Source organism: Phragmites australis, chromosome 3 (genome assembly GCF_958298935.1).
Source record: "Phragmites australis chromosome 3, lpPhrAust1.1, whole genome shotgun sequence".
In the NCBI taxonomy this organism is placed as follows: domain Eukaryota; kingdom Viridiplantae; phylum Streptophyta; class Magnoliopsida; order Poales; family Poaceae; genus Phragmites; species Phragmites australis.
Window position 1 is genome coordinate 24,248,745 of NC_084923.1, and position 72,089 is coordinate 24,320,833.

At 41.5% G+C, this 72,089-nt stretch overlaps 3 protein-coding genes and 1 pseudogene across 4 annotated transcripts; 1 reads left to right on the forward strand and 3 right to left on the reverse strand.

Moving 5' to 3' along the window:
• Positions 1 to 19,925: 19,925 nt before the first annotated feature.
• On the reverse strand, positions 19,926 to 23,645 carry LOC133912694 (PI-PLC X domain-containing protein At5g67130-like; annotated as a pseudogene).
• Positions 23,646 to 30,659: 7,014 nt separating this feature from the next.
• Positions 30,660 to 32,796, forward strand: LOC133912695 (COBRA-like protein 5). Its single transcript, XM_062355554.1, has 4 exons — positions 30,660 to 30,961; positions 31,090 to 31,169; positions 31,258 to 32,152; positions 32,248 to 32,796. The coding sequence occupies exons 1-4, from the start codon at positions 30,898 to 30,900 to the stop codon at positions 32,541 to 32,543; spliced, it is 1,335 nt and encodes a 444-aa protein (XP_062211538.1). The 5' UTR covers positions 30,660 to 30,897; the 3' UTR covers positions 32,544 to 32,796.
• Positions 32,797 to 36,827: 4,031 nt separating this feature from the next.
• LOC133912696 (COBRA-like protein 2) lies at positions 36,828 to 38,762 on the reverse strand. The gene is made up of 2 exons (XM_062355555.1): positions 38,505 to 38,762; positions 36,828 to 37,065 (listed from the first exon to the last, which is right to left on the reverse strand). Exons 1-2 carry the CDS (start codon positions 38,587 to 38,589, stop codon positions 36,896 to 36,898), a joined length of 255 nt encoding a protein of 84 aa, XP_062211539.1. The 5' UTR covers positions 38,590 to 38,762; the 3' UTR covers positions 36,828 to 36,895.
• Positions 38,763 to 48,039: 9,277 nt separating this feature from the next.
• On the reverse strand, positions 48,040 to 52,905 carry LOC133912697 (probable 6-phosphogluconolactonase 1). Of its 2 annotated transcripts, none has more exons than XM_062355557.1 (4): positions 52,819 to 52,905; positions 51,028 to 51,275; positions 50,755 to 50,890; positions 48,040 to 48,996 (listed from the first exon to the last, which is right to left on the reverse strand). In XM_062355557.1, the coding sequence occupies exons 2-4, from the start codon at positions 51,210 to 51,212 to the stop codon at positions 48,490 to 48,492; spliced, it is 828 nt and encodes a 275-aa protein (XP_062211541.1). In that variant the 5' UTR covers positions 51,213 to 51,275; positions 52,819 to 52,905; the 3' UTR covers positions 48,040 to 48,489. The 2 variants fall into 2 exon arrangements, with proteins under 2 accessions (XP_062211541.1, XP_062211540.1); XM_062355556.1 differs by lacking the exon at positions 52,819 to 52,905 and adding an exon at positions 52,475 to 52,633.
• Between the last annotated feature and the right edge of the window lie 19,184 nt (positions 52,906 to 72,089).

A 72,089-nucleotide genomic window follows, 5' to 3' on the forward strand; every position in this document is an offset into this window, starting at 1 on the left:
TGTGAATTCATTTATTATTTGATCATATCATCCCCTTTGCCTAAACCGAGTCATTTGTGTTCCTGACATCAATAAGCACTTAATCTCTATTCGCAAACTTGCCATTGATAACAAGAGCCACTATTGAATTCCATCCTCATAACTTCTTTGTCAAAGATCAAATCACGAGAGCCACTCTTCCTAGAGGAAGGTGTAAGTAAGGACCCTGTGTGCTCCCAAATTAATTGCCTGATCAAGCTCTTCTCTCAACCAAGGTGACACAAGAATTGTGGCATTGAATATTGGGACATCTAGCATCTCCTATTGTTCATCATATTTTGCAGAAAAGTAATGTGGTTGTAAATTCAGATAGGTCTTCCTCTTTGATGTCTGATACATGTCAATAAGGAAAGGCACACCGGCTCCCTTTTAGCCCTTCCTTACATGTAACAACTACCCCTTTGCAAATAATTCATACTGATGTTTGGAGACCAGCTCTTCCATTAGTTCACAATTCAAAGGATTATGTCTCCTTTGTTGATGACTACAACAAATATGTGTGGGTTTTTTTTTTTTTTTTGAAAAGCCAATATGATGCTCAAGTCACTTTTAAACATATTGAAACCCTGATCAATTCTATAATTCGTGTTGTTCAGTCTGATTGGGGGTTAAATATAATTGACTTCACAATTACTTTAATCACACAGGAATCTCTCACCACATTTCGTGACCACATAATCATCAACAAATTGAGGTTGTTAAGCAAAAACACTGGTACATTGTAGAAACTAGCCTTTCTCTTCTAGCATAAGCACAAATGCCACTGAGATTTTGGGATGAAGCCTTTCACATAGCCTGTTATTTGATCAACAGGATACCTAGCCGCACCATTAACCAAAATACTTCTATACAAAGGCTCCTTGTCATTAAACCAGATTATATCCTCTTGCGTGTATTTGGTTGTGCATGCTGGCCTAGCTAGCATGCTTAAAATTCTAGAACAAAGTAGTGTGTTCTTGGGTTACAGTTCTTCTTACAAGGGCTATAAGTGTTTTGATGGAGCTACATGCCGAATTTACATCTTTCATGATGTGGTGTTTGATGAAAATGTGTTTTTTTGTTGTTCAACCCATTATAGTCACTCAACTACCAAACAAATCACACCATCCTACAATTCTTCCTACACCAGCCAAACCACCTCCCTATCATGAGCATAAACTCACAAGAACTCACTTGACTGATACTAGCCCTCCTATTGATCGAATGATTATAAATCTCCTATGAGTAATAGCTCACCTGATCTATTTGTTGGCACTAATCTCTATCTGTCAGGGTTATCAGGCAGCTCTTCTAAAGATTTAGGCCTAGATCATGTAGCTTATCAACTCGAGTTAGGTACAAATTCTACTGGATCCGGTACATCCAATTCACCTCACATAACAAGGCAACATCCAATGCAAACTACACTACGAGACAACATCATCAAGCCCAGAGAATTTAAAGATGGTACAGTGAGATATTCAGACCAAGCTTTGTAGGTGCAGTCACTACTGAAAACTCTCGGTCTGTAATTTTTCTAACAACAATGCTATCTGCTGCTGCAAGGCCTGAAGTCTCTGAACCTGACATTCTTTAGCAAGCACTGGAGAATGTAGAGTGGAGGTATGTCATGAATCATGAATACACTTCTCTACTAAAGAATGACACCTGGGATCTAGTGCCACAGAAGAACAGGGTGAATCTCATTGATAGCAGGTGGGTGTTTAAAGTGAAAAAGAAGTTTGATGGCTCCATTGACAGGTTTAAAGCTCGGCCGGTAGAGTTCATTAAAACTCGTAACTATTCAAGTTATACTCTTCCTAGCAGTGACCAAGGGGAGGACCATGCATCAAATTGATATTCAAAATACATTCTTGCAAGAAGAGGTTTATATGAAATAACATCATGTTATGAAGATCCAAAACTCCATCCAATTATATATTTCATCTTAATAAGATCTTGTATGGATTAAAACAGGCTCGAGGAGCCTGGCACTTTAGATTGACAACCAATCTGCAAGAGCTTGGGTTCAATGCCTTTAAGACTGATATTTCACTATTTTGTATCTTTACTATATAAAGTTGAAGTTGGTAGTGGGTCGGGCCTAGGGCCATCAAAAAAGCTTGAAGTTCATGAGCTACTCGAACTCAGCTCGTTAAAAGCTCAATTCGAGATCGACTCGTCTACGATTTGAGTCGAGCTCGAGCTTGACTCAAAGCCTACGAGCCTAAACGAGCTCAAAGCTCACGAGCCTCTTATCCTTTTTAAAAATGTAATAATTTATACGTTTAATTAGGAATAATAAAGGAAATATATTAATAATTTATACGCTTTATTAGAAATAGAATTTTTTATAAATTTAATCTATTAACGAATCTACTTGAGCCTACTCGAGCTCGAGCTCGAGCCGAACCAAGGTTCAATCAAATCGAGCACAAACTTATCTTTAGGCTCGATTGGCAACTGAGACTCACTCGAACTCGGTTTAAATTTCTGTTAAATTCGAACTTGACATATCAAGTTTACTCCAACTCGGCTGGTTGATATGCGTAGATGTGTCCCCCACCTAGACTGTCCACCTGTCGAATTAAAAATAAGGAAAAACCGGGCGAAGAAACTAAAACCCGAGGAAAACTGGATCGCCCGTTCGTGTTGCTTCCCTTCCCCACCCGCCCCATGCCCATCTCCACTCTTATGGCATCTAGTGAAAAACTAACAAGAAGGAACACCTTTGCAAGAGGGTGAGCAATTTCGGTACAGAAGCATAGTGGGGGTCTGCAATCCTTGACTATAACCAGACCTGACTTGGCTTTTGCTATAAATTGTGTGTGTTAATTTCTTCAGTCATCCATTGATCTCCACTGGTCAATAGTAAAATGAGTGCTCTGGTATATCAAGGGAACACTTAGTCAAGGACTCGAGATTCAGAGGTCGACTTAACTGTCTATCAGTGCTTTCTCTGATGCTAATTGGGCTAGATGCCCTGATGACAGACGATCAACCAGTGGGTTTGTTGTGTTCCTAGGTTCTAATATGGTGTCCTGGAGTTCGTGCAAGCAGCCCACTATCTCAAGGTTTAGTACAGAAGCTTAATACAAGGCTATAGCAAATGCAACTGCTGAGGTCATATGGCTTCAATCACTTCTGAAAGAACTTGGTGTTGTTCTGTACGAAGCGCCATTACTCTGGTGTCATAATCTCGGAGCTACATACCTCATGGCCAACCTAGTGTTTCATGCCCACACAAACCTATTATTTCATCAAAGAACTAGTGGCACGCAAGGCTATGGAAGCCAGGTTCATTTCGTTAAAGGATAAGATCATCGATGTCTTCACCAAGCTGCTATCAAGAGCTTCCTTTAGCATGATATGTTGCAATCTCAACCTGAGAGTCACGTTGTGATTGAGGGGTGTGTTAGAATTAGTGTGGTGGTAATGTTCAGTGTAACGTTGGCTTAGTGACTTAGTGTAGCATTGAGTAGTGATCATGTTCAGCTGTGCGATCCGGTTTTGTAGCTCATCCGAAATTGCAGCTGACCATGAATGTGGATCGCAGAGTTGCATGTACTCAGGTGCTCGCTATATAATGAAGATGATCCCAATCGGATCACTTGTTAATGAGCACACGCCTATGAATGCCCGAATTTAGTCCGATTTTTCACGGTACTAAAATGCAAGGATATGTATTCAGAATTTTCCCTCAAAGAAAATAACAAGCAACAAACCCTAGCAGCCACAAGCACAAGAGCAAACACTATGTAGCGAACATGACCCTTTTAGGGTATGTATATGATTTTAGTGATTAATGACAACATAGTTAATGATACTAACATGTTTATTCACTATATGCTTTAATAGATCTTATGAATGTACACATAGAAATTCTAACACTAGGTAGCTCAGAGAAGCCTAGAGATGAGTTGAAGAGAAGATAAACTCAAAGAACTTTGAATGGACAAGTTTTGGAAAAACTCTACACGTCGGATGGTCCGGCGCTGAAGAAGTTGTACACATCAGGAGATTTGTTCAGAAGCACGACTTCAAGGTTGAACATGCTGGATGGTCCGTCGAAGAGGAGTTGTACATCCGATGTATTTCTTCAGAAGAGGGATTTCAAGTTATACACGCTGGATGGACCGACGTATACCTCGGAGGCATCGCTGGAGAAAAGTCTAGAGGGATTTCCTTGTGTTCACTGGAAGACGAACTTGTACACACCGGATGGATCGTCGTACACATCAGACGTTTCACCAGAGCAAAGTTCAGAGGGATATCCCTATGTTCATTGGAAAATAGATGTGTACATGTCGGATGGTTCAGCGTATATAGAGGAGGCTTCACCGGAGCAATTGTGGCTATAATAGCCAGTACTAGCATGGACCATCCATACTGGATGGTCCGATGTTTGGATCAGGTGCACGTCGGATCTTTCGGCGTTCAAGAAAAATATGATCGTTAGAGCAATGATTAGTTCGTGGGGTTAAGGCTATATATACCCTTCACTCGGTCATTTGAGTTTCCTAGAGTCCAGAGAACCTCACATACACTTAAGAAGACATACAAACCACCAAAGTGCTAAAAGTGATCGTCCAAAAAAATTAGCACAAGATTAGTGAGTGATTAGTGCTATTAGGCCTAGAGAGAGTTGTTGCTAGGTATTGTTGTCTAGAGAGGGCATAAAGAGTGATTCCACCCTGTATCAAGTGGTACGCTAGCGCTTTGGAGTCTTGGTGACTTGTTGGCACCGTGAGCCTTGGTGGCTCAAGCTTATCGACCTTCAGCTTCGTGGGGAGCGATGGCAAGAAGCTTGTATAGGGATGTGAAGACCCTTGCCTTGGTGGCTCAATCTTCAAAGTGAAGACGGCGGCAAGTGATTAGAAGAGAGGCTTGTGATGACCCTTAACTTTGTAGCTTAATGGCTCAAGGGTCGTGACCGAGTACCGACCGGGAGTAATAGCCTAGGTGGCTACTCCAACGTAGGCTCGGAGTAACATTTATACCATCGATACCACATGATAAAAATCTTTTGTGCCGAGTTTGCTATCTCTACATTCTATACGTTTTCACATTTATATAGTTGCAAGTTACCTTTGTGTGTTTACCTTCTTAGAGTAGTTTGTTAGGATTGGTTATATGTCACAACCCTTTTGAGCGGTAGAGTAGACACACTATATAAATCTAAAGTATTTTTAGATAGAATTTGATATAGGTTTATCTTGTGAAGTTTTTAGAATCAATCAATTTTAGGTGTCCTAATTTATCCTCCCTCTTAAGACATAATTGATCCCTTTCACACTACTATCAAATTGATTTGTACTAGGAGCATCAAGCACCAAGATACATCAACGCCAGCAGTAGCAAAGATAGATGTAGGGATCGACTTATTCAGATATTAATCCAAAACCCTAGATATTTCTTCCACCTATAAGTAGCAACACATGATCAGAAGAGGGGATTTATGCAGGGATCAAACACACCCATGAACAAGCTGCTGATCATGCACTTCTCTCGATCCTTGATGAATAGCAACATGAAGGTAAGGAAGAAGGGATCACCTCCTTCTAGGGTTTCTTCTAGGCAAGGTCATGAGCAAAAACATGATAAAAAAAAAACCAATCTGAGTACAAGGGACGAAACCCTTGGGCTTTTATATGCCTCACAAACCTGACCTAACTCATGAAATGAACTGGACTCGATCTAAACTGAACCTGACTCAACACAGACTCGGACTCAACATAACCTGACAATTGTTTAGACCATTGTGACATGCACACAATGAATTTGACTATGGGGCTAGATCTGTTGGAACAGTCGAAGAATAAGCTTTCCAATAAGTATTTATATAGCTAAAACCGACTCCGTATAAGAGTTATAGTAATTTTACTATGTGTCTATCTGGTGGAGATGGTCCGAATCCAAGTGCAAATCAACTCGTGATATCTTTAGTTTTCTTGATTGAATATCTTTCAGATCCATGTTGATTAATTTAAGGAATTCTTCCCATACCTTTGAAAATATGGGACATGAAGTATTCCTCTATATATGCAAAATATACCACGAATTTACCTTGCTTGTCAATTCCCGCGTGTCGTTGTGGACAGCCTGTGCAGGATGCACTCCGTGTGCCATAATTTGCTCTAGGAAGATCCAAATCTCGCACTGCTTGATTAGTTTGAAAATAGACATCAATATCTTTTGAAATATATGTATTTTGCATCGCATTATCATCGGAATTAACGCAGAATTCACCATGAACTTCATGGACAAAAACTATGTTCTGATTCCTCTTTTCTTCTAAACTTGCAAAATACATATATTTTGCAAAATACATATATTTTGCAAGGTATTCATTTTCCTTGCCACTAAATTAACACATTTGAAAATCAATTTTCTAGGCATAGCTCTAATAATTGTTCTCTTTCATTTTGAAATGTAATCAAGCTAAACTGAAAAAAAATAACGGTTTAAATCATGATGAATAATTTCGGATTTACTTGCTGAAATAATAGGAGAAGCCATGGGATCATCACTTGTGTTTGGCAAACAATTCTCTCTTAATTACTTTTTGACCTGGCAGCTCCCTTCTGCTACCGCGCCAACCCATCGACTCGTGAACCCCCACCGCTACCCCACCCAACCAGTGATCTTCTGTCTCCCATGGCTTGTGAGACGACATACGCTACATTGCCGCTCCACCCCTATACCCACCACCACCACTGGGTCGGCCTGCCGCCAGCGACCTTTCCTCTAAACCCAGAGATTTGAGGGAGACTCATCGGAGTGAGAAGCCCCCAACTCCGAACCCTAAATCATCACCGGAGAATCTTGCTGGAGGTGGAGAAGAAGAGCCTCACCAGACGCCATCTCTTTCTCCCAGAAAATCGAGTGTTCCAACCGTTGAGGAAATTTTAGTATCCCAAAAAGATCGATCACGATCTCCTTTGCCCCTTTCACTAACCCAGGTTGGCCCCCTGACTTGTGTGTTGCATCTTGGCACACCGACTGCGCAATTTAGTCGCAACAGTTTTCATGAAACCGAAAGAGCATCAGAGGAAGGTAGCATGAATATCTTGTTTTTCTATCTTCCAATTAACTTGTCACTACTACAAAAATTATTTTTAGAGGCGGGTGATAACTCGTTTTTACAGGTGTTTAGTGCATCCACCTGTGATCGAAGGCCTGTAGAAATAAATGATTTTCACATACGCAAAAGTGACCGCCTGTGAAAATCTATTATCACAGGTGATTCACTTAAAGTAACCGCTTGTGAAAATAGGTTTCCACAAGCGGTTTCTTAAGCGGACCGTCTGTAAAAATTAATTTCCACAGGCGATTCTTTAAACGAACCACCTGTGACAGTCGGTCACTCAATCGATATTTTTTGAACCGAAAAAAGTAAAAAAAAAAATTGACCGACCAGGAACCCCACACGGTCGCGACATTGCAAGTCACAAGTCACGTGTTTTTTCGCACGAAATACGAGCGCTACGCAGTTTTTGGTACTCGAACTCGAAACCTGTCGGGTCGCGCAATCCCTCCCCACCATCACACCAGAGAACGACAACTGAACATTGAGCATATGTAATTCTTTTGATATCTGCAATCTAAAACTTTAAATGATTATTTGGGCATCTAAATGACCTCAAATGAAAAACGTTTCAACTACAAAGTTGTAGATCTCGTCGAGGGCTACAATTTTCATATAAACTTTATCCTCATCCGACTTCGTATGAAAAAGTTATGAATTTTTAAAAATAAACTATCACCTATTGCTACAGGCGATTCCTTAAACGGACCGCCTGTAAAAATATGTGATAATTTATCTTAAAAATTTATAATTTTTTCATACGTGGTCGGATGAGGATAAAGTTTATATTAAAATTGTAGCTCTTGATGAGATCTACAACTTTGTAGTTGAAAAGTTTTTCATTTGAAGTCATTTAGATGCCCAAATAATTATTTGAAACTTTAAATGATTATTTAGATATCTAAATGACTTCAAATAAAAAAACTTTCAACTATAAAGTTTTAGATCTCATCGAGAGCCACAATGTTCATATAGATTTTTTCTTCATCCGACTTCATGTATAAAAGTTATGAAATTTTTAATGGATGGTCATTTCCAGACGCAGTTCATATAAGGAACCGTCTGTGAAAATATATTTTCACAGGCGATCCGTAACTGCAGGAGAGCATCGCCAATTGTTCAGGGGATTTTTCAAATAAACCGTCTGTAAAAAAATTATTTTAAGTATCTTAAAAAATAGTTTTTTAATAGTGTGTGTCAACTTTGGCCACTGTTTCCTCTCATGAAGCGGCAATGGCTAGTTTGGAGTAAACGAGAATAAAATCAAGAGATATTTAGTGCGACATATGGGCCCCTCTAGCACAACTTCTGCTTAAACTTCTTCACAAAGGAGCCTTTTCTACCGTTTTCCACGAAAAAAAAAGACTTATTGGGAGGAAAAGCCAGAGCTCTCCCAATAGTACAATTCTTTCATAGGTTGGTATTTTTAAAGAGAGAGATACTACCTATCTTTTTTTTAAGAGAAATGCATGATTCTTCTGTTTACAAGTTAGAACAACATTTCTTATGGGAATTTTCTGTTCTCATGAGAGCCAACATGACTCGCATGCTGGCGGAGTGGAGAATACATGTCCATATTCAGACACTCCAATCTTTAGCAGGACAAAAAGGATGAGATATGTACTCCACTTTGATCCATTAATATCTATCCCTTTCCTGCTACATGACATTTGATCTGGAATTCTGGATGCATCGGTGGTACCGCATGCGTCCCCGGCTCCGTTCATTCCTCTCAGCCTCACGTCCAGCAACATATACATCCCCCTTCGTCGTCTTTATAAGCGTAGCCCCACACCAGTGATCACTCACGCATCTACGTAGACAACCCACCGCTGCATTCCACCATCTCACATTCATGATGCAGAGCCGCCGGCAGTACGGCGGCTCCGGCGAGCTTGATGTGTTCGGAGCGACGTGCTACTTCGCCGGCGGCCTCGCTGACCATGCCGCTATCACGGCGGAGGAGCGTTCCGACAGGTTGATCCAACTGAAGACGACGCATGACAAGAAGATGGAAGAAAGCTTTCCTGCTCCTCATCATTGTCACGAACAGCTTCAAGAACCAGATAAGTAACAATCCCAGCTCAGGGCGGGGCGCTACTTCACTGGCGGCCTCGCTGACAGTGCAACTGTAACTGATCCTGCCGACCAGTTGAGCCAACTGAAGACCGCAAGACAAGAGGATGGAGGAAACATTTCGTTGTTTTAATGGTCATGAGCAGCTTGAAGTACATGATAAGCAGTACTACCACGCCAGCTGGGACTAACCAAGCCTTCAGGTAAGAGCAAGCTCGCCGCCTTCTTCGGCTTCATGGTGTCACCGTCACCGAGAGCCAGCTTTCGCAAGGACCCGCTGCCGACGAGTAGGCCTGTGGGAGGAGACGAGCCGACTAAGGTCTCGTCGTCGTTCTCACGAGAGAGCAGCAATGATGTTCCAGCTGCTAGCAGCATGCAGCTGCCAGGTTGTGGCGTGCATGATCTTGATCTGGGCGTGGCGACGCGGGATAGGAGGACTACATGAAAAACGGATATAGAAGACATAGTTTAGTGACGAGTCATTAGATAACCTGTCATTTATATCATCTCAGATCACATCAATTAATTTATAGAACCATCGTTAATATCAGATAATAGATCAGTCACTGATACAGACTGATACCTCAAGGTTACAGAGCATCAGGGTTGTGAGTGGCAGCGATGATAAGGAGAGGTGGGTGGTGAGGTATGGTGCCTGGGAGGAGGACAACCATGAGAAATGTTCGATGCAGCATCAGCAGCAGATCATCGCGATCAGGTTGATGAAGCAGAAGATGGCGCTCCTGGTAATTGGGACAGCGACTCCAGCTCTGATCTATTCGATTTAGATCTTGAATATATTGATTGTTCCACTTAATTACTAAAATGGGATGAGATCTAACTGTTTATGTTGTCATTGGTCAAGGCTAGCTAGCTGTTCATTAATGAATAATTATATATTCTGGATCGTGGACTCGTGTACTCCACATATATTGTCAAATAAATCAACTACCATAGAAACAACGAAAGTAGAAACGGGTGTCAATGATGATTTTTTAATACTTATGGCAAATTATTCAGAGACGGTTGCTAAAATAAATGTATTTGTAACATAAGCGGTCTCTTGGTGTACTAGAAATCACAAATGATTTTCGATAGAAACCATCTATGATAAGATACATACAGACATTAAAAAAATCGTCTATAATAAAACGCATACTTACATTAAGAAAAACCATTTATGTTGTGTCATAAGACACATATAGATACTAAGAAAAATTATCTGTGATGTATAATAAGATATTGACGGATATTAAGAAAAACCTTCTGTGATGTGAAGACACAGACGAATATTAAGAAAAACCTTCTGTGATGTGAAGACACAGATGAACATTAACAAAATCCATTTATGATGTGCTATATAAGACAGAGACAGATATTAACAAAAAATTATCTGTGATGTGCCATAAGACACAACCGAATATTAACAAAAAATTATCTATGATGTGTCATAAGACACATACGAAAATTAAGAAAATTATTTGTGTCTGTAGGGTAAATATTTTATGAATTTTCAAATGGCATCAAATGAAGAAAATTTTTATATAAAAATTGTAGCTCTCTATGGGATCTACAACTTTGTAGTTTATAACCTTTTCATTTTAAATCATTTAGATACACAAATACTTCTCCAATTTTTCGAACAATAAGAGTCAAAAGAATAAAATATCTTATTATTATAGGCAATGATGTATATGTGAGATAGTATGGAAGCTACACACGAGACTGAAGGTTGCATGTTTGATGCCCACAAACCACACTTGCGTGTATTTCGTGCGAAAAATGCGTGACTTGTATGATGCATGGCATGGGTCGCGTGACTAGTGACGATGGTAGCCTGGGTGCAAAAATATTTTTTTTTTTACTTTTTCTACATCCAAAATCCTATTTTTTTGAAAATAGTATCACAAATGTATATTAAGAAAAATCATCTGTGATGTATTATAAGACATAGACAGATATTAGCAAAAATTGTGTGTTATGTAAAACACAAACGAACATTAACAAAGATTATATGTGGTGTTTTATAAGACATATACGGATATTAACAAAAATCATCTGTATACCTATGTTACGGATGGAGTGTTACCTGTTTGTGACAAATTCGATCAGACATACACTTTTGTAGAGACGAAGATCAAACTCATCACTCATATGTGATAAGATTTAATAACTATCTATGATAACCCATTTTAAGTAATGATCACATGTTATTAAGCTCGTATATATTTTTGCACATAAGTATATGCCCATGCATGCATACGCATGAAATTGAGGAACAACTCCTCATGCATGCAAAAGATTATGAGAAAATTATGAAAATACCATCGCAAAAGAGCTCTTATTGCTAAATATCATCGCGAAGTTGCTGAGTTGCTAAATACCATCGCAAACACGAAGAACTCTGAAAAATACCATCGCGTTGCATTTGCGAAGTTAAAACGCTATGAATAGTACTCGACAGCTCCGATTTCTCTCTATTCAAAATAGTGGTCTTCTGTTACTCAAAAAATCTTAAACCTTTTTGTACATGTCTATAATGCATGTGCAACCTATTTTAATTAGATTCACCTAAAAAACATGTGTAGAAGTTAAACTAAAATTCTCCAAAAAGGCTACTTTTATAACTTCTAACAATTATTAAAGTCTCAAATAAATTCCCAAAAATCTAGAAAAATCAATAATATTCTTATTATGTGATAGAATAATTTCTAAAATTATTTCTAGACTTAGATTATATGGTGAAAAAGTGAGTTCCTTTGTAATACTCCATTTTTATGCATTTTTATCATTTCATGTGATATTCTTCTTTTAATTCAATTTGATTTTCACCATACAACCTAAGGCAGAAAATAATTTTAGAAATTATTCCATCACATATAAGAATATGAGTGAATTTTTCCTAATTTTTGGGAATTTATTTGAGACTCTAATAATTTTTAGAATTTATAAAAGTAACCTTTTTTAGAGAATTTTAGTTTAATTTTACACAGGCTTTTTGGATGATCTAATTAAAATGAGTTGCACATGAATTATGAAACATGTATAAAAAGGTCTCAGATTTTTGGAGCAACAGAAGACCACTATTTTAAATAGAAGGAAGTTGGAGCTGCTGAGTACTATTCATGGCATTTTAACTTCGCAAACGCTATGACGATAGTATTTTCCAGAGTTCTTCGCATTTGCGATGTTATTTAGCAATCCAACAACTTTGTGATGGTATTTAGCAATAAGAGCTCTTTTACGATGGTATTTTTATAATTTTTCCAAAGATTATTGTACAATTACTTATGTTTGTACTATTGTACTCTACTATTGTATATAGTTTGTCTCTTTGCGGATCTAGCTAGGTGATCGAACTGTACAGCATACAAGTACTTCATGCATGCATGTGCATGCTCTGGGCTTGTCATGTAAAGAAAGACATGAAATAATGTTGGCAAAGGCAAAAGGAATTGAGATGTGGCCCATGTTATGTGTATACTGAATTGTACGTGCTCGCGCGCGTGCTTTTTTTTTTTTTCGCGTGTAGGTTGTAGGGCCGTCTGGGACGCAAAAGTCGTTATAGAATCTTATCCCTTGCTTGATATCGGTAGCTGTCTATCTACATGCGAGTGCTGTTCAGTCGTAAATAGAGTGTCTCGTTTGCTTCCTATACCACAGCTTATACTCTGAACGTGTATTTTTGGCTTCTCCCACTGTACGTACGTGTGATAAGCTGCTTACGTGCATGCACGTACTTGCGTCGTTGATCGTGACGATCCGAAGCTGTGATACAAATGAGATGAAGCAGAAATAGTATCTGTTTGATTATTATGTCCAAATGAGCACATAATTTAAAGGGGCAATTGCATTGTTGTCCCCTGTTTTGGAGAGCAATTGTGATTTTACTCTTTTTTTTTTTACTATGTGATTTTGTCTGTTTTTTAACTGAAGATTTTGTTTGCCCCTATTCCGTTAAGAGCAGTTAATTGTATGAAAAGACATATATACTCTTGCACCTACTTTTCTTAGTAAAGTGTGATTTTGTCCCTATTTTAACATCAAGCATTTTGATAGATTTTGAAAAAAAAATTGAAAGAATTTTAAGACAAAGTTTAACCGAATTTGAATATATTTAAAATTTGATCGAACTTTGATAGGATTTTGATAGAATTTTGACAACAATTTACAACTCATAAATCACGGTTCAATGCTCTCTGCACCTGAGAAAATGCACAATCTGTAACATTGAGGTTGTAACATCGAACTTCTTTAACAAGCACACAGCTAGGATTTAATAGATAAAGAAGGCGCTGGTCCATGCACAGTTTGTCTTCAGTTATACACAACATTTATACAAGTGATCCATAAATCAAAATTGAATCGAATCTAAATGTTTTAATTTCAACAAAAAATATATAAGCCTGAAATGAGATATTGGTAACGTACAAAATAAACAGCCAATGCTAGCTCAAGGTCTACACATCAACACCTGACGATCACATACTACTTGCATCTCTAAACATGTGCATCTCTGAATTTCTCCTCTTAACTTGTTGAGGTAAGCTTTAGAAGGTTTTGTGAAATCAAAGACACATGCAAAATTAGTATCTTTGTCTCTGTCTATTTTTTTTCTATCTATTAATTGCATTTCAATCCAAGATACAATTAGGACATACAATTTTGCAACCACCACATCCATCAACCATATCCAGAAGTGAGATACATCAGTACATGACCAAAATTCAACATACATGAGCAGCACACTGACATATGTCATTGGAAAAAAAAATGTAGCTAGTAGATCCGTCATCCAAACCACAGATCGATCAACAAAAACTGGCACCTAATGGAAGGGCTAGAACAGTGATAGAGTAAGGACCTTGAGTTACGGTCGGGGTGCAGCAGTCCAAGGTCTACGATGGTGGAGCAGGACGGTGGTGGAGCTGCGAATCCGGTCGGCTTCCTGGACGTAGGGTCCAGGACGGGCACTGCCCCTCCGTGCGCTGCGCCCAGCCGCCGCCGCCCTGTGCCCAGGCCACATCCAGGCCGCGCCCGCTGCGCCCAGGCCGTGCTACCGTGCCCGCGTCGCACCGTCGGCTGCTTGCTCGTGCACCCGCGCCGCCCTGTCGCCTGGCCTGCTCGCAAGTGCCTGATACGCCGCCGCCCGATAGATGCGCACGACTGGCTGCAGCCGATAGGGAGAAAGACAGGAAAGGGTTTTACACTTCCACATCGGTATTTATCTCTTTCTATTTTCTAAAGGTTTTTTCTTTTTTTAATCAGAAAATTGATTTGTACCTAACGACGTGTAAAAACAGAGGCAGATGGCCGGTTCACGTTCAAAAGGTGAGGGTAAAATCATAAAGTCAAAAAATAGAGATAAAATTACAATTGCACTTAGAAATAAGAGCAACCATACAATTTCCCCAAATTTAGAAGATACTATTAGATTTTAAATGGAAATAGCAGCAACAAAGTCATTGTAGTATACACTACCGGACACGATATGTATGCCGAGTGCCTATATGTATGCCGAGTGCAATATATCGGGCACTCGGCAAACAACCACCTACGCCGAGTGCCGGATGAAAGCACTCGGTAAACAAATAGACACTCGGTAAATACCTCAAAAAACACTCGGCAAATAATAGCACTCGGCAAAATTGAGAACAAACACTCGGCGAATACGGGCACTCGGCAAACAACGCGCCACGTGTCCCTCCGTTCGGCGGCTGACGGCGAGTCACCCCTTTGCTCTATATTAAGCACTCGGCAAACTTTTTTTTTCTTTATTTCCTTTTTGGTTTCCTTTTGTTCTCTTTTCTTTCTCGTAATAACAACCAACCAAAGGCCGCCACACATTGATTCCGATACTACTACAGTATGGTTTAAGAATGATATTGTTATGAACTTGGAGTTAGAATTCAGTCGTGCTTCAAGATTGAGATGCAGCAGATGTGGACTCCTGGGAGCGGCCCTTGGAATCAGTTGTGCTCTGAAAGAGAATAACAATTCTTCTTCCTTGCCTTAAAAAAGGAATTTCTCGACTATATACTATCATTCCAGCTGTCATCCAGACAAAGAAGGAATTTTCAATGCTTGCCAAGTGGAAGAAGCAAAAGCAGATCAGCTTAACACACTAAGCTGCCCTTCTGATCTATGGGTTTTGCTTGGTTCATCGTTAAGTGCATCAGAGGAGGTAGCTAGTAGCATAGTGAGAAGTGGTGGAACGAAAAAGCGACTTCATTTGGCGATTCTTGGATGGATAACATGTTTGCTATGTTCCATCGAAATCTAACTTTATGGACAACTCTTTTTCATAAGAAATTATTTGATGGATATAAGTCAAATTTGATCTGCAAGTACATAAAATAACAAAAAAAAATGGGTAGAAAAATATGAGACTTACCATAGTGTCATGATATGATACGTAGAGGCCGAGATAAAAAAATTGAGAAGGTTTCGCAAAAGTTGTCACGTACGATGCTTAGAAACCGAAGCATCTCTGAGGAAGAATCATGGTTTCGAGAGGGAATGGATCAGATTTGAACCCGAAGTGACGTTTGAATCGTTGTTTGACCTTGAAACTTTTTTTAAACTCAACATACAACACAGCATATTCGATGTTAAAATTTGGTATTTTTCTGGGTCAGTTTGCTATTTTTAATTCATTAAGTGCATTTCTAGGCTTTTAATGGATATAAGTCAAATTTGATCTGCAAGTACATGAAATAATGAAAAAAAATGGGTAGAAAAATCATATTCATGTTTTTGAGTCTATTTTTAGGCCTTACCCAAGAAATGAAAAGAAATTTGAAACATCTGGGCGGCAACACTCGACCAGCAACATGTAGCTTATTGGTTTTTTAATTCTAAAAAAAGCAAACGAAGTCAAAAAAACATGAGACTTGCCATAGTGGCATGATATGATACGTAAAGGCTGAGATAAAAAATTGAGAAGGTTTCGCAAAAGTTGTCACGTACGATGCTTAGAAATCGAAGCATCTCACAAGAAAAATCGTGGTTCGAGAGGGAACGGATTAGGTTTGAACCCGAAGTGACGTTTGAATCGTCGTTTGACCTTGAAACTTTTTCTACACTCAACATACAACATAGCATATTCGATGTTAAAATTTTGTATTTTTCTGGGTCCGTTTGCTATTTCTAATTCATTTAGTGAATATGTAGTAAAAAAAATTTCAGGTGTTTGCCGAGTGTCTATGCTTTACACTCGGCAAATCACGTGTTTGCCGAGTTCCTCGATCTCACACTCGGCAAACAACTGGTTTGCCGAGTGTTCTAGATTTGACACTCGGCAAAGATATAACACTCGGCAAAGCAGCGAATATAGGGTTTCCCGACCCCGCGCGCGGGGACAGATCGAAAACTGTCCCGCGCGCGACTCCCCTCCTGCCGCCGCCGCCTCAGCCCGCCCCCCCCCCCCCCCCCCCCGCCGCCAGCGCCCCCGCGCCCATCCCACGCCACGCCCCTCCGCCGCCAGCGCCGCCTCGGCCCGCCGCCGCCCCTCCGCCGCCGCGCCCGTCTGCCGCCTCGGCCCGCGGCCCTGCACCGGTTTCGCCGCCACGCTGGCCCTCCGCCGCGGCCCTCCGCCACGCTGCCCCTGCGGCCCTCCGCCGCGGCTGCCACGCGCTGCCCGACGCCGCGCCGGCCAGCACCACCCCGCGCCGCCCCCCTCCGACGCCCGGCCCTCTCTTCCGCAGCCGTCCTGTAGCCGTGCTCTCGGCTGCTGCTGGCCAGCCAATCGGGAGCAGGGTCGATCCTGAACAGGAGCAGACAACAGAAGAAAGGAGAAGAAGAGCAAGGTAACAACCAAAAACGACCCATTTCATGAGTTTACAGAAAAATCCGCTGTCTCTTCGTGAGGATTCTGCGTACAGATTGATGTTCAGAACGAGCCATTTCATAAGTTTACTGAAAAATCCGCTGTAGGTAGGTTAGACTATATTGGTTTTGAGGGCTTTTGCTGAATAATCCGCTGTAGGCAGAGGGAGGGAGGGAGGAGCTGAGTTTGATCGAGTAGATGCACTGTTTGATCCAAGGCTCTAAAATTTTGATGGCGTGTGGGAAAAATCGTCTGGGTGGTTAACAATATATGTTCTGTCAGGATTTTTTGTCGGAACCAACACACCTTCACTAGATAGTAGATCACCGTTCAGTTAGCAATCTTTGAAATCTTACTGGTGCCAAACCAAGTATGCATATCCTTTATGCGACGCTTTATGTGATATTTGTGTAATATGCGATGTTTATGCGACGCTTTATGTGATGTTTGTGTAATATGCGATGTTTATGCGATGCTTTATGTGATGTTTGCGTAATATGCGATGTTTATGTGAAGGTGGTAATCTGTGAAATATATATATATTGTTTTGAATTGCAGTGACAGTTTTGAATCTGGTATGGATCAATTGGCGATCTGCTAAATAACAGTTTGCCGAGTGTTACACTCGGCAAACAAGGCTATGCCGAGTGCAACACTCGGCAAAACGGACACGTGTCACAAGGCTGTTCAATCTGGCATTTTTTATGCCACTTTGCCGAGTGTCCATGGGATACACTCGGCAAAGCGTGGCACATGTCGCCAAACTGTGCTATTTGGGCGCTATTCTGTGCTCACTTTGCCGAGTGTATACCACGGACACTCGGCAAAGTGTCCTCGTGTTTGCCGAGTGTATCCCTGAGACACTCGGCAAAGAGGCCGTCAACGCCTTGGCACCGTTCGGTCACTTTTTTTTGCCGAGTGCCGTATTTGGCTCTCGGCAAATATGTTTACCGAGTGCGCGATATAAAACACTCGGCAAACATCTGTTTGCCGGCACTGTGTATGCCGACAGTGGTATGCCGAGTGTTACACTCGGCAAACATGTTGTCGAGTATTTTTAGGCCTTCGCCGTGTGCCCTAGGCACACGGCAAAGTCTCGAAATCCGGTAATGATAGTGGTGAGTATTCCCGATTGGCAACGACGTGTCATTCTTTTTGTTTTGTCCAAATAATACATGGGTTCTCACATTAATTACATTATGTGAATCAAACAGCAAAATCTTCCCACTTCTCTCTATATCATCTACGGATCACAAAATCAATTAAGATCAACAAGTAATCAAATCAGCTATGATACCAATTGTAAAACCGAAAGTGGCAACTAAAAGAGAAGTGAATAGACGCTTCAATAATTTCTTGTGAAATAGATGATCATCTTTTATTTTTATTCACTCAATGCACTTCAAAGCTTGAGCGAAAGCAAAATAATCAAAGAGATAGAAAGTTTCGAGGCAATGTGACTTTACGGATGGAATATGAACTATATGTTCAATTTAAAACTATTTCATGTGTCTTTATGTATAAAACTCATAACTTTAAAGATGAACGAAACAAAGATAAGATCACTCTAACAAGGAAACTATCCAAGATAATAGTCTAGAGGTAAAGAAATTTAAGACCCCGTCGCATATGCATGTGTATGTGAATTTTATACCTGTAGCATCTAGAAAATTAACATCTCAAGGTGTTAAAATTACGATAAAAAAACAAAAATCAACAACAAAACACCAAGAACTTGCAAAAGAACCAATAGAAGAAAACTAGAAGAAAGGGAATTCAAGCATATGCAAAAACCTAAATTTCATTACTCAAAAAGATCAACTCTATTTTAGACGGATTACAAAAATTTATCTCTCAAAAGTCTCACATATTACAAAGGCTAAACACTCATCTATCTCCTCTAAAACACTAATACAAAGCTCTCATATGGATAGCTCAAAGGGGTGATTTTTCAACAAGCCAATCCCTCTATTTATACCCTAGAAAACTTGATCCCAAAGTTTTCTTGATTGTTTCCAAAATACCCATCTCTTATAATACATTTCTACCTACCACCGGAAGCATTTTGGTCTATTTTCTCCTTCATCCATCGGACGATCGTGGCGCCTTCACGACATAGCTTCGTCTCGACGCAAGCTTCGTGATGATGACACGTGCACTCCATCCGCCCGCGGTTTTGTGGCCAAACCTGAAAACCGAGTCGCACGCTTCTTAAGGCGTGACTCACAGCTGCTTGCTTTGACCTCAAGCAAGTCTTCCGATATTGATGCGTGTCCGCTGTCTTGCGATCTTGATCGCTGACAAGTCTCTCCCACTTTTCGATCCCTCGGACCACCTTGTCACTTGCACCGGCATCCCGTTCGCTTGACTTTGTCAACACATTGCCTTCATCAACCTTCATCTCTTTTCTTGCTTGACCTCCACGTGTACCGTTAAGATCATCCTTAACTTGATCTGGCATTCTTGATCGTCCTGCACCAAGTACCCCGCTTAGCCCCGATCACCCGTCGATCGCCAAGTTGTATCCATCACTTGCACACCACGAGACCAACAAACATGAATCTCGAGAACCATATAACATCACATGTTAGTCCAAATCGAAATCAAGATGAAAAAGATCAGACGTAACAAAAAAGTGAACACCGGATGGTCCGTCGTTCACACCTGTGCAACACCGGACCATCCGGTGAGTACAACTCTACTGTAACCCGGTTTGCATTCCTCTCTGAAAAAAAATTAGTCCGGTGATCACAAAATCGCAATACCGGACAATTCTGTGAACACCTCAACATTTGCCTTAGAACTAAAAAGCTCTAATGCTACTCTCTGGTGTTCACACGTCCATCACCGGACCATTCGGTAAGTACATCTTCACTGGAACTTAGTTTTTCAAACTCTATGGAAATCTTTGTCCGATGAAACCTTCTATGATCACCCGTGCACACACCGAACCATCCGGTGAGACTACCGCACCAGACTTTCATATTTGCACACTTCTCTAGAAAAAAAATAGTCCGGTGCTCACTCTCACCCACACCAGACCTTCCGGTGAATGAATTTATCTCTGCATCTGCGTTGAAAAGCCATTATGCTCACATCTACCATACACCGAACTATTCGGTGAGGTCAAAAACCCTCACATCGGATTATCCGGTGAGTGTAAACTTTTTGCACCGAGACACCGATACAAACTCCAATTTTTTTCAACTTTGGTTAGACAAAATCAACAATGCAGTATATAACCAAGTATATGCTAACCAACAAAAACCACACAAACATCAATCACTAATTACACAAGATAAACCAAGACACATTTCAACTTAGTTTCTCAATTGCATTGGAAAAAGCTCCTACAAAGTATGTTTCATAATCAAAACAGAAACTCCAACTCTTTTCAAATTCGAAACTTGAAGTTTCAGAAAATGAGCTCCCATTTTACGAAATGGAACTCGTCGTTTTGTTTCAGAAATGAAACAACCTACTGTTCCAATGTTTCAAATAGTTTCAGAAATGAGTTTCCAGGAAGTTTCAGATCAGTTTCAAAGAACATAAGTGACGACAAGTCTCATTTGAATATATTCCACTAGAACTAGGGCTCCAAAAGGGACAGGTTTTGATACGTTCAAAATTGTATCGTTGCATCACTCAGTCTTAGGTAATCTACTTTCAATTTATATCTAAAATCAATACATCTCCACCGCGCAACAAATTCTTCAGAGTTGAGACTTAATTGGCCAACCACAAATGAGGCTGTACAACAGCAACAAGCTCAAGCATAAGGCGCCTCATCATGACCATGCCAAGTTGTTGTATGTCTGTACTCTGTATGACTGTATATATGTACCATTCCAAACAAATCACCTATTTTCTTCAGAATTCATGACGAGCATATTACACCAGACCCTTTCTGCAAATGGACAAAAGAATGGGTGAACTCATGTCATGGTTACTATATTTATCACCATATCAAGAACAATGCATGTGCATCCAGATCAAAGGAAGAAGCACTATGTCATGTCTCACCGAGCATGCCTTGACGTCCTGGCACCCACACAACAGCCGACCATTCAGCATGTCCGTGGCCTGGAAAACGCCCCCTCCATCGCTTCGCTGGAATAATTCACTTCAAAATAATGTCAGCCTTGTCCTGTAGTTATTCTGGAAATGCTGGAGCTGGACTGGACAGTGCTTCCATTCAAAATCAGAGATAAATTTTCATAGCTTTCAAATAAAGTGAGATGTTGAGCTGCTACAAGATTTCTGGAAATGATAGTCGAAATATTGTTTGTTAAGCTCTATGGAATGTCATATGCTCAGTACCTTGTAGTAATCGACAGCCAAAAAATTAGCCCATCGATTCCCCGAGGCACCATAGCATGTATTCACCATGTCAGTAAGACTCTGGGAATGCTGCAGACACGCTGTCAGCTTCACAGGGACTGACGGAAAGTAGTTCATGAGGACCAGCGATTTGGTCTTGTCGTTGAGAGGCGCAGATTCAGCACGGTTGGAGCATTTCCCAGCGTCCATTCCATCATCACCATCTGAGATCAAATGAATAATGTTAGGTACACTAGTGCAGTTAACTGTAATTTACATTTTTTGGGGGGGAATTTGATGCCTTACAATTGTTCTCAACCATGAAGTTCCACTGGTAAGCAATTCCTTCAGTACTCTGTTTTGAGATGATTGAGGTGAACACCAGGAGACGCTGGTTGCTTGCGACCATGTCGCTGACAAGAGGCCAGTCCTGACTGTTCTGCGGCATTTTCGACACGGGAACCAGTACTTCAGTAGGCCAGAGACGTTGAACACGTTTGTAAGTCCATTTGGTGTGTGAACGTAGTCTTCCAGGATTATTGTGACGATTTCAGAGGGATTGGCTGAAAGAAATGCCTCAATTTCCTTGAATGTGTCCAGTGCCGGTTCCTACAATCACCCAAAGTACTGTAATACACTGTAATATGAACCCCCTTCGGTTGAGGTTTTTAAAGGAATTGGAAATGTTCAGCACACTTACAAATGCAGTGAAATCGTTGCATTTCCCTCCACTTGAATGACACAACCATACATCTCCTTTGAAGTCATATGTGTCGAGCATCAGTGCCCGAACGCCGTTCTGCATATCATTGCTACTGTGATCAGAATGAGAATTCCTGGTGGAAAGATGCACAATAGGACATGTTAAATAGTGGAAGAATCAGAAGGTACATTTAACTGATCAGTGACAGTATCCTCCTGGTTGTCGAAGGTGATGCGTGGAATTCCGGTGTGTGAAGGCTCCCCGACAATCGCATACGAATTGTGCGTTGTGAGGTAGGCATACTTGTTGAATGGCAGTGAGCCGTTCTGAGATACAACAAATCCAAAGCAAAATTCATTCAGGATGTAACTTTAGGGGAATCAGTCCAAAAGATGCTTTTCGGAATTTTTAATGAAAATTCAGTCATCTTGACAATGGAATCGACTGGCTGCAGGATTAATGGAGAAGTACTCTCTTGGAAATAAAAGGAATTCAGGAAGCAAATAAATGTCTCTAATAATGAAATGTCTATTTGTTGCCGAAAATGTACAAGTTTTGACGCAGAGCATGCATCTGACAAGTGAAAACTACATAGGAGATCAGTATGTATACTAAGAGTTGGTCACCAATAGACTCTCACAAACTCATAAAAAAACAGAATTGTACTAATATCCTAACTGTATTTGTTCATCGTGTTCTCGAGATGAGTTGACCTCTTTTGCTGGTAAACTACATTCTTCGGAACTGCTCAGTGCTTAATTTGCAACTGAGGGCAGATCTGGACAGCCAAGAAATCATAATAATACGAACTCAGAATGCTAGGCCAAACAAACAAGACAAGACCAGTGCTAATCCTTTTTTCTAGCAGAACACAAAAAGAAACGAAGCAAACTGCGGCTTACGATGAGCTGGAAGGGGTTGGTGGCGGCGGAGCGCACGCAGTGAGAGCCGGAGAGCTCCGGCTTGCAGTCGAAGCACCACTGCCCCGCGCCGCAGTCCGCGCTCGTGGAGCAGGACTCGCCCACCTGAACTCAGCAAACGCCAAGGCTCAAATCTCTGCAGAGGTAACCACAGAATCGAGGGAGAAAGGAGAGAACCGATCGGTTCTTGACGGCCGCTTACATTGGCAGTTGCCGCCCCCAAGAGGCCAAGCAAGAAGACGAAGAGCGGCGCCACAAGTGCGGGCACCGCTGTAAAGGTGCCGCCCATCTGGCTGATTGGTTCTCCGGAAATGCACAGAGAGAGAGGGAGAAAGAGAACAGAAAAAGTTCAGGATTCCTCAAGGACTCCGTCCTCTTTGGACTAATCAATCATCGGCGAGAGAGAGAGGAGGTTAGCTTTGTCACACAACTTTATATTATACAGAACAGAGAGTGTAGATTGCAGCTCAATTGCAGAAACAAAACACTTCCTAATTGAAACCAAGAAGGCCGTGCAGATTTGGCAAGGTACTAAAGCTAGCAGAAAACATTTGCACTGCTAAATTTCGACGTACGCACAAGCCTCTGCAGGTATTGATTGACTCAGAGAAAACGGAAATGAAACGTGTCCCGATTTCAGCGTCCGTTTGGGGCAGCTGCATGCATGTTTGATGATGTTCCAAGTGAACGGAGAAATCGGGTTAGTACATGGTTGTAGGATGGAGCAGATTTATTTTGTATTTAAGTTGTTTATATGAAAAAGGGATGAAGTTGTTTAAAAAATGGTGGAAAACATCGTCCCATTTAGAACGTGATACTGATAATGGATCTGAGATATTAAAATAGACTCATTTTATTTCACCCACTAAACAAATATCTTTATATAAATAAATTTATTTTATTTTCAAATATATAAATAGAATCACTCAGCTTCTCACCGAACACTATTTTTTTTTTAAGCTTGACCATAGACTTGTTTGGTATCGCTTCCAAGGTGGTTTGTTTGTTTGGTGGCCAAGGGTCCGGTTTCGTCAGGTTGTTGTTTGTTGAAATGACCGATGGGAACACGGTTGGCAGAATGGAACAGGTCATTCCGTGCAGCAGGTGTGCTCCTGCGTTGCTTGCAGGCAGAATTGAATTGAACGGTCCAGTCTGTAGCTACTATTGGTAGTTCTGAATATCTTAGCCAACTCTAATAAATACTCTAAAAATTTATTCTTTATAATATTATTATAATATTTTTTAATATTATTATAGTACTATTTATTTTTTCTATCTCCAACAACTATCTTATTTCCTATCTTCTACTACTCTTCTCCTCTTTCCGGACCCACATTCAACCTCTATAAACAGTGTTACATTTGCTGCAGTGTTTCGGCGAATTTGGAGTATCATATTCTCTCTCCTTAATACTGTAGCACTAGATACCACGTCTGTTGAGGAGATAATTCGAGTGGTACAATGTTTCCCGGGGATACTGTAGCAATGAAAACCTCCAAGATGACCTTAGATAGCTAGCTTTTATTATTATAGTATATAAATAGAGCCTTATATACTAGTTTTTAAAAGAGATGAAATAAAAGATAATTTTGAGTATGGTGAGGTATGAATAATTAAGAATAATTTTTTTAAGAAATAAAATATAACAGCTATCTCGTTGAAGATGCCCTAGTATCTAATTCTAATCTGAATCGTAGTCTTTTTCGTAACAGTTATGATATGTATATGGGCTCAATCCAGTAACATCCATTAGCAATTCAAAGTTTCTCATTAGTACTTAGTTAAGGTTCACGATATCATTTGAGGCATGTAAAGTGGTCTCTAGTGGTAATTGAAAATTCGTTGTTATCGTGAATCGCTCAAAATTCGGTAAGATTTTGTTCAAAATTTGTTCCGTCAAATTTGTAATTTGAAGAGAAAATTGACTGAATCGAGGTTCAGTAACAGCTCGAATTGGCTCTTTGAGACACTATTCATTCTCACATCACTTGGCACTTGTCTTTTGCCCTTAACCTTAATCTTCTTGCTCTTCTTTGGATGCACAATTTGCTTCTTCCTCTTTCCCGTGTGTGTCACCTACTATTTTAGTAGCCCACTATGCTAGTGTATGTTCCCCAGTCTGCCATTGCAAATCCGTTGGGTTCACTATATCTGTAACTGGATGAGTTGGCAGGGGTATGTCACTGTCCGTGTCCTCCTCATCAAGCTCTGGGCAGCATTTGATCTACCGCTCTCCATCTAGTCCCGGAGCGAATTGTTCTTCTCATTCAATGTGAGCTCCATAGGTTGTTAAAATGGATCATTATCAATAGTTGACCTGATGTCTACATCTAAATTATTATGTATTCTCATATTGTAGTTTACATATACCAATATATAGAGCTTCTTGTAGCTTAACCGATTGCGATCTTTCATGTGGATAAATGCAAATATACTCAAATTTCTCTCACACCCACTAGACGAAGCGCATTGAGACACTATGCGCTTGACAAGTATCGATAGTGCAGGTGTAGATAAACCAAACATAGAACAGATTGTCATAAGTCAAAAAGAAGAAGAAGAAAAGGAGAGGTTCAGTAAAAAAAATTGAAAAAGAAAAAGAAAAAAAAGTTAAGCCTGTTAATCCTCAGCTCTGGATCCGTAAGTGAAAACATAGATGGATGAATGTTTACGTAGGAGCACCACGTTTAAAGCGAATGGTAATTTGGTGTTACCGCGCGAGCGGTATAGATTTCCTCCCATGGTGAAAGCATGACCCAACTCAAATTTCGGATGTCCACCTTTTACACATGTGGGTGTTTTCGGTGTTAAGCATGGGGTTACACATATGATAAGTAGCAGGCAATGTAGTAAGACTCTAGTTGACTGAGGGATTGCGGCCTTACCTTCGAAATAAGAGTCGAGATATAAAGATCCCAGAACTATGTTAATTCAATTGTCATAGTGTAGCTATCACGAAGATAAATACAACTGTAGATCATATCTGCACAGTACTTGTGGGTACTTCGATTAGGGGCACTTGCTTGTGGATATCTGCACTTGATAAGGGTACAATGTTTACTCATTCTGCAAGATTTTATGTAGGAACAAGATTGACGATTAGAGTATGGTGAATAGTCGTCTCAACAAATTTCTTACAAAATCGATGACTTTTTTCTATTTAGATCACCTAACGCACCTCAAAACTCAAGTGAAAGCAAAAATAGAGAGAAGTTTTAACAAAAGAAAATCGAGGTAACACGACTCCACGGATGGTATATGAACCATATGTTTTATTTAAAATCAATCCATATGTCTTAACACTCGAAACATCACAACTTGCAAAGAAACAAGAAAAGAAGAACATCAAGCAACGAAACTCTCCAAGTTGATTATCTAAAGGTAAGGAATTCAAGATCTCATCACATAAGCGTGTGTATGCGAATTTTATGTCTATAAAAACAAGAATGATCTCACAAGGTGTTGAAATTTCAGCCCAAAAACCAAAATGAAAATCAAAACTGAAAACCGAAAAACTTAGAAACTTGTAAGGAAACCAATAGAGGCAAAATAAAAGGAGGGGAATTCAAGCATATGCAAAAACATAAACTTCATTAGTCAAAGAGGTCAGCCCTATTTTAGACGGATTACAAAGATTTATCTCTCAAAACTCACATATTACATAGGCTATGCACTCATCCTTCTCTACTATAAAATCTTAGCTCTAAACTCTCAAATGGGTGGCACAAGGGGGCTAGATGGTTCAAACTCTCTTATAACCCTACCCCTCTATTTATAGGCCTAGCTTTTTCCCAAAATAGCTCTTTCTTGTAGTACACTTCTGCCTACCATCGAGAGCATTTTGATCCATTTTCTTCTCCATTCATTAGACGGTTGCGGCGTCTTCACGACTTAATTTCATCTCGACGCAAGCTTCATGATGGTGCCACGTACTCCTCCAATCCTCCCATGGTTTTGAGACCAAACCACGAAACCGCCTGCACGCTTCTCAAAACGTGACTTGCCGCCTTGCTTATACCTTAAGCAAACGTTTCGATGTTAATACGTGTACTCCGCCATACGATCCTGACCGCACATTAACTTTATCTCTTGTCGTGTGTGCTTTAGTGTCGTCCTTATCAACCCGAAGATTGAGGTTGACCAAAGCTCGAGAATAGGTTCAGAACTTGTTTTGCTAGGTTTTAGTGACTAATTATGTAGATTATTATATTATGATAAAAATACATGAGCATTCGAGCAAATTTAAGTGGAGGTTGGGCCTCTTCGGAATGTATCATGGGCCCCTCTCCAGAAAAATTTGTAGCATATCCTGTCCATCCTATCGGGTGTTCCAGCATGCAGAAGGTAAAAGCCCATATTGTACACGGAGAGACTACTCAAGTAAGTGTTGGTCAATATAAGCCTTCTCTCTGAGGATATGTTTTTCTCTTTCAAGGGTTCAGTCTCTTCTGTAATTTTTGCACCAAAGGGTCAAAAGCGGCCAACCAAACACTCATTATCAATTGGGGTTCCCAGATACTTGATAGGCAAGACCCTTAACTTGTAATTAAGCATGTTGGCACATTTCTCTTTAGTAGCTTGGTTTACCCCAAAAACAAAAGCCTCGTTTTTGTGAAAATTGATTTTGAGATCTGACAACCATTCGAAGTAGTATAAGATGATCTTCAAGTTCAAAATGGTAGCCTCTGAACAATCTGTCATAATCACTGTATCATCAGCATACTGCACATGAGTAGTCCCCCTAGGATAAGATGCCCCATCAGTCCTGAAACAAGGCTTCTATCCCTAGCCTTATTCATCATAGACTCCAAAACCTCTACCACAATATTGAATAAGATTGGAGAGAAGGGGTCTCCTTGTCATAGGCCTTGAAAGGTTCTGAAGTATGGGCCCCTTTGGCCATTCACATTAATGCAATCCTATCCACCTTGAACGGTCTGCATAACCCAATTTGTCCATCTCTCAGGGAAGCCTTTTGCAATCATGGCTTCCCTGAGAAAATCTCATCTCACCTTGTCGTAAGCCTTTTCAAAGTCAATTTTGAGAAGGAATCCCTGCTTCTTAGAGCGCCTAAGCTCGTTTAGGGTTTCATGTACAACGATCACTGCTTCTAAAATATTCCTCCCTTTGATAAAGGTCGATTGACACTCATCAATCACCCTGCCTGCGACCAGTCTCATCCATCATCTTGTTTAAGCATTTGTAGTCTATATTTAGAAGGCATATGTGTCTATATTGCTTGATATTGTTGGTCTTCTTTGTTTTTGAAATCAGAGTTATAACCTTAGAGTTAAGTCTCTTGATATCCAAATTACTATCATTGAAGTCTTTCAGCATGGCATACATCTCACGCTTGATAGTGTGCCGGAATTTGTGAAAAAAGGTGACATTGAACCCATTAGGACCAGGTACCGAATTAACCTTCATAGATTAGATTGTCTTATCCAAATCCTCTATCTGAAAAGTGTGTTCCAAAGACTCCTTGTCTAGAAGGGAAATGTGTTCATTCAGACACCAAAAATTATGTTTTAAGTGAATTCCTCTATCCTAATGGGAGCCAAAGAATTATTTGTAAAACAGTGCAATATGTTTTAGGATGTCAAGAAGCTTTATCCCAAGAAGCTTAGCACTAATACTCCAGTAAAAGTTCAGAAAAAAACATAAGTTTTAGTTGGAGAAAAGGTTTCTGGCTCATAAACCTAAGCTTTATAGTTATAAAACACATTACACTATCATGTTCCTCCGATGTGACATGCCGACCAACCTTGCAATCTTGGTGGTTGAGTAGTGTTGTTCTCCATGTCAACGTGGAAAGGCTGACGATAGCCAAAAGATAGAGTGGTTTAGGGGGAACCAAATGCTAGCCAAGATATTTAAAAGAAAAAGAAAAAAAATACAATGACTTAGGAGGAATTAGGTAACATTGCATATTAAGAAGAAACAGGCTACGAGTTGAAAAATACTCAAACATGGTTAAACGAACATACTTTTTTTTTGTGAAAACCCATATTAGTGCCATTTGCAGCAAGCCATTAAAACCTAAGGTCTTCTGCATCTGCGACCTTACAACTTGAGTTTTGTAAGTTTTAATTTTAATGGGTTTTTGTGCACTTAGGTGGACATGCACCCTTTGTCTATGTCACTCATAATGCATTTGGACAGATTTTATACCATGTATTCATTCAAAATTAAAATACAAAATGGTGCAGCAGAGATTTCATTGCACTACGAATGAATTTGGACCATGCATGTTTAGCATGGAGGAACTTGGCAGCAAACAAATCATTTTTCGTGTTCTAAATGAGGTCTAGATAGGGATACAAATGGGTACCTAATGATTAGTTTTAGATGATTACTTAGTTCATTTTTTAAGTTAATTAGGTGGAGTTGAATCTTTAGTTCAATTAAATGAGTTTTAGGTCTATCTAATGACGCAAAAAATCAAAAACTTGCATCCCTAGACCCAGGAATGTATATTCACTTATCTACACATTTGATTTTTCCTTGTATCATATTAGGCACCAATTGTGATGTTATGGTATACTGTTTATGATGTTTGTCTGGTCTGCATAACTAGGAGGCACAAACATTAAACTTAATTCGATTATTCTTGTTTGCATTAGGTCCATTTATGTAAGGTGTATTTTTATTTAAAAAATTCAAAAAAATCAATATTTAACTAATAATTAGTTAAATTATGTAAATATTTAGTTTATAAAAGTTGTACCAATAGATTTATATTTCAAATGGTTTAATATTATGTTAATTTTGTAACAATTGACAACCTATCGTAAGAGAAATTGAATCTCAAAATTTATTTTTTGATGATTTTTTATTTTAAAATATGTTTTACATAGATGGATAGGGGAGTATTGATTTATCTGATGAGTACAAGTTTGATACAATTGTATTAAATAATACGTAAGTATCGAGCCGTCTAGGTATACGAAACGGAGGAAGTAGTACTATCATATTTAAAGAGAACTATCAATTTTGTGTGCCCCTTTTTCGCTTGGTCTTCTATTCGCCGCGTGATATTCTTTATCGAGTCGCAGAAGGGTCGCAACACTTCAAGCGGATCAACACAGATACTAGCATCTCAAAAAAAAAAGAAAAAGAAAGCAATGATAGTACCAAGAAAGTCCATCCTAACCTACTCGATGGCATCCTATCCGTGATCTTCTGTGCTGCTCTGTCTATTCTCCTTGTTACTCTCTTAACCTCAACAAAATTTTGGCCGGCCCAGCAAAAAAACAAGTAAACAACATACTGTGCTGCGACCCTGTAACATCAAAAAATCTACGTACGAACATACATTAGTCTCCAACACAGCATGGTAGAGAGAAAAATAGAGAATCAAGATGGATAGCTTAATCATCGGTGCATCTTCCTCCTAAGCAGCTGTGCATGCATGATCAAACATCGCAACCAAAAGGAACAGCATCTTCTCACCTGACGCCTTTAAAGATCCCAATTGTGTAAGTGTTCGAGCGTACCAAGATACTAGTCAGGGACACACCAAGATACTAGTAAGGGACCGTTGCAATGGCTAATCCCGCTATCGGGGATCCAGATCGCTCGCGTCCCTTTCTTCCCTGCATCACTCACCAACCACGGTTGCTTCAGCGGAGAGCAATGCGCGAGAACACAATGGAAATTCATTCAGAGCTCACCGATCGGATTCAGAGGAGGTGGCGCGGAGCCATCACCTTCTCCGTCATGCATGCGATTTCAAATCGAGTCCTCGTTACGCAACTCAACCAACCGGCGTCGGCACGGCCTGGCCAGCTGATCGAGCCGGCCGGCCGTGGTGTGGTGTGATGTGCCATCTCGATGGCATCATCTCCTCCTCCTTCTTGGCCAATGCTTTTAATTGCCTGCCTCTTCCTCGAGGGGCTTGTGCTTGCAGCGTCAGAGTGTTGTTCTTGCAGAGGCCAATTCAAGGATGGGGCTCCGCAATTCCTCCGCACTGGTGGCTCTGATCCTTGCAGTCACCTGCTCTGTTGCAGGTTAATTGATGCCGTTATTTACATTGGCAATTTGCTCTTGTTTTGATGCAAACCTTATGTTTTCTTCCTCGTTTGCACTTGTTTTCTTACTCGATCGCCATTGTTTTCATCCTCGTTTGCACTTGCAGTGGCATATGATCCCCTCGATCCGAACGGCAACATTACCATCAAGTGGGATGTCATCTCCTGGACGCCCGACGGATACGTGGTGAGTTCATCAATGACTTGTTAATTCGCGTGGAAATCATAAGCAATAAGCAAGAATTGTTGCTTACCAATGGCGCCGGTGCGTGCAGGCGATGGTTGCGATGAACAACTACCAGATGTACCGCCACATCATGGCGCCGGGTTGGACGCTGGGTTGGTCGTGGGCGAAGAAGGAGGTGATCTGGTCCATCGTGGGCGCGCAGGCGACGGAGCAGGGCGACTGCTCAAAGTTCAAGGGGGGCATCCCGCACTGCTGCAAGCGCACCCCGGCCATCGTCGACCTCCTCCCCGGCGTCCCCTACAATCAGCAGATCGCTAACTGCTGCAAGGCCGGCGTCGTCTCCGCCTACGGCCAGGACTCAGCCGGCTCGGTCTCGGCGTTCCAGGTGTCCGTCGGACTCGCCGGCACCACCAACAAGACGGTCAAGCTGCCCACCAACTTCACCCTCATGGGGCCCGGGCCCGGGTACACCTGCGGCCCCGCCAGGATCGTGCCGTCCACCGTCTACTTCACCGCCGACCGCCGCCGCAAGACGCAGGCGCTCATGACGTGGACCGTGACCTGCACCTACTCGCAGCAGCTGGCGTCCAAGTACCCGTCCTGCTGCGTCTCCTTCTCTTCCTTCTACAACAGCACCATCGTGCCGTGCGCCAAGTGCGCGTGCGGGTGCGGCCACGGCGGCCACGCCCCCGGCGGCTGCATCATGGGGGACTCGAAGCGAGCGCTGTCGCCGGGAGTGAACACGCCGCGCAAGGACGGCGCGGCGCTGCTGCAGTGCACGGCGCACATGTGCCCCATCCGCGTGCACTGGCACGTGAAGCTCAACTACAAGGACTACTGGCGCGCCAAGATCGCCATCACCAACTTCAACTACCGCATGAACTACACGCAGTGGACGCTCGTCGCGCAGCACCCCAACCTCGACAACGTCACCGAGGTGTTCAGCTTCCAGTACAAGCCCCTCCTCCCATACGGCAGCATCAGTGAGTGCTTCGTTGCGATGCTTCAGCGTGATCAGATTGCACCGCGGTCTTTTTGCTAAACTTGATCATCTGAAACTAATAGTATAATTTTCCAGATGACACGGGCATGTTCTACGGGCTCAAGCTCTACAACGACCTGCTCATGGAGGCCGGCCCGTTCGGCAACGTGCAGTCGGAGGTGCTCATGCGCAAGGACGCCAGCACCTTCACCTTCAGGCAGGGCTGGGCCTTCCCGCGCAAGATTTACTTCAACGGCGACGAGTGCAAGATGCCGCCGCCGGACTCCTACCCCTACCTGCCCAACTCCGCGCCCGTCCCCACGCCGCATTCCCGGATGATAGCCGCCGCCGCCGCCTCAGCGTTCCTGCTGGTGCTGCTCCTGGTGGCATGATCGATGAAGGCTTTTCCTTCTTGCTTTTCCCTTCTTGTTTTCCATCACATGGCCAGGGAGCAGAGTAGACAGGGGCATTTTGGTTGTCAAGGTCAGAGAATCCTGTCATGTGTGTAACTTTGCAGTTGGAGGTCAGATCTCCATGTACAAGGAAATCAGGCTGGTAGATATCTTGACACCTTTTGAGTCTCCAATTACCATTAGACCAGTCTGAGCAGTGATTTATAGAGCACACGTTTTTCTATGATTTTCATTCTGTATACAAAATGTAGATACTATGTTCAAATTATATTAATCAACTTCGATACAAGACAGGAAAATATGTCAAATGCTCAGTCAGATACAAAAGATTTCTCTTGGGAGATGGTGTTGGGGCTGCCCTAATCAACCTTCAGAACTACTAGAATATACAAAATGTGAGTCTACAGCCAGCTTGCAGGCTCACAACCTAACTAAAGCAGACAAGAAACAGAGTTGCATGCAAGATTACAGCCTAAACTTGCAAGAAACTCGGGATGTGTCAACAGCCGGATGCGCAATACGATCACTAGTTTCGAGAGTTACCTAAAGATTAGCTAATCCTTCAATAGCCACTACATATGAAGCCACAAGAACGCCAATGTTGTCCAAATGGCGACAGGCAGAACAAGGGATGATGTCTTCAGTCCAGGGGTAGAGTTAGGTAACCATGGGTATGCATCCGGTGGAGAAGTTGTCACCATTGAAGTATATCCGCCTTGGAAAGGCCCAGCCTTTCTCAAAAGTGAACGTCGACAGGTCCTTCTGGAACATAAGCTCGGATTGCACATTTCCATCGGGCCCAGCCACCGTGAGCAGGTCATTGTAGTACTTGATACCCCACAGCATTCCAGTATCATCTGCGGCAAAATACTAGTCATTAGTTAAAACATTATATATGCAAATTGTCAAACATGGTCAGAGGATGCAACAAATAGTAACTTATTACTCCATAGGGGTTCAGAGACCTGTAGTTGAAGCTGAAAATAGTAGTGACTTGTCGAAATTTGGATGTTGAACTACTAATTTCCACCGCGAGTAGTTCATCCGGTAATTTCAATTCGTAACCGTGATCTTCACCCTCCAGTATTCCCTCTAGTTGAGCTTAACATGCCAATGCACTCTTATTGGGCACATATGCGGTGTGCATTGTACTAGAGGAGCCAAGCTGCTCTTGCCAGGTCCATTCACGACAGAAGCCAAATAAGGTGAATTACCCCTACAGATGTAGTGAATACATACAAAAGGTTAAAAGAAAGTGTAAAATGTGTATGGTGTCTAAGAGACTTTATGAAGTGATAGCACTTATTCCGCGCATGTCACACCCGGTTTTAAAGGAAACAACCAGATATATTCCACATGTATGTCAGAATCAAATTTTTCATACATGCAGCGACATCATTAGTGATAACATAAACTGTGTCTTAAATAACGTAAACATTCCTTACAAAAGGACCCGAAGGTCTGAAAGAAAATACTAATAAATCTTCAAACGGCAACGGAGCTCCCATCCATCCACAGGTGTTATCCGGGGGAAACACCAGCCTAGGATATGGCCTTCAATCGACGCCTCCTTCATTCTAGAATTCAGCACCATCGTCCGAGACATCCTCGAAGACTTCACCTTCTGAGCAGCATCCGAAAGTAGGGAGAAGGCAAGCGTGAGTACGTAGAGTACTCAGCAAGTGGGGGAAAATATGACATGCAGGCTATTGATAAGGAAAAGTTGACTTGAGGATTACTGCAACTATGCTCAACTAAACCAGACTCAAACAACCTAGCAACCTATTTACTAGGTTTATATTCCAGCAATTAAAGAACATAGCTCATCGGATACCATCCGACTACCAAACTCACCAGATATCCCATATCCGGCTACCGACTCATCGGGAGTGCCACCACCCGACTACCCAAATCAACCCTTAAGATTCTCATCTAATCATGAAGAAGTCCAAGCCGCTCTTGACCGTGAGCACGGCTGATCGATCAGTTTATTTACTCTGCAGAGTTTGCACACTTTACCCATGAGTTGTGATTCCCGTTTTGCCTTACACTTCCGGGGTGTATGGCCGGGGTCTCACTACAAGGCTGTTACAAAGTACCTCCACATCTATAAGCACCCACTGAGGTTTCACCACTAACAGGGATTCCATCCACTGCAGAGGCCCCCTCTTGTGCCACTGAATCAACCATTGGTGCGTACAGAATGTGAAGAACACTAATTACTTAGCCAGGCCGTACCCATATAGGCCTCATGATTGTGCTGTTATGCTAGGTTACAGGCTCCAAGAACCGGTCCTTAGGATCCCACACAAGAACGTACACAAACCCTGCTGTGTAGCTCCACCACATACTAGCCATCCAGTTGGGATCCCTAATTCAAGTTACTACTAGATTATCATTCCCCAAGTACTTGTTTCATAGGCATTAGTCACAATTCATAATTATTCTAATCCCTGACTGCACTAGCATGACTACCATTTACATGTCCCAAGACCCAAAAGAGGCTACAAGGAATGGTCACACAAATTCTAGTAAACCCTACTCATGGGATTTCATAATTAGACAAGTATGAAACTAAGGAAAAGTAAAACTATAATGACCTATAGTGGAATCAAGGTGATCAAGGACACTTGCCTTCGTAAGTAGGCTGCTCGAAATCTTCAAACACTTGGTCCTGAACGCTGACACTCTGCTCGTCTCCTAAAGCCGAAGCACACACCGGAAAGCAATAACAAAACAGCTAAATACATCACACCAAACAGGAGAAATTAACTCTAAAAAGGCTATTAAAGGAAAGTACATGCTGCTACGATCTCAGGAGCGCAAAAATCACCTAAATCGGAGTTCGTATGAAAAAGTTACACTAGTTCTACTCTACAGGGGCTTTTCTGAAAGATTACAGGGACTAAATTGTAAAAACAGAAAGTTGTAGGGGCTTAATTGCAATTAACCAGAACTATCTAAGGGCTTTTTTGTGAAAACAGTGAAGCCTAAGGGTCTATCTGCAAGTTTCCCTAATTTTAGAGAATAAATTGATTTATTTTTATACTTTAAACCCTATTTAATGCGCAAAGCTGACGTCACTGGCTGACGGGGCGGCTGACTGGGCTCCAGGGCTGACATGGCTCTGCCACGTAGGACAGGAATGCCCACGTGGCGCGCTGACGTGGCTCGGCTGCTGACTGGATTAAGGGAACACGTGGCACAATCTGAATGGCTAGTGAAGGGGTACGGGGCCTTCTAATCTGGGGTGTTCATATCGGATCTGACGGCCGAGATCGATCGGGGAGGGCAAATAGGCCGGCGGCGATGCAAGACGGCGGCGTCGCCTCGGACTTCACCGGAACCTCGTCGGAGACACCCTAGATCGCGTTACGGGCTACCAAACTCTACGGGGAACGGCGCAAAAGGACGGGGAGAGCACGGGGAATCTCACCGAGGGCTTGTCGTCGGCCTGGGAGGTCTTGGCGTCGGTTGGCGATGGTAATGGTTCACGGTGGCGGTCGGAGCTCGGTGAAAACGCTGCTGCGGTGATGGGGCGGCTCAATCGGCGGTCGGGACAGCTTCCTGGGAGGCATGCGAAGACAGAGGAGGCATCAATCGACCGCGAGGAGGGGAGGAGGTGGCTGACCACGGCGAAGGGCGGCAAGGCTTACCGGCGATCGGTGCGAGCACGGTTCCGACGGCGGAGAAGCTTCGGCGAGCGGCGAAATGGGCTCCCCACGCTCCGGCGATGCTGGCGGCGAGCTCAGACGCGACGGGGACGGCTCGGCGCGGAGGATTGGCTCGGTGAGCTCGGCGGCGGTGGCTATGGAGCTCGGGCTTTCTCGGTGCGTTGAGAAGGCGGGGCGACGGCGCACTGCAGGGCTATATAGGCGAAGGCGAGCGCGTCCGTTGCGCAGGCGCGGGCGCGAAGGCGGGCGTGCCGGCGAATCCGGAGGGCGGCGGTTGCGAGGTAGCGCGGATTCGGCACGGGGGCGGCGCGGCGGAGAAGAAGGTGCCGACAGGTGGGGCCCACTGGTCAGCGGGAGGGCGCGGGTGCGGGCCGGTGGCATTGCGCGTCTGGGCCGAAATCAAGAGTTGGGCTGGGCCGGTGTCACAGCGCAACTCCCCGGCCTGGTTATGTCACTCTGGCAGCCCCATGAACATTTTGGGCAGTTAACTATCGTTTCATTGTAAAACGATGAGAGCGAAACGCAACATGTTCCATGTCAATGCAACAAATTGTGAATATGTACACGTCACGTTCCATGTCACTGCAAAAAGAAACCAAGAGTTCACTGTTCAATAACCTAGCCATATGATATCGCATTGTCCAGCTTTGACACGGATCATATGCGCAGTACATTTTGTTCGTCATGAGAATTACAGAACCTGAAAGTAGAAAAAAGTGAAACAACCTGCCATGAGCTTGAGTGGTTCTCCTTCCCATCCAGAGAAATGAACCTAGTAGGAGGTTTGACCTCATGGGCAACTCCGCGAGTGTATCCTGGCCTGGGGCCTTCAGAGTGAAGTTCAAATATAAGAAAATACACATTCAGCCATTAGTCATATATAAAAATTAAAATATTAGGGCCATTCTGCAATTTGTGTGCATCAAGTTCTAATATAAATACCGGCAACTAGACTGATTTCTACAATAGAAAAGGTGAGAACTGGCACAGAAAGGATTAAGATTTACATGTTACTAGAGAAAACTAAACATGCCAATACCAACACTATCTTCTGGAATTCAAAAGGAAAAATGGGGGAAACACTGAAACAATCTGCATGGGCCTCTGGATGACAATGTAAGAACCATCTTTCACTTTTGCATAGTTTATTTACGACAAGCACCAAAGTTACCATTTCATTCCGTTACGAACAAACTGTCAACTTTATGCGACATAACTTTGTGCAATCTTTCTTATGATGCTTCCACCGATGAAGAGATCTTAAAAGACATAGGCTAGATTGCTAGAACACCAGTGCAATATTTTCTCCTAAATAAACCAGGATTCAGAGGACATAAGAAATAGCCCATTTTGTCCTCTTGGCATCAAATTAGCTTTCTGATGTCGTAATGTTCAGATTAGTATATGCCGCTGAGCGAAGGATGCACTTGTTTGCACAACTAATTGCTGCTTGAACGCCACAAAGGAAATTAAGTTTCAGAATCTTTTTAGAGACGGTGATATTGGCGTCCTGGTGGGATTAATCTTTGGGTTGGCTCATAATGGAACAGTAAACAAAACTCTACCGCAGCCACACTAGTACATAGTTAAAAAAAGAATCAAAACTCGGCGCCTGCGGTATTAGCTTCAGATTCTTATTCCTCGATTCATTAAAATTTCATCGTACTCCCTCTACTTCTTTTTATAAGGCGTGCTCGCATTTCAAGATTCAAACTTTAAAATCTTTACTAACAATTAGCCTAGTAATGGGTAGGTTTTGTGTTACAAAAATAGTACCACTAGATCGCATTTGAAAGTAGTTTGCTATGATTATACTTTTCTTGCTACAAATAATATTACTCGAGAGAAACTACTGGTCAAAGTTTGGTTTTGGACACCGTATCGGGTCAAACCGCGCTTTAAAATGGAGGGAGTATGAACCAAGAAATTATGGAGTACTATTTATAACAAAAATAAAGGAATGGAGTGAAATGCGTGCCAGCTGAAATGACGGTATTTAGGTCTGTCGACAAGGGAAACTGTTCGCATTTCGAAGGAAACACTCTGAATGGAAATCAAACAAGGAAAAACAAAGTTTTCTCCATGAACCATGATGCCACAAACCCTCGTCTTATCAAAATAAATAGACAGCAAGAAACAAAAGCTAAAAAATTGAAACTTGAACAAGAAAACGGAAGTAATCAAGACAGACTAGGTCCCCAAAACCAGAAGACCAAACATTCCACCATATTTTCGACAGGATTGAAGCGCCAGGAGAAGCACTGACCTGCCAAAGGAGACAGAGAGGAGAAGCCGGCGAACAGTACAATGGCGGTGCCCAGGCGCTGCTGTAAGAGGAGCAATCTCGCCATGGCTAGATCTCAAAGAACGTTTCCTGCCTTCCTCTCCCTCTCCTACCTTTCCCCGTTTCCCTCACAATTATTTCGTTTTCCTCCTCTTGGTCTCGGCGATTAACACCGATGTGCTCTTTCTCAGCCCCTTTTTCATTGGTGCGAGGAAGGGAGACCAAGGCCCCTAAGAAAGCGTGTCAACGGAAGCAAAGGCTGCAAGTGTGCAACAATGCGAGCAGAAAAGAGACAGGATGCTTCTGCTGTAGGGCCATTTGCTAGTTATTATTATAAAAAATCGTAAAAGTTAAAAACATCCATATGTTATCCTTGTTGGAATTTGAAGAGGTTTTTCTTTTAAAATTCGAATTTGAGTTGGAGTCAAATTTGAATTGAGTAAAATTCCTTGAAAAAGAAAAAAGAAAAAAAAAGGAGGAATTGGCCTAACCGAATGGGCCGCTTCAAGGCCCAAAAGCCGAGCAGCCCACCCGGCCAGCTGCCTGCCCTAATAGGGTGCCTGGCTGCGCGTGTGCTGGAGAGCAGCCGCCACAGAGGCGTGCTGGGAGGGGGCTCCGCCCTTCTCGGCTTCTCCGTTGGTCGCCCAGCGATTTCGGCGCACCGTTGAGGCGTGATGGGGTGGCGGCCGTGCTTCTTCCTCTCTCTAAAAGGCAGGGGCTCTCACCTGTTCTTAATCCCCGAAGCTTTTCCTTCTGCGAGTTTTTCCCTCTTGCTCTGATCTTCAGCTCTCTCTCCGTTTCTTCTTGCGCGAGGCTGTTCCGGCTTTCTCCGGTGGCGTAGACCGACCCGGTTGAGCTCTCCGCTGGGTGAGTTCCCGTCGGCTCTGAGTCGCCGGCCTCGTGCGGGATTTTTGGAGCCGCACCTTCTGCTTGTTTGGTGCTCGGCTGATTCGGTGACTGGCTACGCGTGTGTGCGAGGAGATCTGTGGTGTGGTGATTGGTATTTTCTGGGTTGTGCCTTCGAGCACGCCATTGCTTGCAGTGTTCGGCGGATCCACCTTGGCCCGGTGATTGGACTTCGGCTGTTGTGGTTTCTCTGCTTCTTGCGAGTTGGTTGTGGTGTGCCTCACAGCCGGCTTTGTGGCATTGTATCTCCGAAAGCAATTCCCAGTTGACCTCGGCATAGAGGGGGAATCTCAGTTTTCTGGGTCAGCGCATTTGCGTGCCTTGCCATCTTCATCCTCCCGGACAGTAAGCCCGTTCCAATCCTATCTTTACATTCTAGCGTGCAATTTTGATTCATATTTATATACTCTGTATATGCATGCTAGAATTGGCAATATTCTGCTCTGTGATGAATGCGAGCTAAGTGCGATTAGTGTATCATTTGAGCTCTTTTGCTGGGCTGTAGTTGCCGGTTATTGATCTAGCTGAAATCCTGTTATTAGTCTCTGTGTCCACTGTGGTGTGGCTTTGCCACCCTCTGCTCAGTGGTTCTGTGTTGAAAAGAGAACTCTGGAAAGCTTTGGTGCTGTCTGGTTCGGTTGGCTTGGGCGCCCTTTGTATGTTACCCTTGATCTGGTGTCACTTTGTGGCATTCTGCTCTGATCAGTTGTAGTCGGCTGTATTTGATATTGTCTGATCTTGATGGTTTGGGCGCCCTGGTGTGTTCTGTGTTCGGCTGTCATTCTCTGTTTACCGACGGGTACTGTGCTTTCCAGAAGAGTTCTCTTGATCATAGACTTGTGTAGCTTGGCCTAGCTTTAGAGGAGATTTGATACACTAATCGGTAACATCTTAGTATGTGTTGATGGCCGTTAAGTCGGCAACTCGCTCTGAGAGCCATGACTTTGTTTCAATATATGTTCATGAGTTATATTGCTTCACTGACAGTCTTGATTCATTTGTATTCATGAGTAGCTTATGTGTTTTCATATATGCTTTTGAAATGCTCATGTTTACCTATATGAAATATGTTGTCAGTTATGTTTTTATACATTCTTATACATTCAGAATCAATTCATTCGAAAAGTTGCTAAAACGTAATTTGAAACAACAATCCAGAAAACTGAGAGTAATGGCCGCTCACTCGGACGTCATTAAACCTGACGCTTTCGACGGCACATGTTTTAAACGATGGCAGATAAAGACTAGGATGTGGCTAACCGACCTGAAGTTGTTTTGGGTCGTGACGAGTGCTCTCCCTGAGACTGCGCCAGCAGATGCTGATGCGACAGTAAAGGCCATCGCTGATGCGGAAAAGGCTAAATGGGAAGACGCAAATCAAGCCTGCCTGTCTCGTCTGCTGAACATTCTGTCGAATCGTCTGTTTGATGTGTATTCGGGATTCACTTCGGCCAAGGATCTCTGGGAAGAGCTAGAGAACAAGTTCTCAGAGGTGGATAATGGCAATGAGTCATTCACAACAGAAAATTTCCTCAACTATAAAATGTCTGAGGGAAGGTCTGTGATGGAGCAGTTACAGGAGCTTCAGCTCATAGTCAGGGACTTAGTCCAGTACAACTGCATCCTTCCAGATAATTTTCTAGTGAATGCCATTCTGGAAAAGCTGCCTTCCTCATGGCGTGACTTCGTGACCGCCCGTCGGCACATGAAAAAGCAAATGACACTCTCTGAGCTGTCTGCTGCTATCAATGTCGAGGAACGTGCAAGGGCCAGCAATAAGCCATCACCACAGGTCCAGGCTCACCTAGTGGAGAAAGGGTCGTCGTCGAGATTCCAGAATCAGAAGCAGAAGAAGTACAATGCTCAGCCGCCTCAAAATCAGAATCAGAACAAGCCCAAAGGCAAGAAGATGAAGAAGAAGAAAGAGGACTTCATTTGCTATGTCTGCGGCACGGCTGGGCATACTGCTCGCAGGTGCCGGGACAGGAAGGGCAAATGTCCAGCTCCTAAGCAGCGCAAGGAAGCACATGTGGTGCTGGGTCCGTCCAGCTCCGAGGGGTATGTACCACAGGCCTTTATGGCAAGTCCATCTAATGATTGGTGGATTGATTCTGGTGCTACTATCCACATTTGTGCTGATCGCTCTGCATTCTCTTCTTTTCAGGGTGCAGCCTGTGGCCCCGTCTTGATGGGTAACGGTGTACCGGCAGCAGTACGTGGAGTAGGACAGGTCTGTCTGAAGATGACTTCAGGCAAGACAATCATCTTGAAGGACGTACTGTTCGTGCCGACCATAAACCGGAACCTCATCTCAGTATCACAGCTGCTTCGCCAAGGTCTTAAGTTAGTGTTCGAGTCCAATAAAGTCATTTTGACTAAATTTGGAAATTTCATAGGGAAGGCGTATGAGTCTGGCGGTCTGTTCCGCATGTCAGTAATGAATAATTATTCCTTTTCTGCTATTCATCAGTCTTGTAATAAGAACAATGATATGTGGCATTCTCGGTTATGTCACATTAATTCAAGGGCCATCAAGCATTTGAGCAACATGAATTTGATTCCTGAATATAAACTTGATACTTCTAGATGTGAGATTTGCGTGCAAGCAAAGCAACCTCGTCTACCTTTCAAGTCCGTAGAAGAGAAAGGCAATTCTCCTCTAGACCTTGTCCACTCTGATGTATGTGAAATGAATGGTATAATATCTAAAGGCGGTAAACGCTATTTCCTCACTTTAATAGATGATGCAACTAGATATTGCTACATCTATCTAATGAGAACGAAAGATGAAGCACTAGAACATTTCAAAATCTATAAGGCGGAAGTAGAAAACCAATTAGATAGGAAGATTAAACGCCTAAGGTCTGACAGAGGAGGAGAGTACCTCTCCAACCTGTTCTCCGAATACTGTGCAGAAAGTGGAATTATTCATGAAACCACTGCTCCATACTCACCCCAGTCAAATGGGGTTGCCGAACGAAAGAACCGAACTGTCTGCGACTTAGTTAATTCTCTGTTGCAGAGTTCAGGTATGTCAGATGTATGGTGGGGCGAGGCAGTTCTCACAGTATGCTATGTCCTAAATAGGGTGCCTCCACGCAACCGCGAGGAGACGCCATATGAAGGATTTAGAGGGAGAAAGCCGAACCTTTCTCACCTTCGGACTTGGGGCTGTCTTGCCAAAGTCAGTCTGCCTTTACCAAAGAAGAGAAAGCTTGGACCAAAGACCGTAGATTGCATCTTCCTTGGTTACGCTACAAATAGTGCAGCCTATAGATTCCTAGTGGTCAAATCCGAGATGAGCGAAGTTGCTATCAATGTTATTATGGAGTCTCGAGATGCGACATTCTTTGAGAACATCTTTCCGATGAGAGGAAATGAGATAGTTGCTCCAGATGGTTCTAGTGAGCCGTACTCTATTCCTTCAAGTGTGTATGACCCAGATCCAACTCTGGAATTGAGAAGGAGTAAGAGACAGAGGACTGAAAAGTCACTGGGCGATGAATACGTCAGTTATTTAGTGGATGAGGAACCTCGATCCCTCACAGAGGCATATGCATCTCCAGATGCAGAGTACTGGAGGGAAGCAGTCCGTAGCGAGATGGATTCCATCATGGCTAACGGAACATGGGAAATGGCAGAGCTTCCAGCTGGGTGCAAACCGGTAGGGTGTAAATGGATCTTTAAGAGGAAGAGGAGACCTGATGGTACTATAGAAAAGTACAAGGCCCGCTTAGTGGCTAAGGGTTTCACTCAGAAAGAAGGGGAGGATTACTTTGACACGTATTCCCCTGTGGCTCGTTTACCCACGATCCGTGTGCTATTAGCACTTGCCACTGCATGCAAACTCCATGTCCATCAGATGGACGTAAAGACCGCTTTCCTGAATGGAGAGTTGGATGAGGAAATATACATGCAGCAGCCTGATGGATTTGTAGTAAAGGGCCAGGAAAAGAAAGTTTGTCGCTTGATTAAATCCCTGTATGGTCTAAAGCAAGCTCCCAAGCAATGGCATGAGAAATTTGATAGCACATTAATCACTGCCGGTTTTTGTGTAAACGAAGCCGACAAGTGTGTGTACTATCATTTTGTTGGGAGCAAAGGTGTCATCTTGTGTTTATATGTAGATGACATATTGCTTTTTGGTACCAACATGGAAACAATTAAAGAGGCAAAAGACTTCCTCTCCGAAAACTTTGACATGAAGGACATGGGTGAAGCTGATGTAATATTAAACATCAAGCTGTTAAAAGGGGAGAATGAGATTACCTTAACCCAATCTCATTATGTGGAGAAGGTTCTAACCCGATTCGGGCAAATGGATTCCAAGCCAGTCTCCACACCCTATGATCCTAATGTCAAATTGCATAAACACTCTGGTGAACCCGTAAACCAGCTGAAGTATTCCCAGGTCATTGGATCACTTATGTACTTAAGTAGTGCAACGAGACCAGACATCTCATACGCAGTATGCAGGTTGAGTCGTTATACGTCCAACCCTGGAGATGATCATTGGGAAGCATTGATAAGGATACTCAGGTACTTAAGAGGAACAATGAACCTAGGTATTAAATATACCGGTCATCCAGCAGTCTTAGAAGGATTCAGTGATGCTAACTGGATCAGTGACTCGGATGAAATGAGAGCTACAAGTGGCTATGCTTTCACTTTAGCAGGTGGAGTCGTGTCATGGAGATCGTCTAAGCAGACATTGATAACACGATCTACCATGGAGGCTGAACTAGTTGCTCTAGATTCAGTAACGATGGAAGCAGAATGGTTGAAAGACCTTCTGTCAGACCTTCCTGTGCTGGAAAAACCAATTCCAGCAGTCCTAGTATACTGTGATAATCAAGCTGTGATTATCAAAGTTCAGAGTAGAAAGGACAATTTGAAAACCTCCCGACATATTCGGAGACGGTTAAAGTCATGTAGGCATGCCAGAGAGACTGGTGTAATTGTAGTGGAATACATCAAGTCTGAAAGGAATTTAGCTGATCCTTTCACTAAGGGTTTGGCGAGAAGGCCAATCCAAGCAGCGTCAGAGGGAATGGGGCTCTTACCCTGTTAGGTTTCTACAGTGGATACCTATCCTGAGTGATCGGAGATCCCGTGATTCAGGTTGTAGGAAAACGAAGCTTGTTGACACCAGAAGCATCTCTTCCTGGGTCCCATTAGCTGCAGTGCTTCATCTGTACGGCAGGCTGAGCATACGCTCTTAATGAGCTCTACGCCATATGGCGGGAAATTGTCCTACATGATTTCTAGAAGAGCTCACCTATGTGAACTAATCATGAGGTCGTGATTCGAGAGAAAAAGGGGTACTCTCTAGTGAGTTCATGAAAAAGGTACAAGGGCATGACCGTAAAGCTCTGCCCCGTTTGAGGAGCAGATCTACTGCCCAGTACTATATGTCTTCGAAATGAAAGCCCTCACACCAAGACACTGGATCAAGGTCTAATCCTCCAAGCTGTCTGTGCGGGGTCGTAGTTTCTTTGGCTAGGCAAGGTTCAAGCTTAATCGCACCTTCGCTGAAAAATTAGTATATTAAATCAGTCTCGATGTCCATTTGATTTAAGTCAAATTTTGAAAGGTAAAAGGTGGGGATTGTTGGAATTTGAAGAGGTTTTTCCTTTAAAATTCGAATTTGAGTTGGAGCCAAATTTGAATTGAGTAAAATTCCTTGAAAAAGAAAAAAGAAAAAAAAGGAGGAATTGGCCTGACCGAATGGGCCGCTTCAAGGCCCAAAAGCCGAGCAGCCCACCCGGCCAGCTGCCTGCCCTAATAGGGTGCCTGGCTGCGCGTGTGCTGGAGAGCAGCCGCCACAGAGGCGTGATGGGAGGGGGCTCCGCCCTTCTCGGCTTCTCCGTTGGTCGCCCAGCGATTTCGGCGCACCGTTGAGGCGTGATGGGGTGGCGGCCGTGCTTCTTCCTCTCTCTAAAAGGCAGGGGCTCTCACCTGTTCTTAATCCCCGAAGCTTTTCCTTCTGCGAGTTTTTCCCTCTTGCTCTGATCTTCAGCTCTCTCTCCGTTTCTTCTTGCGCGAGGCTGTTCCGGCTTTCTCCGGTGGCGTAGACCGACCCGGTTGAGCTCTCCGCTGGGTGAGTTCCCGTCGGCTCTGAGTCGCCGGCCTCGTGCGGGATTTTTGGAGCCGCACCTTCTGCTTGTTTGGTGCTCGGCTGATTCGGTGACTGGCTGCGCGTGTGTGCGAGGAGATCTGTGGTGTGGTGATTGGTATTTTCTGGGCTATGCCTTCGAGCACGCCATTGCTTGCAGTGTTCGGCGGATCCACCTTGGCCCGGTGATTGGACTTCGGCTGTTGTGGTTTCTCTGCTTCTTGCGAGTTGGTTGTGGTGTGCCTCACAGCCGGCTTTGTGGCATTGTATCTCCGAAAGCAATTCCCAGTTGACCTCGGCATAGAGGGGGAATCTCAGTTTTCTGGGTCAGCGCATTTGCGTGCCTTGCCATCTTCATCCTCCCGGACAGTAAGCCCGTTCCAATCCTATCTTTACATTCTAGCGTGCAATTTTGATTCATATTTATATACTCTGTATATGCATGCTAGAATTGGCAATATTCTGCTCTGTGATGAATGCGAGCTAAGTGCGATTAGTGTATCATTTGAGCTCTTTTGCTGGGCTGTAGTTGCCGGTTATTGATCTAGCTGAAATCCTGTTATTAGTCTCTGTGTCCACTGTGGTGTGGCTTTGCCACCCTCTGCTCAGTGGTTCTGTGTTGAAAAGAGAACTCTGGAAAGCTTTGGTGCTGTCTGGTTTGGTTGGCTTGGGCGCCCTTTGTATGTTACCCTTGATCTGGTGTCACTTTGTGGCATTCTGCTCTGATCAGTTGTAGTCGGCTGTATTTGATATTGTCTGATCTTAATGGTTTGGGCGCCCTGGTGTGTTCTGTGTTCGGCTGTCATTCTCTGTTTGCCGACGGGTACTGTGCTTTCCAGAAGAGTTCTCTTGATCATAGACTTGTGTAGCTTGGCCTAGCTTTAGAGGAGATTTGATACACTAATCGGTAACATCTTAGTATGTGTTGATGGCCGTTAAGTCGGCAACTCGCTCTGAGAGCCATGACTTTGTTTCAATATATGTTCATGAGTTATATTGCTTCACTGACAGTCTTGATTCATTTGTATTCATGAGTAGCTTATGTGTTTTCATATATGCTTTTGAAATGCTCATGTTTACCTATATGAAATATGTTGTCAGTTATGTTTTTATACATTCTTATACATTCAGAATCAATTCATTCGAAAAGTTGCTAAAATGTAATTTGAAACAACAATCCTCACATTCCACTAATTTTGCTTTTTGCTTTCGAGGAGCTCCGGGTCTCCGGGTGTGGATTTGTTGTGCTAGTCTCCGGCCAAGATTGGCTTTTGCTCTGATTCGGCCTTTCTTGGGCCATCATCCATGGAGAAATGTAAGGTCCAATGTGGCCTAAGGAAAGCCCATACTTAAGCTACTTAAATCTTGCCTTCTTTTATCAATCGACTGTTGACATTGTCCGAATTCTGTTGAAGGTGATGACGTGGTGATTTGTGCTGCCAGCAGTTGTCGTTTTAAACCCCTTTACAAATGCCTATGTGATTGAGCTGACGACTAACGGTAAAATGACATGCTCTGTACTCGCTGCACTATCATTGGACAAAGGAAAATTATTCTGTCTTGGCTGTCCAAAATGAAACGCTACAAAGCATTTTGGACTATACTAGTATTAGAGGTTTAAAGGATAGTGCATATGGTGCCGCAAAAGTCAGGAAAGCAACCTGTGGCCTTATATTAATGAATATTTACAACTGGAGGAAGAGCACCTGGTACAGAAGAAACTGTACCAGGGACCTCAAATAAAATGAAGTGTCCAACAGAGACATAGAACTCGTCACTGAAAAATATAAAACTGCATGATTCTCGAGTAGTACCCCTTCAGGCTGTGATTCAGACGAGAGTCTGACTTCACCTCAGGGAGGAACAATGTTTTGTGAGAGGATAAACAGTATCTCTGACGTAACTGTAGTATAGGTACTGTAACAAACCAGACTGTTACTGTAATAACTTTTTACTGTTCACAACATTGTACTATCAATTTTGTCCCGTTCATCTCAAATCAACCGCTCGCAGCTGGTTGAAGTCACTGACTTTATCAGAGGGTGAAGTCAGACAATCTCATTCCCTAATTTCCCAATGCAAAAAGGAAATGCAGGAACACAACAAAAGCTCTGTAGTGCTCAATCTAATCTAGATGGGCAGGCATGCATCTATTTCTTCGTTGTTCGATCTCTACGAGAAAGCTGATTTTGTGTCATCTGTTTTCAATTTTATGTCGTATGCTACGATATTCAGAACGTTATTTCACAGAATCAGTGAAGAACTGACAATAGTTGCCGTAGCCACATCAGCAGGTTTCAGGTGTAAAGCTAATGAAATGCAATCAGCTTGACATGATTCATGATTTACAGTAGCGGAAACAGGTGGCAAGAACAGTAGAAAGTCATTTGCCCAAATGTTCCAGAACAGTTACATGCAAAAGTGACTCGGTGTTTCCTCAAAAAAAAAAAGGTGGCTCGGTGATAATGTGCATCCTGTGATCCAACGACATAATGATTTCAATAATATTACCTCTCCTCATTTGAAACAAATAATAGAAAAAAAATGAAGTCCGAGGGAAGCTTAATTGAAATGCATCCAGGCTAAGGGCACCGAACGTGCCCACAAGAATACTCCTATGTGCTAGAAAAACTAAAACAAAAACTAATTTCAACTAAGGTAAAATTGAGGGCACACTAGCAGTACCATATGATGCGACCAATGGCCGAACTTAACTACTCAATCTTCGAGTTCTCGACACAAAATACACGTTGCAGCATTCTTAGCCATCTCCAAATGGAAAATATCTTTTTCGACTTCTTAGAGCTAAGCAGCGTTTTCCACAAAACTAGTGCGCAGTCTGAATGCATCAAGGTAGAGAACTTTTTGCACCCAAACCCATCAAATACATGAACAAATCTTCATTCAAATAAAAAAGGGTGTCCAACTCCAACGTTTGTGTTAGCACTATTGATGCGCAAAAGCATCATTCTTAGCCTCAAGAGATGTGGCAGCTGCCTTGTCCAGAAACCACACCAACTTCCCGTCGATTGGCTGAACCATTCTAGCGGGTATTGATGTAGCATCTGGGCCTTCATTACAGTCAGAAATGGCAAAAGACACGGCTTTTGCCTTGTTTTCTCCAGTAGCTACTATGGCGATGTTTGATGCTGAGTTTATCACAGGAAGACTGAAGGTAATCCTCTCAGGTGGAGGCTCTGGGGAGTCGGTGATGTAGGTGACCCAGTCATCTTTCAGCTCAAGTGCTGGATGGTTGGGGAACAATGAGGCTACATGCCCATCCGAACCGATATTCAGAAGAATGAGGTCAAATTTGGGGCAGTCGTTGCTCTCTGACACTCCAACTGTTCGAACCTTGACCAGCTGCCGGATGGCAAATTCATAGTCAGCTGCCGCCTCTTCCACTGTGGCATTGTCGTTGATGGAGTAGACATGGCCATTAAGAATAGGCACCTACAACTCATTCAGATGTAAATCATAGTTAACAGAAACATGGAGAGACTAAGCTGTTATGGTTCATAACTATCTTATGAGAAAACAATTTAAACCATGATTTGCAAACTTACAAAACAAAAATTCTAACAAAAAATGCTTGTGAACGTGAGGTAAACAAAAGAAACAGAAATACAGGATCCACATGCTAGACGTAAATGCAGTTGGAAAGGTGGACAAAAAACTCGAATTAATAATAGAGACTTTCCATTAAACATCGCTAGTAGTTTGCACATCCACTTGCAACATCTGTAAAAAAAATTATCCACTTATTTTAAGGCTTTGATATGCATATGAACACATGTGCCTATGTTAGACATTACACAACCATTCATATGAACAGGATCTATGACGTAATGTGATAAGCCCAATTATTTCAGAACAAACTATCTAAGAAAATAATTATAGTTCAACTTACAGAACAGTGAATCTCTTTTTCAAACAGATTGCAGTACCAGGCCAAAGCACAATGATTGATGTTGTCCTAGTGTTATCACAATGCATTTGATGCAAGTCAAATGAATGGATGCAATATGAAAGGGAAGTTACTTGGTTCAGAAACAAAGTTTTGAGCCTGAGGAGAAGCATATTCAGATAAAACTCAACAGGTATGATCCCCTACAAGATCCTAATCTAAAGAACAAATTACTATAGCAGAAAATTTCCTGCTTACTACCAACTACACAGAGTACTAGGCTAGCCTTTTACCATGTCACTTTCAATTTTACCTCAGCCTGAAATGTTTAAAGATATCCAATACCAGTAATATGCCAATACTCCAAGAACTGAGAAAAATGGATATCGGATCAATAAAGTCTAGCAAAGCACACAAAAAGGTCTGCAGTTGCCACACAGTGCTAGCTCTGGCTGTTAATTCATGAAGTCCTTAGCGCATACTAGACAAAATTCATGAAGTCCTTAGCGCATACTAGACAAAATTCATGAAGTCCTTAGCGCATACTCGACAAAAATCAAAGCAAGTAAAGGTTTTAGGTCCAAGAAAACATAAATTTTCACTGCCTTTGAATATCATATTGTATTATTAGTATTGTTATGTCAACCTGCATATTCGTAATTTGATTAGTATTGCAAACATTTCCTTTCTGTTTTTTAAGTAACCACACCATTCCCTGTACAAAAATAGGCATCAAAAGCATTTTAAAGTAAATTACAACCTCTGCTCACCAACATAAAAAATACCAAGCTAAAATATCTTTGGATGGAAAGGCTATTAAATTTTACATTATATATGACAATCAAACCTGAAAAAATGGTATCCCACCTAATCATGGAGGAGCATAATTCAAAAATATTAGTCCATGGATATGTCTTGATGGAATTGCAAAACCTACTAACTTTTGTTTCTTAACTATATCTGTGAAAGTATCGAAGTTGTTGAGTTTACTAATATCTTACCCATGTTAGAAGAATTCTTCTTCAAGAAGAACTCTTTAAAGAATTTGACATGGTTATGCTGAAAGCAAAGCAAGACCAACTGAGGTAAACGATAAGGACAATGAAAGTTGGTAGATACTACCATACTACATAATAGAAAAACATAAACCTTAAAAAATTTATTTTCAGATATGTGTTATCATCGAGTAACTCAAGGATTCCAAAATAAAGAAGAGATGCAACAAATACATGAGTTTACATATATCCTGTTGTAATTAAACAGTGCAGAAAGTCAAGTGAATGACATATCCTAAGTTGACGTACCTTGGAGAGAAAATTTTCCTTTGTTAATTTGTAGTTACTCTCCACATGGTTCTTTGCTACTGCACGTTCTTCAGCCCAGAAGATGTACCATTTAGACCAATCCAGGGTCTTGTTGTATGGTGCTTCACAGAGCTTCCTTTTATATAACAAAAATAGTACAGACTTCAGGCACAGAATATTAAGGTACAAGAGTATACATCCAGAGTTCATTGCTTCTTTTGATAAAAGAAAAGTGATATATTAGTTAAGAAACTGATATGGAAATAGCATTACCGCATAAATTTGACCAGAAGCCCTCCAGATAGAGCAATAGCGAAGTATCCTCTTTCCTTAACGGAATTTTCTGAAACTTGTGAAATAAACTCAGCCAGATCTGTTGCCATCTCGTCTGAACTCTCAAACACCCTAATTTCACAATTCTTCTTGGTCTCATAGGAGGCCATGATTTGCCTCTCCATTGTTTTGTTTGCTCTTAAACCTTAAAACAACTTATTATTCCAATTTCCTATGGAGCACCACTCCTATGGAAGAAGTAGTAGGAGAAAAAATGTTAACAAGTCATTCGAGAAGGCCAACTCCAACTGACTTTCAGAACATCAGAAAATGAAGAACTTGCTTAAAATCTCCAAAAGAAGTATAGTAAGAACGCCAGTAAAGAGAAGATAAACATAGGAGATTTAATCTATCAATAATCGGTTTCACCATTTCCAGGTGTTTGGCTACAAAGAATCGCCTAAATATGACTATCTATGCAACGGGCAATACTCCCTGTACCTCAAAACTCGAACTCCCAATACTGTTGAAAGATCTCAAACAAAAATCATACTCTGCTTCTGTAAAATGAACAATTCGGCATCGGTGCAGATTAAGACGTATAGTCATACCACTAAAAAATCAATATATTGCGCTGTTTAAAGACTAAATATTAGCATGAATTTGACCCCAAAAAACTATGAGCACGAATTCTCTAGAGAGCATTTTAGAAAAAGCTATTTAAGGATATAACAAATAGAAATATAGAGGGGACGTCTAATAATTTCATAAATCATCAACATTTTTTTGAACAACAGAAAATTACATGTTAAAAAAGATTCTGCTTTATCACTTAGCTCAAGGCAGTGGGTAAAAAGCAGGCCAGCACGGGAATGGAAAGACAGCCATCATTTGGGCTGACACCAATTCAAAGATTCCAAACCATAACAACAAAGGCGTCCAAAAGGGGAAGGGCCAAGAGCTGACCAACCAGTGAGTAAAGAAAATTCCATTCACTTTACTACTTGGATCAAAACCCAAGGAGAACAATGTTGTAAAGAATGAGAAACACTGAGCTGCTGCTTTTTCTTCTTCGTTTTTGAAGTATAAAAACTGAGCTGCTTCTAACAGCAGCCATTGTTGGGGAAATGAGCACAGATGGACAAATGAAGGTAACGCGACAATGAGAAGTTTCCAGAACTCCTCCCCAAATAGACCTCCAATCAAGTAAAGAGACACTCATCCACCGGCATTATATCCCATCAAAACAACCATCCTGCAATGCTTTAATAGGCAAGGGAAACTGCATGGCCTCCATCAAAAGAATAAACACCAAGAAACTGTAAAAAAGACAAGATCACAATTCTAAATGCTTCTTGGTTCTAGGAGGGCCAGATCAAGAACAACTCCGAAGATCACAAGAAGAGGCAGGAACAGAGGAAGAGGAACCCAGGCCCCAAGAACAAACCTGAGCTAAGCATTTGCCTGCCCAGCGCAGTCACTCCCTCCTCCCCCCTTCTTCTCCCCAAGCCAAGACCAGCCCACAAGAGGACAAAGCAGAAGAATAAAAAGAAGCCAAGGGAAGCAAGGAAGAAGGCATGAGTGCCCTTAAATACGCAGAGGTGTCGTTTGGCTTGTGGGAAACTAGGGCTGGGAAAGGGATATAAACACTTAAAATTCAATATTAGCCATCTGCCTATTTTAACCTTTCTATCTTAATCTTTCATTCATTTTTTTTTTATCCAACCTCTTTTTTCCTACTTGCCAAACGAGAGCTGAATTGAAAGAAAGGGTGGAAGGAGGGGGACGAACCTTATTTTAATCCGAAATTCGCAGTGGATTTCTTGGTCGTTTTCTTGTGGCGTCTATCCCTATCGCTTCTGGCTGGGAGTGGGAGGAATTAATTAAATTGAAGAAGAACCCTCGGTTGGGCCCACGGGCCCAGCTGCAGCCCGTACGTGCCGGTGCGCTGATCCTTATCTCGCGACCCACCAAAAGCTTATGTAGTCTGCAGAGAAAGGGTTCCAGCATCTCTCCTCGCTGGACTGTTAATGCTGCAATTGGTTTAGAAACACCGGTATAACCGGTAGAAAGCACTTACATTCGTATCACTGTTTAAAGATGGGAGATACATCTCCCATTTTTAGATTTGATATTGATGGGACATAATATACACATCGGTATCACCGGTAGATATATTTTATTATAAAAAAATCACATTGATGAGACATAATGTGCAAACTGAGGCTTAGTTCTCAATACTGCAATTGGTTAATTAGACTGAAATGCCTTTCAACAATCCACTGCCACAAAATAAACTAGTAAAAGTGGTAGTACTATGTAATACCTCCACAAGTACAGGGAGACTGTTTTTGAGATTTAATGGTACTTGGATCATAGCTTTTTTTTTGTCATATTACACTAGTAAAGATGAGAAATCATGTCATGCGAAGATATGTTTCAAAGCATTTAAAAATTATTATTTTAATGCTGTTGAATTTATATACTTTCTCATAAATTAGTGTTTGTAGAATATTTTTTAACGGTTAGGCATATATACATAACATGGCGGTCTATTTTTTTTATAACAGAAGAGTCGTGTGTGAAATTAATAACACTATGTTCTAGATATATCATGCTAGAAATCAAAATATTTTGTCTTTTCGCTTTTTCTATCCCGTGCTTTCCCAGTTATCTGATAGCAATTATATTACTTCATCTACGTACAAACATATTTTGTGAACAAAATCAAGTGATTTTTTTTTAACTTTGACTACTGATACAAGCAAATAAAAGTCATACTAGTTATTAGCATTGCAAAAGTTATACTCCTTGGGTCAAAAATACTTCACATTTTTTACATGACACGACTTTCAATATGTGTCTTTGACCACTATTTATATTTGGATATATTTCTAATCCAATAAAGTTATCATATTATGAATGCAAATTTCTAAGACAAATATTTTGAAATTTATTGATAGTCGAATTTTTAAAAGTTTGATCGGACTTTGACGGAAATGTTAAGTATTTGTGACTAGAGGGAGTACTAAGTTATTGAAATGGTTTTGGGAAATTCATGATTTGCGACTCCTAGCTCTGGTATTCCATGTTTGCCTCTCACTTCGATTGTGTACCGAATATTATTATTTATTTCCGACCAGAGACCAGATGTGAATTTCCCTCTTTTGCCCCTTTCTCAGTAAACAAAAATTTCCTGGCAGAGCCAACCTTCAGCCGAAGTATAGGGGTCTTATACATGTTTTTTTTTTTGAAATTTTTGAGCGAGAAATATTTGCCAAGTGTTCATGTGGAGGAATCAATCGTTGGCTGAAGCTACTGGGATTAACTGTCCCTGTTGTGGCAGTAGAGAGGAATATGGACAGGGTAGAGATCACCCAACCAAACACGACTCTTCTTGTTCGGTTGGCTTGATCTGGCTTGGTAGAAAATTACTTATTTATGAATTCTTGCTTGCCTCTCTCAAACAATCCTACAGTCTTTATATATAGGCTTTACACTAATTATGGAAGTAAACAACTAAGGGAAACTCTTAAGCTAAACATAGAAATAATAACTAAGAAAACTATTGACTAGATACAATTCCAAACTTATCTCAATGACTATTCAGCCGCAGGTTTCTTTCCCTTGCGCTGGTATGCTATTCCAAAATGTCCAGCCATAATATTTCCCAAAACAGCTTGTCCTCGAGCTGAAAATCTGGATAAGTTTGGTGAAATGAGTGTAATGGCTCCCGTGTTGCTTCTTGTGCTGAAGAGTTATTCCATTGTACAAGCACCTCCTTGACACCTTGATTGAGTCGCCAGTGAAGAACCACAGGCGGAGATGGTACCACCTGGCCATGTACAAGATTAGGCAAGGGTATTGGATCCGCTCATTATAGACCTTCAAATTTCTTTAGTAAAGCCACATAAAAGACATCATGAATATGTGCTTTAGTCGGAAGATGAAGATAATAAGCAACTAAACCAATGAGTGCCTCAATTTGATATGGACCATACAAACGAGGAGCCAACCTAGAGCGAATCTGATCGATGATCCCTGCTGCCAAGCGATGGTGTAAATGCAGCCATACCCAATCGCACACCTCAAAGACAACATTGCTGCGGGATTGATCAGCCCAACTCTTCATGTAATCCTGCGTCTGTAAAGGGCTTTCACGAATCTCGGTTAAGAATTCATCTTTTTTCTTTAGATGCTGATCAATAGCAATGACCTGAGACTCTCCATAATCATATGCTAGTAATGGTGGAGGGTCATGACCATAAACCACCTTGAATGGAGTTTCTCTGAGGGAAAATTAATAAGAGGTATTATAGAAATATTCCGCCCAAGGTAACCATTGTAGCCATTGTGTGGGCCGATCTCCTGAAAGACAACGGAGATACATAGTGACAATACGATTAACCACTTCTGATTGTCCATCACTTTGGGGATGAAATGTTGTACTCATGTTCAACTTTGTCCCCATTAGGCAAAATAATTCAATCCAAAAACTGGAGGTGAAGACGGGGTCTCTATCACTGACAATGGAGCAAAGAATACCATGCAAGCGCACAATGTTATCAAAGAAGACACGTGCAACAACAGTAGCTGAATAAGGATGTCTCAAAGGAAGAAATGTGCATATTTAGAAAATATGTCCACTACTGTTAAGATAATAGATTTACCATTGACACCTTCAATAAAGTTCATAAAAATATCTTGCCAAACTGAAGATGAGAGTTGTAATGGCTATAGCTGACCAGGAGGATGTAAATATTCTATTTTATTTTGTTGGTAGATAAAGCAACCCTTAATATATTCAAAATCATACGAAGACGATTGAGAGTCTTTTGAATTCCCTCATGTCCTGAGCAATGTGCATCTGCTAAGAAGATAGTCCAACATGCTAATGTAACAGAGGCGTAAAGATGGCCATGGAAACTAACCAAACCATCAACAAGGGCCCATCCCTCAGCAGCCAAACTATTTAAAATTTGATCCCTCTTCAATTGTAATTCAGCAACCTGATTTGTTTCTTGACGGAGAAGATCAAAGACTTCATAGGGAGAAGAGATGGTACAAACAACAGCAAGCTCCTGGCAGCGAGACAAGGCATCTTCCACTGTATTTTGTTTGCCTAGTCGAAACTCCACCTCAAAATCATACCCAAACAATTTGCTGACCCATGCATGCTGGGGAATAGTGGATAGACACTGATCAAGCAAGAATTTTAAACTGTAATGATCGGTGCAAATAATAAAGGAACAACCCCAAACAAAAGGATGCCAATGACATATTGCCTTAACCAGTCCAATCAATTCCCTTTCATAAGCTGCCAATTTAGCATGCAGAGGAGTGATAGCGCGGCTGAAGAAAGCAATGGGACTAGTGCCTTAATGAAGAACAACACCAAATTAGGAACCTGAGGCATCACATTCAATGGTGAAGGACTTTGAGAAATCCGACAGTTGGAGAAAAGAAGCTCACATTAGAGTCCGCTTTAATGCCAAAAAAGCATCTTGAGCTTCTGGATACCAAGAGAATTCCTCTTTTTTCAACAATTTGGTGAGGGGGTGCTGCTATTGAACCATAATTATGGATAAATTTGCGATAATAGCCTGATAAACTAAGAAATCCCCGAAGCCCCGAAGTGCGAGGTGGGGGCCAATTGGCCACTGCTGTAATTTTGTTTGGATCCATGGAAACACCCTCAGCAGATACTATATGGCCAAGATAAGTAACCGTGGCAGACCCAAAAATACACTTAGATTGCTTCAAAGCCAACTGATGATAACGAAGGATATTAAAGATAGCTTGCAAGTGTTGCAAATGTTCGACCCAAGATTTGCTATAAATTAATATGTCATCAAAGAAGATTAGCACAAAGCGATGAAGAGAAGGCACCAATATGTCATTCATGAAGGCATGAAATGTAGATGGTGCATTAGTGAGGTCGTAACATCATGACCAAGAATTCAAAGTGCCCATGATAAGTCCGAAAAGCCATTTTCTTGATGTCATCAGGATGCATGCAGACTTGAAAATAGCCACTCCGCATATCGAGTTTAGTAAAGAAGCATGCACCTTTAAGCTCATCAAAAAGTTAGTGGAATAGGAAATTTATCTTTGATAGTTTTGCTGTTGAGTGCCTGATAATCAACGCAAAATCTCCATGTATTGTTCGGCTTTTTAACATGGAGTACGGGAGATGAAAATTCCGAAGTACTCTTGCGAATAATTCCCTGAATGAACATTACGTACATTGCCTCTCAATTTCATCTTTCAGCAATTGAGGATAGAGATATGGTCGCACCGCTACTGTTGTTGTTCCTGGAACAAGATGTATGAGATGGTCATGTGAGTGAACTGGAGGAAGACTGACCTGTTCCTCAAACAAATCTCCGAATTCCTGTAGCAACTATGTGAGCAGTTTGCGACCATCCATATTGTGATATTGTTGTTGTCCGGTAGGTCTTGAGGTGCCCAACCAAGTAACAGTATGATCATTTCTCCAAAATCTCATTGATAGTTTAGAAAAATCCCAAAAAATAGGCCCCAAAGTGCGGAGCCACTGAATTCCAATACCACATCGAATCCCTCCAAAAGGAATGATGTAACAATCCACCAAAAAAAAATTCAGAACCAATTCAGATAGGAGTATTGAGGCAAATACCATGACTAGCAACGAGATCTCCATTGGTCACCTTCACTGTCATCCCAGTATATGGAACTGGGCATAGGCCCAGGTACAAAGCTATGTTGGCTACCACAAATGTATGAGTAGAACCAAAATCAACTACAGCAACAAGGGTCTTGCTGCCAATATGAATATTCAGGAGCATGGTGTTGTTCATCCTAATGGTAGTGAGTGCGTGGAGGGAGATCTCCACGTTAGCCTTAGATTGTTCAGCAGAAACATCCTCCTCTTCCTACTCCATAAAGTAGATACACTTCATTGAGCAATGGCATAGATGTTCTTTAGAAAAGGGTTCCAGACAATTGAAACATAGCCCTTTTGCGTAGTGATCAACCATTTCATTAGCAGTAAGGCGGCACATGTGATGTCCAGTAGCGAGAGTTGGTCGAGGGAGCGCAGGAATTGGAGTGGACTGACGAGCTTGTTGTCCTCCACGGTTGAATGTAGGAGCTAATCGCAAATTTGTTGTTAGTCAAGAAGAGCTTTTAATGAGAGACTCATCGGTCTCATCGGCAAGTCACTGCTCATATGCATGGGCCAAACTCATGGCAATTTGCAGATTGGATGGAAATTGAAGCTCCACATCGGTGCGAGGTTTTCCGAGGCCTGAGGTAAACAACTGAACTTGCTGTTCTTGGAGAAGTGTGGTAGTGTGGTTCAAAAGAGCCAAAAATTGCTTCTAGTACTTTGCCACATAACTAGTACGACGAAGTTGAGCTAACTCACCCAAAGAATTGGTATGGATTGGTGGTCCAAAGTGCATGTTGACAAATTCTGAAAATTTGTGCCAAGACACCATTCCTTCATCACGTTCCAACTGCATGTACCATTGTTGTGCGTTGTCTGTTAAGTGGTATGATGCTAACCGCATTTTTTTCTTCTTCCAAAGTATGCCACCCCTGAAAAAATTGCTCGCAATGATTAAGTCAGGCAATGGATCGTCTTCTCCTTCATAGGTGGGGAAGGACAGCTTGTGATAACGAGGGACCCCTCGTTTGTCTTCAGCACCATCCTAGAATGAGAGGGCAGGATCATTTGTGCGGCTGCCATCCTCATCCTTTGAACTAGTACCTACCAGACTTCCCAGATGAAAGCTAACATTCTGTATTGTCTTGGCGAAGTTTGACGGCGGCAAGGTTGGTCTTGATAGTAGCCATGTCAGTTGCTAGTTGGCACAGAATGTCCTCCATACATTTCTGATTGCCCATGGCAGACGACTGTAGTGGCGGCGACGGCTGTGAGCAGGGGCTTCTGGAGCGATGAGGTTGGTGGTGTGGTGCAGCAGGAGGATAGTGACGACGTAGTGCAGCAGGAGGGTGGCGGCAGTGTGGTTTAGTGGAGGATTGACGTCTTTGTATACCAAATGTTGTGGTAGTAGAGAGGAATATGGATAGGGTAGAGATCACCCAGCTGAACAGGACTCTTCCTGTTCGGTTGGCTTGATCTGGCTTGGTAGAAAATTGCTTTATTTATGAATTCTTACTTGCCTCTCTCAAACAATCCTACAACCTTTATATATAGGCTTTACACCAATTATGGAAGTAAACAACTAAGGGAAACTCTTAAGCTAAACATAGAAACAATAACTAAGGAAACTGTTGACTAAGATATAATCCCAAACTTAATGTCTATTCAGCCACAAGTTTCTTTCCCTTGCACTGAAATGTTATTCCAAAACGTCTAGCCATAACAGTCCTCTTGTGTGTTCAACTTGTAGTGCATTCGTCGTCCTTGTCATCTTTTTAGAGAAAGAGGTGTACTCCTAACTTCATTTATCATCGAGGATAAGATGGAGATCAATCTCAGTGAAGTTCAGCCAGTTAAATAAAAGCCTAGAAAACCATAAAAAAAACTCGACCAACTTAAGAGGAACTAGATGACATTGTAAATAAGAGGAATAGACATACAAATTCATGTCATAGAGAACTCAAACCTGGATGGTCTAGATGTACATCAACACTCTCAATAGTTCTTAAACCCTAGAAAACCATTAACAATCGAGTGCTTCACTTGCTGAATTATTAGCGGGCAGACATATGGCAAATATTTGGTTGTACATTACAAGATATTGATGTTAGGAATATAAACTTGTATTCCCTATAGGTCTTAAGCCAGTATATATACACATGGATAGGTGAAAATATGCAATAAAGCCCTTATAGACTGGGATATTACATAGAGCAATATATGTATATATATATATATATATATATATATATATATATATATATATATATCACCCATCAAACTCATGTGGGATTATCCACACTGAGTTTAAAGAGATAGAACCTATGCTGAGCTGTACTATGTGCCTTCATGAAGAAATCAGTCAACTGAAGCTCAGAAGGAACACACTGAAGAGCAATCACCTCATCATGTTCTAGTGTACGTGTGTAAGAAGCATCAACATCAATATGCTTAGTGAGCTCATGCTTCACCGAATCCCAAGCAATACTGATAGCATATGTACTGTCTGAGTAAAGAGGAGTAGGTGTAGGAGAAGAAACACCAAAATCCTCAATCCTCAAGTAACCACCATAACCAACTAAGCTTTGCTATCAACAGTGCCGTGGCCCGTAACTTAGCTTCTGCACTAGAACGAGAAATTGCGGTATGCTTTTTAGTCTTCCATGCAATGAGAGAACCACCAAGAAAAACACAGTAGACAAAAATAGACTGACGATCAAAAGGATCGCTAGCCCAAGTAGTATCAGAATAAGAACAAAGTTGTAAAGAGCTGGAGCATGGAAAGAAGAGACGATGAGAGATAGTTCCATGAAGATAGCACAAAACATGCAGGAGATGACTATAGTGGAGCTGAGTAGGAGCGGAAATAAACTGACCGAGGAAGTGCAATGCATGAGAAATGTCAGGACGAGTGATACCATGGTAAACAAGATTCCCAACTAGATAACGGTAGCGAGTGGGGTCCACAAGAGGCTCACCATTAGTGGACCGAAGCTTAAGGTTAAGCTCCATAGGAGTCTCAACAATACGCTCATCAGTGAGAGTAACACGATGAAGAAGATTCTGAATATACTTCTCTTGGGACAGAAAGAAGCCCTCAGTGGTAGAAGAAATCTCAATCCCAAGAAAGTAGAGAAGATGACCAAGATCGGAAATAAGAAACTGGTCATTGAGATGAGCCTTCACAAAGACAATATACTTAGAATCATCTACTGTAATTATCATATCATCAATATATAAGAGAAGAAGAGTCTGACCACGAGAGGAAATGTGAACAAAGAGTGCATGATCATAAGCACTAGCAGAAAAAACCAGCAGTAATGACCACAGAAGAAAAGCGCTCAAACCAAGCTTGAGGGGCTTGCTTAATGCCATAGAGAGAGCAACGGAGATGACAAACTATGCCCTCAGGAACATAATATCCTGGCGGTGGTTGCATGTAGACCTCCTCACGCATTCTTTGGAGATGTACTAATATAAATTTAAAAAAATATAAGTATTCATTCTTTGGCACATAAGAAATAGTATGGCAAAAAAGAACTTTTAGGAAAGCTTTGATGAGTTTAAGCTAGCAATGAACTATTTTGGTGGTATATATGCTTAGTAACTCTATTTATTTTCTTTAAGCTAGAAATGGGCTATTTTGGCAACATATCTGTTTTGAACTCTTTTATATATAAACTACAAGTTGGCAATGAACTAATATGGCAATACATGTTGAGAACATGCAACTAATACAAGTCCAGTTGTGTTTCCTTTCTGTACACTTTAAGCTGGCTATGGGCTCTTTTCGCAGTATATCACCATTTAACTCTTTGATGATGAATTAAAGTGCAAGTTGGCAATAAGCAGGGATAGAGCCAGAAACTTAACATAAGGAGGGCCAATGGAATCAAATTGTATATTCACATAATAATATAGCAAATAACCAAATAATTGCACAAGGCACGAAATACAAGTTAAGTGAAACTAAAATATTCAATGTCTACTTAGGTCGTACTCCTTTTTCAGTAGGCTTAAGCTGTACTCACTGATAATTCATTGTATTGAAATCATTATCTATGGGTGCGTCAATCATGAACTCTAGATCTATCACCCTCTCAATGTAGATTATGAAGCAATATCTTAGGAATTTATCCTACATCTTTATCCTACAATCACACAGAGGGCATCACACATCGGGGTTTAACAACGGGCATCACACAATGGGTTGGGGGTTTAGGGAGCATCAAACAGAGGGCCCAACATCACACAGAAGAACAAAGACCATGGCCAGGACAAGCGAAACCCAATTCCGGCCACGACAAACGATCATGGGGAAGGAGGAGGTCGGGGGCAACGCATTGGGGGGGGGGATGAGGAGGTCGGGCAGCGTGTCGAGGACGAGGAGGAAGCACGATGGTGCGTGGGGAGGCTGGGGTGCATCGAGGAGGGCGATGGGTGCTCGGAGGCGGCTCAGGGACTCGGTCTATATATATATATATATATATATAGCTCATAGGTGACAGGTTATAAAGGTCACCCGTCACCTATAATAACCACCTGCCACTTATTATATGTCCTAGGTGACAGGTGATACTATTAACCTGTCACATATGACTTATAATAAGTGACAGGTGAATATAATTTAAAGGTGACAGGGGATATTATTCACACGTTAGCTATTCATTCTAATAAAGTGATGCGTTAATAGTATCACCCATCACCCATTACAAATTTGATATTAATATTACAAAATTAAATAACTTGAAACCTAAAATTCAAATTTGACATTAATATTATATATTCAAATAACTTGAAACCTAAAATTTAAAATTAACATTAATATTTCAAATTTAATATATAAAATTAAAATTTGGCTCTAATATTACAAATTTGACACTCAAATTCAAATTCGTTGTTTTCATGCTTTCTTGACATGGATCCCTTCATTACGTTTGGAGCGCGGGTATGGAGTTTTCTAGGTCGGTGAAAGACGTGGCACGATTGTAGTAGCAAAACGGGGAATTTTATCGAATTGATTGAACTCATCCTCATCAATGACGTTTCCAACTCCGACAATGCGTTTTTTCCCAACAAGAACCACATGGCGTTTCTTCTCTGTTGTGTCACTCACATAAAAGACTTGGCAAATATCTTTAACAAGTACAAAGGGTTCAGACTTGTATTTGACATGTTTGAGATCAACTCTAGTGAATCCATACTTGTCATTAATGACCCCCTTTGCCCTATGTACCCAACGGCACCGAAACATACCTACCTTGAATCCCAGGTAGTTCAGCTCCCAGATCTTTTCTATTTGACCATAGTATGTGCCCCTCTACATGTCGTTGCAATAAGCATTTATACGGACATCACTATTCTAGTATATGCTCTCCTCATCTTGAGTAACCGTGTAAAATGTATATACGTTTATATCATACCATTGATATGTCATAATTGTGTATATAGGGCTTGATGCCAATTTTTTTTTATCAGAGCAGTTGTAGGAGTACTCGATTATTTGATTCAATCTCGAAACCAAGTCCTGAACCTTTGCATATGTTGCCTTGTAACCCAACCTTCGGTCTGCTCTGGATTCTCTTCAAGTAGCATCTTCTTGTGCTCATCGACATATGGGCACACTTCGCTCATTTGTTGCAGCATGAGGAAATGAGCTTGGTTGTATGCCTTCGGATCAGGAGTTGTTGCCCTCTTCCCAAGAACCCCTACACTTGCGAGCCTCCCCTCATGGCGAGACTTAGGCATGCCAATTGGATTATTTGGGTTAATGTAATCAACAGACCACTCCAATGCCTCCTCCGTCACGTAACTCTGCACGATGCATCCCTCAGGAAAGGCTCGATTCCTTACGTACGACTTGAGAACACTCATATATCTCTCATATGGAAACATGTGATGCAGGAATATGGAGCCAATACAGTATATCTCCTCCACAAGGTGAGCAGTGAGATGTACCATACTATCGAAAAAGGGTGGTGGAAAATACACCTCAAGAATACAGTCTCAAAGTGTCTTTTTCTAGCTCCTCCAACAACTCTAGATTGAGCACCTTTTGTTCAATTACATTGAAGAAAAAGCACAAGCTTAGGATAGCCTCACAAATTTTAATTGGGAGTATGTTCCTAATAGCTATCGTAAGTAGTGACGTCAGCATCACATGGCAATTATGGGACTTCATCATGGTAAACTTTATTTTCAGCTCTTTCACCGAAATAAGTCTTGTGATGTTGGACGAGTAACCTGAGGGAACTTTGATACTGTGCCAGAACTCGTAGAATTCTTTTTTCTCCTTCTTGGAGAGAGTGATATCTACTAGGGGTAGGTGTTTTCCTTTGTCTGTATCATGTGCATGGAGCTTCGGTCTTAAACCCATTTATTCAAGGTCAGCTCGTGCGTTCTCATGATCATTTCCTTTTCCCTTCATTTGGAGCAATGTACCAATCAGACTCTAGTAGATATTCTTCTTTATATGCATGTTGTCGATAGAGTGGCAAACATTTATTTTTTCCAATCCTCTAGCTCAAATAGTATTGATTTCTTGTTCCACATTTCTTTTTGTTCCTCATTCTTGGATGATCATTTTTGCTTGCCAAGGGCAACATTGAAATTCTTAACTTGATTATGGATATCTTCTCCGCTGAAATGCCTTAGAGGTAATACTTTCTCCCTTGTGCCATTGAACTTCATGTCCATATTTCGGTATAGGTGCATCCTAGGAAGGAAACTTTTATGCCGCATGTACACTATTTTCTTTGAGTTGTTCAACCTCAAACTACATGTATCATCTAATAAATGGGGGCAAGCTTCACATTTTCTTTTGCTCTGACCTGACAAGTTATAAAGTGCTGGCAGATCATTAATGGTGACAAACAACACGGTGTGCATGGTAAAGTAATCTTGCTTGTACTGATCCCAAACCTCGACGTCTTTTGACCAGAGTTTCTTAAGATCATCGACTAAAGGCCTGAAGTACACATCGATATCGTTGTTAGTTGTTTTGGTCTTGATATCAAGATCGATAACATAATGTATTTCCACTTGTTACAAAGTCAGGGTAGAAGATTGTAGATCGATAATACAATAGGCCAGGTGCTATGTGAGGTACTCATATTACCGAATGGATTTATGCCATCTGTGCTCATAGCAAACCTAATATTTCTCAATTCTTCAGCGAACCAATCAAATGTGAAATCAATGATTCGTCACTAAGCGAAATCTGTTCGATGTGACACCAATTGGGCCTCCTTTCTATTGGCAAATAAATACTTCAGATGAGGAATTATAGGAAAATACAACACCACCTTCCTAGGAGGCCCTTTATTTTTCTTGCCTCCATACCCGTCACAATCGTCATTTCTACGCTTATATCAATGGGTTCCACAAACGGGGTATTGATCCAGCTCTGTATACTCTCCACGAAACAAGATATAATCCTACTTACATGCATTCATTTTTTTCTATTTCCAGTCCTAAATGACAAATTATCTTCTTCGTGTCATAGACGCCCGTGGGCACCAAGTTCTCCTCCAGTACCATGTCCCTTAGTAGATTCAACAATGCTTTGAAATTCTTGTCAGTCCAACCAAAGGTTGCCTTCAGCTTTAGAAGGTTTAGGTCCTAAATAACCGCGTGTAATTCTCCTTACAGTTAGGATAAAGTGGCGCCTTGGAATATCGCATAAATTCCTAAAATCTAGTAAACTCACCACTATTATACTTGTCATGCCGCTCAACATCTCACACCGTTTGATCCATATTCTCCGCAAAATCCTCGAGATCATTATCATTGAAAACTAATATGTCCTCGTCCCTAAGATCATGATCCATATCACTGGGTGTAAGTCTTTGATCCACACTGTCGGCGTGGAGGCCCCGATCCATCTCTCCTTCGTCAGGGCCTTCCTGTTCATGTTTATTCCAACATGTATAATTTTCTTTAAATCCACGCACGAAAGTGTTCATAGACACTATATGGTTTTGGGAATTTTTTTTATCATTCATGCAATCACGATATGGACAATACATTTCTACTTTACCATGATCTTTCATATCCGTCAAAGCAGCACTCATGAAATATTTCATCCTGCTCAGGTACTCCAGATATGTCCGGGTCTCAAGGTATATCCAACTTCTATCGGCCATCTAAAATGTAAAAACACTCATTCTTTATTAACAATTACCTTAATTGGGTGATTAAGCATGCAATTAAAAATTATATACAATTACACTAGATCTGTGGCATGAAGCGGTAGATGGGGCCAACCTAGTATCAAATCTAATATAAATACAACTCACTTGTACTAAGATTTTGGATAAAGATGCAAAATGGTCGATTACAACTCAAAGTACAAAAAATCAAGATTAAATAGGGGGTAGAGGAGGAGGAAAGAGAGATATGCAAACCTTCAAAGATATAGCAATAATTTAAACTTCAAATCAACAAGATTTTGGAGAGTCTCTGGTGAAACCGAACAAAGCCAAATCTACTACGCGCGTAGTACTGTTAAGTCTGTTCTGTGCGCACAGTAACTAGCCAGCTCTTATAACAGAACTAGGTCATCGGTGACGGGTCGTAATATAACCCATCACCTATACCAGTTATAAGTGACGGGTCGTAACATGACCCGTCACTTATAACTGCTGCAGAGAGACCCATCACTTATGACTGGTGCTGGGAGACCCATCACTTATGACCAGTTAATGAGTGATGAGCCGTAATATAACCTATCACTTATGACTGGTGTAGGGAGACCCGTCACCAATGTGATAAATATCGGGTAATATTATGATCCATCACTAATGACCTATTATCAGTGACGGGTCAATGTCCGGTCCGGACTTAAGGCTACATAAGTGACGAGTCGTATAATGACCCGTCACTAAATTATATCTTATTTGTCTATTTTTCACGTAGTGTCAATGGCCTGCAAGACGCCGGATCGATGGCTGGAGCCGACGGGCGGTAGCGGCGGGCGAGTCGGCGGGGGGGAGTTGACGGGTGGGAGCCGGAGAGAAGCCAACGACACAGATCGAGGCTTTGGGCTGGCACATCGGCGAAGATCGTGGTGATACGCAGGGAGGCCGGATCCGGAGCATGGGAGGGCGCGTGGACTGACCAGTGGCGGGAGGCAGGAGGCCGACAACGACGCGCGGGGGGATCATGAACCGGCGGCGTAGTCTGGGACTGACGTAGGAGCTCACACGAACCGACGGTGTAGTCCAAGACCGAGCGGGAGGGAGAGGCGCTGTAGCCAACAAGCAGATCCAACCGAGACGAGGCAGATCCAACCGGTGAGGGGGAAGAAGCTACTGTAGATGAACAATGTCAAACTGATCAGAGGAGAGTAGGCTAGATCAGGTTAAGTTGCGGCAAAAAAATCTAGCTCTAATACTATGTTAGAAATAACAACTTGTATTATACATATGTACATATGATAATATAAAAAAACCCTTTATAAATTGGGAATATTATACAGAGCAATATATATATCTTACAATTGCAACTTCAGTTCATACAAAGGCTGGAAAGGCAAATTCACAAAAAGATGAATTTACGTGCCAAAACCGGTTTATATATTCTGTGAAACTGACTAGTTTTAGTTACGATGAACGACATGCAAATGGTCTTCGCTTAAAATTACGATTCAAGAGATTTTTCTGCTTGTGTGGTCCAGGCTAACCGGAAACAATAGCAAAAGATCTATGAAAGTGAAACCAACACGTCTGCTAAAAATTGACTATAGCAATCTGGCCAAAATAGAAATTGCCTTGTCAGTACCTGATCAGTGATCATGCGAGCACCTGCAGAGATGTCAGGAAAAAGCCGAATGGTCCGTCATTTTCAGCGCCCAATGAAGCGACAAAAGAGTTCAAATCAGTGCTGCCTCAATAGAGCACAGCATTTTCAGTTAAAGCATACCATCTTTGGCCTTATGATTGGTGGCCTTTCTCTTTCGGTGAACAGCACATCAATCATTAATCTGGCCAGTATGTTCCTATTAATTTGAAATCAGAAAATCAGGTAAAACACAAGGGCAATGAACCCTTCCCAGCTTCACTATATCTTGAGAAATCAAACCTGAAACATAACTATGCACAAACTAACATTAACTTTACAGAACGATTTAAATTGTTAATTTAAGCAAATTTTCACCTTTTCTTTTGTCAGGGTTTCGATTTACAAGTCGAGAAGAAGACAAAAGTAGTAAGAGGAGTGTATGGTGTGACAACTTTTATCACAAGCTTGTCTAGTGGAGCAATGAATTTGTCTCATAGTTTTTTGTGGTTTGGCCAAAGGAAGTTGATGTACAGAAGGGACTTGAAACCTAGCTATCAATTTTGTCTGTCAATTTCAGTACATCAGCCTGGAGTGAGACAAGTTATCTAGTTACTTGTACCAAGGTCTACAGATTTTCAAGAAACCTTGTATGATCCTTTGTATGAAAAACTCAAATTAAAAATATCCAACTAGCTAACAAACTAGTTAGCTTCGATCATATGCCTTAATCATGCAAGCAACACTGCCAAAAAAAGTCCTATTAGCAATTCTAGAAAAAGTATTATTTTTTTCTACCATTATCTAAAAAAAATACTATTTTGTTTTAAAAAACAGATAATTTGCTGCCCTCCTTTTCTAGAGGATACAATGGGCAGACCTGTCATTCTCAAACTTTACATAGCTCCACTACCATCTACTTAGTATAAACCTGAAATCATTGCTGAATCAATTTGCAGTGGACTCTCATTTTCCTATTGCAGTATCTTTGATAGATTCTGGAAAAAAAGTATCTATAGAGTAGCTCGTTGGCTTATAGGTATGCATGCAACATGTTACGATTAAAATTATATGTGTCGACTTCATGCCAATGCTGCTCTTGAAGAAGTCCCAACAGCTAAATTATATGTTCGCTCAATAATTTGATTGAATAAAATATTCTGTTGGGTCCTCTTGTAACATGCATTGTGGTACAAATACAATCAAGGTAGAACATTAGCGTCCTCTCAAATGAGAAAAGAACAGAACATGAGTGTAGTGGCAAAATAGCAGGCGTAATTAAGTTAGAACAAGAGCTTATTAGAAAATACATCAAATACACAAAAGAAACAGCAAATGGAAATAGAATAAACTGGTTTGTGAAGTTAGAACAAGAGCTTATTAAAAAATGCATGTATACACAAAAGAAACAACAAATGAAAATAGTATAATTTTTGCTGGGGACAAAGTTCACACAGCATATATGAATTTACTATTTCTCTATCCGTTGTCTACTAGAAGCTGCATAGTGTACATAGTGAAAGTGCTCCGTTAAACTATGGGCAAGATTTCTCTAAAGAAACCTGTGGGCAGAACTATGGTTGGTGGACTGTTAATCGACAACTTCTTTAGTAGGCTCATACGAATAAAAGAATATTACTTTTCTACAGCCTTGTTTTGACTCCTTTATTTGTTCTTTTAGGGACTTCAGGATCGTGGTGCAGCATAATATGTCTGTGTACTTCTATCAGTAAACAGATAAATTACCAGTTGAGGCACAGCTAATTAGCGCTCACATCACTCCATCATACCTCAGTCTACAAAATATAAAAAATCATTGCCACTACGAAAATCCAGTGCAGTGACGCAAAAGGGATAAATGATAGCCCTGATGAATAAGCATAATGAAAGAAAAGCGTAACATTAATTCCCCAACAAATGTAACATTAAAGAAAAAATAATGAGGATGGAGCAAGCTGCCATTGTATTAAGATATTTACTCTAAGCAAATCCAAGATCTTGAGTAAAAAGAAGAAATAAAACACTAGGTACACCACTAAGTTTAGGCACCATTTAGGATTCACATGAAAGAGTTCAATTCATATAGGAGGCAGTGAAAATTTCTGTGTTCCATAGGGGGCTTTAGTAATGCATTCTAGAGAAGCATTACTCTTAATAACTGGATTCTGAAACCACGCATTCCAACGAAATGAACCTACACTGTGAAACATGAGTATACCAAATCCTAGAGCTCATTATGGTTTTCCTTTTCAATTTTACCTCTGTCTAGGAAAAGAAATATCATTAACTCTTGTTAGCAAATTCAATGCAGCAAGCCAGCAACAGGGGGGGGATGACGCTTAACAAGACTACCGGAGTAACTTACCAGATGTAGTTAAATTTGGTTACAGAAGTGCCATCCTTTTCACCAAAGGAGATGTCATTTCACATCAAATCCCCTTTGGATTTGTTGTGTCTCAGTTAAACTCTTCTTTATGCATCACGTTAGGGCAAGAGAAAGCGAAAATGCCGACTTCCATAGAAGTGTATCTAGCGAGATTTGACATGATAAAGCAACTTGAGTGCAGTAAGTTAATTGGGGAAGTACAGAATGTAATCGAAAGTGGATCTTATCAGTTATGCCTGCCTGAACAACTTAGCAAAACTGCAACATGTAAATTATTGAATATTGTCAAATCATTCTCCTTTCCTTTTATTATTCTTTAGTCTTTCCATTTTCTGCTGTATCTGAGCGTGTTATTTGGACACTTGTTACATCGAAATACGCCAAGAAAGCCAGGTAGCAATGGCCCCATTAGTCCAATTTATCATGATGTGAATTCGTCCAATATTGGACACTTGTTACATCAGCTTTGATCCCAAGAATGAATTATGTAATGAGAGCTCACTAAAATAGATGGAAAACTAGGTCAGTAGCGTTCATTTAATCCATATTTTAAGGAAAAAAGCATCCACTTCGCGATTGGATGCCTGCTGACGTCAGCAAAAACATAAATCATACAAAGATGTTGAGCTGTAAACAAAAACTAGATTAATGACCTTACCTGCCTGACTGGCGTCTTCAAATCAGGATACATATAATTATCTCTTATCAATTTTATCTGGTGATCATCTCAGTGAGACATGTAAATTCAGAAAGAATTGTACACATGTCAAGGAGCAATTGCAAATATCTGTATTTATTCAAAGAATACTGCCACATGCATGGACGAACATCTATGAAGAATATTCATAGCAGAAACTCAAAGGTGGAGTCTGATTCCTAGATAGACTTGGATCCGATTGTCAATCATTTGATGGTGGAAGAAATAGCCTTTCATCTCTTCTTTGGATGCTTCCTTTCTTCTAGATGTTGGCAAGCTCTAGATATCCACTGGGATCCACACATGCAATTCTTTCTCATGACGCAGAAAGCCAAGAGGGATTTTTAGAGGAGCTTTCTTCATAGAAGTTTTCATCATTGCTTAATGGAATATCTGGAAACAAAGAAATGATTTAATCTTCAGAGGCATCAATCCAACTTTTCAGGGATGGAAAATTGACTTTATAAAAGAAGCTTATCTTCAGTCTCACAGGATGAAAAGAAGCTTATCTTCAGTCTCACAGGATGAAAGAGTCTTTGAATCTTCTTTTTTTCAGGATTGGCTCTCCTCTTTTGTATAGCTGCTCTCTTTTTTCCCCTGTTTTCTCTTTTCTCGTTTCCTCTTTGGGAGGGTCTTTGTGCAGTGCTTATTATTCTATATCAATATATTTCTACCATAGTAGGGGATTTCCTACAGTTTCCCCTTAAAAAAATCAGTGTAATCAAATTCATTAGTTTTGTACATAGAAGCTGCAGGTTCTTCTAGTCATCATTCATGCACAGAACCTTATTTAAACTTTAAACGCACAAAAATAGAAACAGTATGAAACATGAATCAGATGGCTGTGTGTATCTTTTTGCAGAGACCGAGAGTACTCTCAGTGCGATTGTATCATCTTGATGTAATAATAGAGATCAATAAAAGCTTCCTTCATAAAAAAAAAAACACCAAGATTTAAGTATACGGCTCCAGAAACTGTTTTTAAGATATCAACATGATCTTCGTCCAGGGAAAAAAAAACATCACGTCAAGCAAGTGTCACCGGAAGCTTTCTCTCAACAAAAAGACAATATAAAACACTATAGATGGTTATGAAATGTGACTTGTTTTAAGTTCATAGTCTGATAGAAGGGAGGCAAAATCTTAAGACAGCCTTAGATTAGATAAACATTATAGTTAGAACTTTCCTCTACGAAAAATTAGGCAGTCATACAGGTAAGAAAAAATTTAAAGACAAAAATCCCACCTAGTGACATTACGTGAAAAACAAACATAGGATATACAGTTAGTGACAGGTCATTACGCGACCCGTCACTTATATCATATCGGGTCGTGCCTATTATAGACCCGTCACTGATACTAGATAATAGGTGACGAGTCATAATATTACCCGTCACTAATAACATGAGTGACGGGTAATAACTAAACCCGTCACTTATGACTTGATCATAGGTGACGGGTAACCTACAACAGTAATAAGTGACAGATCATATTATGACCCGTCACTTATAACTTGCCAAAGGTGACGGTTCTCCCTAGGCCGATTATAAGTG

Bases quoted from the DNA above. Each gene is read 5' to 3' on its own strand.
- LOC133912695 (XM_062355554.1), top strand. From the start codon at position 30,898: ATGGGGCTCCGCAATTCCTCCGCACTGGTGGCTCTGATCCTTGCAGTC. The intron at 30,962-31,089 runs GTTAATTGATGC...TTGCACTTGCAG, and splicing joins AGTCACCTGCTCTGTTGCAG to TGGCATATGATCCCCTCGAT. The intron at 31,170-31,257 runs GTGAGTTCATCA...CGGTGCGTGCAG, and splicing joins GGACGCCCGACGGATACGTG to GCGATGGTTGCGATGAACAA.
- LOC133912697 (XM_062355557.1), bottom strand. From the start codon at position 51,212: ATGGAGAGGCAAATCATGGCCTCCTATGAGACCAAGAAGAATTGTGAA. The intron at 50,891-51,027 runs GTAATGCTATTT...GTTATATAAAAG, and splicing joins CTTCTGGTCAAATTTATGCG to GAAGCTCTGTGAAGCACCAT. The intron at 48,997-50,754 runs GTACGTCAACTT...AATGAGTTGTAG, and splicing joins AGGAAAATTTTCTCTCCAAG to GTGCCTATTCTTAATGGCCA.
- LOC133912696 (XM_062355555.1), bottom strand. From the start codon at position 38,589: ATGGCGAGATTGCTCCTCTTACAGCAGCGCCTGGGCACCGCCATTGTA. The intron at 37,066-38,504 runs GTCAGTGCTTCT...TTCACTCTGAAG, and splicing joins CTCTCTGTCTCCTTTGGCAG to GCCCCAGGCCAGGATACACT.